This window comes from Pyrus communis, chromosome 6, assembly GCF_963583255.1.
Source record: "Pyrus communis chromosome 6, drPyrComm1.1, whole genome shotgun sequence".
NCBI lineage: Eukaryota > Viridiplantae > Streptophyta > Magnoliopsida > Rosales > Rosaceae > Pyrus > Pyrus communis.
Window position 1 is genome coordinate 22,754,258 of NC_084808.1, and position 72,089 is coordinate 22,826,346.

A 72,089-nucleotide genomic window follows, 5' to 3' on the forward strand; every position below is an offset into this window, starting at 1 on the left:
AGGAGAGTTAGATTGCGTGCCAAAGACTAAGAACATGAGCAATGGTGTGGGATAAAACTTAAAAATTTTAAGTCGTAACCTAGAAACAGTTTTTTTTCATCCAATGATTATGGCTTAAAATTTTGTCCTAGATTTTGCCCAACTTTTTTTAAAATAAAATTTATGTAGATTCATTTTCATGAACATTTTAATCTAAAAATATTTAAAGTCCAATAAATAATGAAAAATCACACAACCTACCCCATTCTTACAACAATTACTAATACAAATATTTGTAGGGATTTGGTTGACTTGGTGATGGACTTGGGAAATAGACATTAGATTGATCATTATTTGGATCATTAGATGGATCGAAGACATTCCTTGCGGCATGGCATCTTATAATTTGCGCTTGCTTATCACAGAAGAACTTCTTCCTCCTTGGATTATATTTGTTGAAGTCCTCCCTCATTACCTCAAAATCAAACATTTCTTGTTCTAAAAGGTCTCTTGCATCTTCTTTTCCATTTGCTTCACCATGAGTAAGCACATTCAAACCATTCTTCTTTGGTCTCCTCACACCCTTCAATTATATTTTCAACTCCAGAGTAGTCAGATCTTGCATCTTTTCTTTTTTCTTTGCTTACTTTGTTTGTCGTCTCGACGGCCTTGGTATAGATGAAGATGGGGTCACCAATTCATCAACATCATCACCAACATTAATGCTTGAGTCTTCATTAGCAAATAATTTTGCCCATTTTTGGTCCGTATTGATTCGCCATCTTGGACAATCCTTGAGGATGTCCTAAGCATAAGACAATATAAAACTAGAGTTTTTGGGCGTAACCCTTGTCTTGTAAATTGACAATGCTTTCTCAGTCTATACGAGGAATAAATAAAGATCAGTTAATTGGAAAATAAGATTGTGTACATGAAAAACACACTATGAAGGGAGACCGTCACCACTTCTTCTAAACTCCTTCCATTAGCGATGCTAACCACAACTTTATCCAAACTTCCCTTCCACAAGTTGCATACTTTGTTGATAGTCTTCCACCAATTGTATACACCTTCAGAGGTTCGGTTGGTGGTGGAGATGAAATTAAACTCATCAAGGATTTTACCTCACAAGAGCTTTTTATTTTGGTTTGTGAAAGCAACACCATCTTAGCTAATTGAAATCCTTGCCAAGTAAATAACAACATCTTCATCATTTGACCAATTAGGTCCTTTTAGATGATCATTTCATTTGGCATCTTGAAAATTTTGAAAATGGGAAGAAATAGTTTTGAAAATAGGTAGAAAGAAAAAATGGAGGAAATGTACGAGGAAAATGAATTGTTTGTGAATGTTTGAACAAATACATTGATATTATAGAGTTTTTAAGTGAATTTTGATTTCAATAATTTTTTTTAATTGTTTTAGCTGTTGAATTTTAATTTTGAGCCGTTAGATTTACTTTTTTTTTATCATTAAATTTGCTCATGTTCGATTTCAACCATTAAATTTAGTGTTTTATAAATTTGATTTAAATTTTTTTGAATCTGGAACATAGGACGTGTCGTCTTCACATAATTTCCGAACTCCACACTTTCCGCTTGGCTAGTTATAATTTACACTTTGCGGTACCTTTTCATTAGCACGATGCCTAGTGCTTCCAAACTCTTGATCTTTTACTTCTTTCTACTTTTCAGTTGCACGATCTCTAATGCTTTGGTTAGAAGATGAGAATTATGAGACAAAGGCTCATGGTAAAAGGGGTAAAGGAAGATTTAAGAAGACTTTAATAGAAATTATAGAAAAAAATATTAAGTACTTGAATCTAACAGAAAACTTGTCACAAAACCGAGAGCAATTGTGTTCTAGAATTTAATTATGCGGCTAACTCCACTTAATGGGATAAGGCTTTGTTGTTATTTTATTTAACAATGACAATTTCTGAAAAATTAAATGAAAAAAATCAGTAATTAGATTGGTGTGACATCCCACATCGCCCAGGGGAGTGATCCTTAAATGTATATTCCCATCCCTACTTAGCACGAGACCTTTTGGGAGCTCACTGGCTTCGGGTTCCTTAGGAACTCCGAAGTTAAGCGAGAAGGGGGCTAGAGCAATCCCAGGATGGGTGACCCACTGGGAAGTTGCTCGTGAGTTCCCAAAAACAAAACTGTGAGGGAATGGTAAGCCCAAAGCGGACAATATCGTGCTACGGTGGTGGAGCGGGCCCGGGAAGTGATCCGCCCCGGGCCGGGATGTGACAATTGGTATCAGAGCCAATCCCTGCCCGGAAATGTGCCGACGAGGACGTCGGGCCCCCAAGGGGGGTGGATTGTGACATCCCACATCGCCCAGGGGAGTGATCCTTAAATGTATATTCCCATCCCTACTTAGCACGAGGCCTTTTGGGAGCTCACTGGCTTCGGGTTCCTTAGGAACTCCGAAGTTAAGCGAGAAGGGGGTTAGAGCAATCCCAGGATGGGTGACCCACTGAGAAGTTGCTCGTGAGTTCCCAAAAACAAAACCGTGAGGGAATGGTAAGCCCAAAGCGGACAATATCGTGCTACGGTGGTGGAGCGGGCCCGGGAAGTGATCCGCCCCGGGCCGGGATGTGACAATTGGCGTAATTGCTAGCATGGAAAAATGAATCTTCTTAGCACGTAAATAAAACTTTAGAATTAATTGTGCTATCAAACATAATCTGGAATTAAAGGGTAAATGTTAGAGAGAAAATATTTGTAAACTAAATGATTTGTCATTAATAGAAATGAACATGTTTATCAACGTTTAAATAATAACGCACTCATCAACTTCCATGTCATTAATTTACAAAATTAGTCTGCCTAGCATTACCCGGAATTAAAACCTCTTCTCAATACTACTTGCATGTAATTCTTGATTATTATCAGACAATACACATGCATGGTCTGTTATCTTGCATTCCGCTTCATTCCCTCTTATTCTTGCATCTATTTTTTTTCTTTTGTCATTTTTTTCATGTCTCAAAATCTTTTTTGTACCATTTTTTTTTTCTTCATATTTTGAGGGATGAAGTATGCCCTCCCTGAGTAAATCAACCTTTTTTTTTTCATATTTTTTTTTCTTTCTAAGTACAATTCCCCTCATCCCGTAGATGTCTTTTAAAAATAATTTCATTTACATATGCAGTTGAATCTAGTAATTACTGGTTTGCTTCATCTTCTTTTTCCTCCCTGTGTGCAAACTTCATCTTCAATATGAAGCCTCCCATATTAAAACGCGAACACAACAGAATAATAGGTAAATCAACCTCAATTCAAAAAGCATTCGATGCCTACTTTATTGGATAAAAGCAAGACGTTCGATTACAGCTTACATAATTTAAAAAATACCCAAATTTCTTCCAAGTCTTAAAAACGCAAATTTGACCCGTAATTGTTATTAAAGCGTTGTGAAAACCAATATTCCACACTGGAGCTGTAATTTTTAATCGTCTCGCTATTAGGTGCTTAAATCATACCCGAGAAAATGCAGAGTCTATTTTTCTTGAGCTTACACTTACACACACGCGTGCACACACACACATATATGAAACTCTTACATAATCTGATCTGTTAATTGTTCTGCATCACATTTTGTTAGCCCTTCGGAGGCATTTGAGAAGCTTTTTATGACGAAATCTTCCTTCCACTATCACTACTTTGTTCACCTTATCAAGCTAACCCTTTCAACTTCTGACATAGAAAAAAAATTCATAGGTAGGCAGTGCCGCAGTGATATAACTTTTAGCTAGTTTAAACTAGAATATTGAAGTCAGGTGTATATACCTTTCGTCTTATTGCAGCCTTTCTTGACATCATCTGCACAATGTCCACAGTGCATGCTGAATTCTAGCTCAGCAAGCAGACACATAAACTAAAACAATTTAAAACAACAAAAGGTCGATTATGAAACTAGATACGCAAATTATATTCATATGTATCAAAAGCAGCACTATGCATGCTTTCGTGCATGGCAGCCAAAGTGAAAACCTGTTCTCTTAGGGGAACCTGGTCAGCTTTCCCAAACCCTGTTCTCTTTGTCCACTTAAGGGCCTCCATGATTCTAAATCGTTGATCTTGTTGTAAAGTCGACGTTATGTGTGTAGTGGAACATAAAGTAAATAAGACATAATATTTACGAGGTTCGGCAAGTGTGCCTACGTCCTCGGTGCAGCAGTAGTACTTTCTTTCATTATCTGAAATAATAGGAATACAAAATAACTCTCCCTATTTTCTCTTTTCTCTCTAGCCTGACTCACTGGTAATTTCTTCCACATCTCTCTTCTTTCCTCTTCTCTTCCTTTCCTCCATAACTCCTCTTTTTTTCCTCTGAATGTTTTTCTTTCATCCCTTCCTTCTTTTTTTTTCTCTTCCTTCCGTATATGTATTTCTTTCATATGCTCCTTTGTTTTATAGGCAATGCAAGAGCACCGAAAGCAAGCAGTGGTAGCTCCTAGTGGAAGGACATGTTCTGGAGGACAACCTTATTTCCACTTGCTTGTTTAGTGGACAGCTATCTTGATTCCTTTGTTGAGTGGACATCCACTATTTACAACATTCCCCCTTAGATGGCCATATGTCAATATCGGCTACCTCGTTAAAATCTTGATTTGTTTTGGATGCTCCTCCTAATGAGTATCTCCCCTTGATTTCGAATTCTTTATTCTGGCTGATTACTAAATTGATGTAATCCGATACCACACATGGCATTTGGAGTGTTAGCTTCTGAAGGTGGTTCACAGGCCTTTCAAATTTTAATGGACCACAAGTATTAGCCAAATACATTCACGACTAACTTCATGAAGATATGTATTTATGAGAGATATGAAGATGCAACAATGAATCCTTACTTTCTTGATCATTGCAGAGCCAATCTATTTCCATATGTAAATACAAATCCTTTCTGAGAGCTATTTGTATGTAGGCTAGAGAGGTATTCAAATTTTGCTTGCCCAATAAAACCATGGCTATTAGTGAGTTTTTTTGGAATAGAACAAGCATATGTTTATAATTTACTGGAGATATCAATAAATAAACTTTATTTCATTGTAATGCCCATTTATTAGTATTATGCTCCATAGGAAGTGTAACATCTAATTCAATGTATTATGCTAAATATAGTAAGGCACATACTTTACTAAGATATGGTACTCCTGGACCAAACATCAATTCATCATTTCCGTCACGAGGATGAATGATTTTTCTTAGTGTCTACATATTAATTAATCACTTGAGCGTTCAACTCATGATCTTCAATCCATATGGTTCTTTAATACCATAAACATCATGGATAAGACTTGTGTTGGCATATTGTTCGATTTGCAGCTCAAGATAATATTCATTTCAACACTTTATAATCTTTCTAGGCTCTTCAGGAGTCTCATTCTAATATTATTATCTCTTGCAAAAGATTTAGTATGTTGCAACAACATCATAATGATAGTACTCACTAAGGAAATTTATATCATTCATTGGTATTGAGTATATAATTTATGCTTTTACCTTTCCAGGACTTTCTTCAAGCAATCTTAATCCTTCAGGGATTTTCTACACTTCATGACACATTCTCTTTTGGAATTTATATAGAGCAACTTACTTCCATGTATACTTGAAGGATTTACTTGTGAAGATATGCTTTAGGCATTTCATAAGGCTTCGTGTAATATATAATTCTCTATTTAAATGAACAGTTTCACAATGGAAAATCATGTTTAAAGGAGTGTATTACAATTTCAAGTTTCAATTGGAAACCTTGTGTCATATCATCTGAGTGTATTTCATTGTATTACAAATGCCCGTATGTAACCTTCTGGGTTCAACATCATTTGGCGATTTGTACTATAGGTCTATTTTTCCACATTCTTAATAACCTGTAATGAAATTGCCTTTCTCCATTTTGGCCAATAATTTTGCTTTTTGTCTACGAACAAAATAACGTGGCTCAATATCAACATAGCTCATTGATGAATTTAGTAGCTACTGTAAAACCAAAATTAACATTGGTAATCATCGATTCATGATCCCATAATTCTCATGTGCATGCACATGCATATTTATAATCATTTCATTACTTTGGATATCCTTGCCTCTTCAGGGGTTTTACATTATCTCTTCTAGGACATTTATCTCTCATTAGAAGAATTGTTTGAGAATTTGGATCATAACCTCCTCTAGAGCGTTATAGAGCTTGGATTGTTAATCTTGACTTCTGGGGAGTTGGATCATTGGAACCTACACATCGATCATGTTTCAGGCATGCAATATATTAAAATTGCCGTATCCATGGATTATTCCTTTCGAAACTTGAATCCATACGGCGACTGTCAAGCTTCGAGCATACAAGGTCAGTGGATAGTCTGACTGAGACTTCAATCCATTTGGCATCTCTGTAACTTGTAATAAATTAGTAATTTTCATTACCTTTTTGTACATCATGTGATGATATAAACTGGTAGAGTTTGATGGGGCTATGAGTAGAATTCCCATCACTGAACTTTGGTCTTCCATTCACTCAATCAGCCACCAATTTTCTCCATTTGGACTTCTATGGGCTCATCATTGATCATTTTGCTTTAGTCTCTTGCACAGTAAAAGTGGTGCGCAACATTTACCCTTGGATGGTCCATCAATTCTTGGTGACTCGTTCATGCTTGGCAGCTTCAGTGTAAAGAGCCAACAGCGTACCAATTATTTTGCGGTGTTAGTGACTTAAGATCTAGCTCCAACAACAGTTAAAGATGATTACTCGAGAGCAATGCGAGGTAAGCAATCAAAAAAGTTTACAGGCAATCGGTTCTTGACCGAAAGTTTGATTTCAGGTTTCAACTAATTGTTTTCTTTCTCTTTACCTTGCAAGTAAGAGTAAGGGCAAAGGAAAAGACATGGAAAGAGCATGATATGAGATACTCTTACTCTCGACCATGATGACATGAGATACTTTTGCTCTTGAAGAGAGACAGTAAAAGGATTTGATGTTGATGTAAAGCTTCTTAATCAAAAATATTTCTTGCTGAGAAAATGAGTTTGGCATTTTGAGGGACTTGGTTGAAGAGGTATTCTCAGAGAGAATGAATACTAAATATGTTGAGAAGTTTGGTTGTAAATGTATTCTCATCAAGGAAAGAGAGTTGGGCGTTTTGGAGGTGTGTTTTTCCATGGAGGACGAAGGTCGACATATACAGGGATTTCCCAATATCAGGTAGTTGTGCGGATTTGGCCTTGTCACCCACGCTTGTCGACAACAGTGGTATAGTTGGAATAGTGAACTTTACACATTTTAACTTTGCCAGAGATATTTTGACAGAGTTGTCCTTAATATTCAGAAAGCTAAGATTGCATCTGAGAAATGTTGACAAACTTTATTCAGGAAAATCCAGCTTTTGGAATTCAGGGAGCAGTGTCTTGATTTTTGAACAAGTGGTTGTGTTGCCTTTCCTTTTATAAAGGTATCAATTGTATCCAAAATGCAAACTTTGAAGATTGCCTATTTGAAAATTGTTTATGTTGTATTTATGATATTTCACTTTATCCAACCCTTTTCTTTCATCATTTCTGAAAATGACTTGCCCATCTAAACTTTGTTTAGATTTGAGTCTCGGGAGAGATACAGATGAGCCACGTCAGGATAATATATGGCGCCCATCCTTCTTATCTTATAATGGCCCTTTTATAGTTGGAGACTCTATGATGAGAGATGATATAACAGCTACAGTAGTAGCTAGGAACCTTCTCACTCCTAGAGATAAAAGAATACTTTCAGAAAGGTCTGATGAATTGGCTGTTCAAGACTCATTGACTTTTAATGTTCAATGTGCGGGTTCTGTATCAAACATAGGCCAATGTCTACTTGCTCAAACTCGCTAAGTCGATGCATTAATGGCTGAGGTGGCAAGTCTTAGACAAGAAATTAAAGGGCTCAAGTACTAGAATAAAGAGTTGTACAAACTTGCAAATATTTACTCGACGAGCATGAAAAGAAAGTTCAACCAACTGCTGGAATCTGAAAGTTGGTTTCAAAGTGATCACTAAAGATTCGTGGCTAGATTCCAGGGGCAACTGGTGCCTTCCCCTTTTGGTGTTTTGCCAAGTGCTAGGACATCACATGACCAATCTTTAGTGCCTCCTCCTTTTAGGGTACTGCCAAGTACTAAGGCTTCACATGAGCAACCTTTATGAAGCCCCCCCCCCCCCAAAAAAAAATTGTTTTTGTAGTTGTAACTTATGTGTATGTATAAATTTTTTTCTTCTCCCATTTGATTTTATTCATGTCTGAAAGCTTCTACTTTAGCTTGTTATATATAATAACCCATGGAAACTTCTGGTTTCATAATGAATGAATTAATGGGAAATGATGGAAACACCTAGTTCCAAGAATATAATTCAATGAGCCTTTAAGTACAGATAATTTCTAATATCATATGCTTCCATATGAATCCTCGACATTATGAATTCATGAAAGTATCTTTTGCGTAAAATGCCGATGGTCACAAAATCGAGTTTTGTCAAGTTCACCATTTTCTTATTCCCAAAAGGAAGAAATTCATGTATGATAGAAATTGTGATAATTAAGTTGTACCACATATAACATATTTCTACACAAAATGTTAGAACTTCAAGTTATTAACATTATTCATATTTTGAACTTCAGGTCAAAACATTATTCATATGTACTCGAAATTTATTCTCAGAATCGACATCATTAGAACCTTTAGGTTCATATTTTTGGAATTCATACCCATACTTAAGTTGTATATGGATTAAGAAACTTATGGTCCTTATTTACATAAACCAAGGAACTTCTGGCCCTCATTTAATAGTTTGTGGGTTAAGGCACTTATGGCCGTCATTTTAATTTAGTTGAGGAATTGCTGCTCTCTCAATTGATTCAAAACTTCAAGTTTTGATTTTTTATCAAGGAACTTTGGGTCCGATCTTTTTATATGATGAGGATCAAGAAACTTCAGGTTTTGATCAGATTAAGGAACTTTAGGTCCTTTAAATACTCATTATAACAAAATGTAATACACTAAATAAATTATAGCAATAAACAGTAATTCCAACCATGGTAAATAAATTGCTTTTAAGTAAATAAAGTTTGTGACAAGGGCTTTGATTCAGCACCATTCACATAAATATCAAAGCTTTAAAACAAAGGGTAATAATTCCACCCATTGTAAATAAATAGAACTTGTGATAGGGTTTTAAACCAGCACCATTCACATAAATATGCCAAAACAGAAAAGGCAATGATTAAGTCTCTATCTCTTTTTTTCTTTTTTCTTTGTTTGCCACTTTCTTTTGTTTCATCCTTTTTATTTTATTTTCATTTCACGGTTCTAAGTCATTTTAATTACCTAAGAAGTAATAGTAACAATAAGTCCCAATTGGTGTTCCTCCTCCGGTGAGTTTCAAAAAAGTCGAAACAGTTCCCATAAATTTTGGAGTCAAGAGTAGTATCTGCAACTTATGAGAAGATCAAACCATTAGATTTAGCTCAAATTTTAGTATGATATGGATAGGAGGATACCAAACAACTTTTGTGAAGAAACTATTTTGATTTGAGTTACTGAACAAGGAGTTTCGATGCTCATAAGATGGCTGTCCAGTTTTCTGCAGAATTGGAAACTGGGATGGTGTTTCAGACATTTGCGACGATCGCACAGTTGGAATTTTCTGAAAATTGATATGTTATAGATATTGGGCGCAAGAACAACTTTCAAGAAGGAAGTATCTCAGTCCGAGGTCAGCAAGTTGGAGTTTAGAGGTTGTTTACATGGCCATTAAATTTTTTTACAATAATAATGACAATTATATAACCAAATGTATATTTACTTTAAGAAAATTAGCATACAGAGATATGAAGATTAAGTGAAAAGATTTTCTTATCTGTAGATTCCAACCGATAGTGTGAGAGGTAGGTAATGCTTCACCGGATTTATGGCGCTTTCCACCGATACGAGAGCTTCTCGTGCTGATAATGTATTGTAAAGTCGACATTATGTGTGTAGTGTAACATAAAGTAAATGAGACACAATATTTATGAGGTTCGGCAAGTGTGCCTACATCCTCAGGGCAGCAGTTGTACTTTCTTTCATTATCTAAAATAATAGGAGTACAAAATAACTCTCAATATTTTCTCTTTTTTCTCTAGCTTGACTCACTGGTAATTTCTTCTGCATCTCTCTTATTTCCTCTTCTCTTCCTTTCCTCCATAACTCATCTTTCTTTCCTCTGTATGTTCTTCGCTCACCCCTTCCTTCTTTTTTTCTCTTCCTCCCATATATGTCTTTCTTTCATATGCTCTTTTGTTTTATAGGCAATACAGGAGCACCGGAAGCAAGCAGCGGCAGCTCCTAGTGGAAGGACATGTTTTGGAGGACAACCTTATTTCCACTTGCTTGTTTAATGAACAACTATCTTGATTCCTTTGTTGAGTAGACATCCATTATTTACAACAGATCTTTTTTTTCTTCACTGTCTTCGTTTTTTTACTATTTTATGAACGAACGGTTTCTAACAGGAATCAAGTGGAATTCTGTAAATTCAAAACAAGAATTAATTGTAATGACCAACCAAAAGCAGAAATCGAAATGGAATGGTTTTTTTTACTCCTCTGTGAAAGACCTTCGGAGTGAACGTTTTTCTCTCCTTGGTGAAAGTCTTCGTGGTAAGTGTAACTAAGAATATTGGTTTGGATCTCTGGGTAAGTTCGATATTCGATTATTGTCTTTTGGTTGGTTGAGTCAGTTTATTTTCGAGGGGCGAGTCGGTTTTAGCTTCCTGCGAAGTTTAGCAAGTAGGTGGAAGAGTTAATTCACCAGATCTGCAGTGGGTAGTTTGGTTTGGTGCAGAGGAATTGTAGGGGTGACTTATATTCACTTTTTGTAGGACTAGTAGGGAATTAATTTCCCTAACCAAACTTGTGATATTTGGTGGTTTGTGTGGAACCTTTTGTCTTGGTTTTTCTAACTTTCAGATGGGGAGTAATTGCATACACACTGTTATCGCAATAAAAAAAGTCATGGCGGTAGAAACCAATATTGATTCAAAGAATAAATGTTTCAGGGACTCACACTCATCGACATCGAGGTATTTCACTCACTTTTCTACCTTACTGTTCTGTGTGGTTTTTGTATTTGGCGAACAAAATCAACAAGGTGCAGGTAACAGACAACGTAACCTTCATCTTTCTAAGACATATTCGTACAAGGCTTCCACAATCTATCTTCTGTATACCTCGGTACAAGTAGTCCAAGAGGATAGATACAGTAAGGAACAAATGGCATAGCAGGAAGTGGAGGAATTAATGGTCCATTTAGAGAAACCGATGGATTTGGGGACCAAGGAACAAGGGATCAAACTGGCGAAAGCAGAGTTGGTACATCGAAACTTGAATAAATGGGGAGTTCAGAATATTCTTCGATCATCATGGAAGGAATTGGGTGAAGTTGAGGTCAAATGGGTACATGAAAACATTTATATTATATTTGTTCCAGATGAAAGTGTGGCTGGAAAAATTCTGAGTCAGGTACCATGGGCCGTGATGAAGCAAAACTTTTCAATTCATAGATGGCTTCAGGAACTTGCATTGGAGGAGATATAGTTGGAACTGGTTACTTTCTGGATTTAACTTCGTGGAATACCTTTAGGACTTACATCAGAGGTAAACGTGAGACGTCTGGTTCGCGATGTTGGTGAATTTTTGGAATTGGAAGACCCATCCAAAGCTCAGGGTTTTCTTCGAGCTAGGGTTATTGTTAACATGTTGAATCCATTAATACCTAGGTGCTCGCTCTCAAGGGGGCAGAACACAAATACGTTGGTGGAATTTCGGTATGAACGATTGCAAGATTTTTGTTATAGATGTGGGAAAACAAGACATGTGAATACTGAATGTTCGTTTGAGCCTTCAAGGGGTGGTTCAACTGGATATGGGGAATGGACTAAGGCGGCTTCAATTTGGGAAATGGTGGTCCCTCAACGATTACTTACTCTTGGGGGTGGGGAAAGATGGTATGCGGGTGCTGTCAGAAGTAGTCAAATGGAAGCTTCACAGGGGAGTCGAGGAGATATAACAGATGAACCTTAAAAAGAGAATGACTACAGAGCTAAAAGGTTGATACAATGTGCTCTGCCACAGCTTCCAATGAGGGAACGTAAAAGATGACATCGACTAGATAGGTCTAGTGTGGAGGGAATGATATCAAATCCCCAAGGAACTGTGTCTGAAGGCCTACAAATGGGTTTCAAGCCTGAATCGTTAATGCATGCAACTATGTAGACCCCTTCACGACGATCTGGGGGTAGCCTACAGTAACACTTGAGGAGATTCTAGAGGGTAGTGTAGGAGAGGCGAAAGGTAGCCAATTAAAAAGAGGTGTCGAGGCGGAGGAGTTGGAGCCTATCCAGTCTCCTAAAAAAAAGTCTAAGAATATTAAAAGTAGTCAGGATAGGAAACAACGAGCAGCGGAGAGACTGCAAAGCATGAGTATTAGAGAACGATGCCTTATGGTGAAATGTGTTATTTATGCGGAGGAGGAATTTGAGAACCTCCCAATTGAGTATCAAGATATGTGGGAGTTTATGGATAAGGTCTCTAAGTATGAGAAGGTTGCCTTATTGGCACGAAAAGAGGGAACGTTTTCCCAAGGTGGTGGTGGCTGGCCTTCAACAGCCACAATGTCACCATGAGTTACATCTTCTGGAACTATCGTGGTCTTGGGTAGAACACGATAGTTCAAGCCCTTCATAATCTTATTCAAAAATAACGGCCCTCTATGATTTTTTTATCAGAGACAAAGATGAACAATCATATAATTGCTGGAGTGCGAAGACGAATGGGGTTCAATGTTTCTCCAATTGGTAGGTCGGGTGGTTTGAGCCTCTAGTGGGATGAGTACTTGGAAGTGGATATTAGTTTGTCTTCTAAGCATGTTATTGATGTCGAGTGCAACCGGTGAGGAAGTTTCAATGGGTGCGTGTGACTGGAGTGTACGGCACTGCTTATAGGGTGGAGAAAGCACAATTTTGGGATTGGATGAATACTTATTTTTTATCCTCTTGTGTTATTTGGCTGTGTAGCGAGGATTTTAATGAGTTTCTTTGGGATTATGAGAAATCTGGTGGATCGGCTGTTTTGTATAATAGGCATTCGTATCTGGCTGCTTTTCTGAACAAGGCGGAGTTGTTTGATCTTGACTTTAATGGCCTTCCTTTTACATGGCGTGGTACACGAAATGGAGAGTTGGTGGAAGAGAGATTAGATAGTGGACTTTCAAATCAGTTATGGCAGGTGTCATGGCTGAACACTATGGTCATTCATGGTACTGTGTTTGGGTCGGACCATTGCCCTATAATCATCCAGTGTGATCCCCAGATGATTGTTGGCCAAAGGTTATTCCGATTCCAAGCTTTTTGGGCGAAGGATGAAGAATGCAAAAGGTTGGAGGAAGAGTGTTGGGCCCATCCTTGTGGTGGTGCTGTTTTGGATCGTTGGCATAAAAGAATCAATGATTGTCGCTCTCAACTAATGAGGTGGAGTATACGCACATTCAAACAGCGGGAGCAGGAAATTGAGAAGCTGACATCCGAGCTTGGTGAGCTTCAAAAAAAATTGGGGTGCACATGTTGATGAGATTCATGATAAGGTGCAATTGATGGATAAGTTATTAGCACAGGAGAAAAGTGTTTGGCAACAAAGGTCACAGGTTAAATGGCTAAAGGAAGGTGATGTGAACACCAAGTTTTTTCATCAATCCACCATGCAACGACGGCGAAGAAATCATGTGTTGAAACTTAAACAAGATAATGGTTGTTGGGAGGAACGGCCGAAAAGGATAAAGAATCTGATCGATGACTATGTTCTCAATCTTTTTACTTCTGTGGGGAGCAGAACATGGGGATCTATTTTGGAGTGCATACCTACTTTCATTTCTGATACTATGAATAAGTCCTCGTTGTCTTCAATATTAGATGTTGAGATTCAAGAAGCAACGATGCAAATGGGCGGTCTTAAGGCGCTGGGACCCGATGGTTTTCAAGGTGTATTCTATCATTCTTTTTGGGAAACTATTAGGGAGGATGTTCATGCTCTAGTTCAGATGTTGGAATTTAGAGAGGTTAATCTTAACTGACTAAATGCCACTCATATTGTACTAATTTCCAAAGTTCCCAATCCATAATCTGTTTCTCAGTTTTGACTGATTAGCTTATGTAATTATTCTTATAAGATCTTGGCCAAGGTTTTGGCGAATAGGTTGAAGCTGCTACTTCCCAATCTCATTTCTCCCATGCAGAATGCTTTTGTTGGGGGTCGCCAAATTCAAGATAATGTTGGGATTGCCCATAAACTCTTCCATTTCTTAAAACTTCGAAAAGCTAATAGTAAGTTTGAGCTTGGAATCAAGTTAGATATGCATAAAACGTATGATCGGGTGGAGTGGGATTTCCTTGATGTGGTGATGGAGAAGATAGGGTTCGTTGGCGAAAAATTATCATGGGGTGTGTGAGCTCGGTTACCTTTGCGATACTTATTAACAACCAACTGGGGAACAAGTTTGCTCCTTCAAGAGGTTTACGACAAGGGGATCATTTATCTCCTTATTTGTCTCTATTGGTCAGTGATTTTCTATCTAGGATGCTTCAATTGGCGGTGGAGTGGAAGTATCTGGATGGGGTAAAGATGAACCAACATGCTCTGGTAATCTCATATTTTCTTTGCTGATGATACACTTCTATTTTAGAAGGCCGCTAAATCGAATTGTTGCCATTTGGTCAAAATTATTGAAGATTATTGTGCTACGTCAGGCCAAGTTGTAAATCTACAAAAATCGTATGTGTTTTTTGGTTCTAATACTCATCAACAGTGTTGACGGAAGTGGGACAAATTCTCAATATGTAGGTGGTTTGGGATCCGGGCACCTACCTTGGTGTTTCTGCTATGTGGGGTAGATCAAAGCGGCAAGGTTTGGCTTTTGTTAAGGGTTGAGTTTTGCCGAAAATACAAGGGTGGACACAAAGCACTATCTCTCAAGTGGGTAAAGAGGTATTAATTAAAGCGGTTGCCCAAGCGATTCCTACTTACCCTATGAATATATTTAAGTTCCCGGTAGTGGTGTGCAATGAGTTGGATTCTCTGATATCTGGATTCTAGTGGGGGAAGGTTGGTGAGGCTTGGAAAATTCACTGGGTGTCTAAAAACACTTTGGGTCTCTCGAAGCAGGAAAAAGGTATAGGATTCAAAAACTTTAATGATTTTAATGATGCCTTACTTGCGAAACAATGTTGGCGACTGATTCAAAACCTGAACTCTCTATGGGCCTTGGTCCTCAAAGCTTGGTACTTTCCGCATTGTTCTTTCTTTGATGCTAAACGTGAAAGTAATGTCATGCCCCGACCCGCGAATAAAGACTATTCACAAGCTAGGGTGTGAGCCATATCTTAGCTATAGAAATCAATTCTACAACCAGGATATGGTGGAAAATAAAATAAAATTATAACGATTACACCATACATCCACAAAATCTTACATAAAAAATTTCAAATACGCAACGAAACAACAATAGTGCACAAATTAATTTACAACAAAAACTACCAATTAGATAATAATTAAATTGTAACAATTCTTTCAAATGCATGAAATATATGCAAATGAGATGGATGAATGTACTCACTCCCTTCTAATCCTGCTAACACATACCTAAGGCACCCAAGCCTGCACATCCCATACCATGCTTATACCACTTGGCTTCGAATACCTTAGAATATGAGTTAACTCCCGTTCATCCCTTAAACCCAACTTTTTGTAGTTAAATTCTTAGTTTCCACTTTATTATATAGGCACTTCCCCTTACGCCCAATTGTATATTCGAGCCCTTCCCCCGATGCCTGACATATACAAGATTTCATTATTTTATAACCAACCAGTTGTATACTCAAGCCCTTCCTCCAACGCCTAACGTATACAAGGTTCATTATTTTATATTCAAGGCAAACTTCAGCCCTTGAATATTCTCACAACTCAAACACTTTACAAAAGTGAGCACTTGACACAACACAACTCTTTTTCTTGCCTTGCAATGCATGTGTATATGTACTGCACATAAAGATTAATAGTTACTTACTCGCCATATATAAATATAAGCATAGATCAAACTAATTTTGAAACCAATGTAATAATGTTTGATACTATCATTTAAAATATTGATCATTTACCACTCTATAGAAATTACCATCGTCTTGTTCACTTTTGTTTGGCTGGTACCTGTTATTATTTAGACAAGAATTAGACGTCCATGTTAGTGAAGAAAATTGAAAGTGAAATAAATATCTCAAAAGCAACAAGGCATGAAACTCTACTTATAGCTTTTCCCCTTCCAAACCTCATCTTTTATTTTTATTTCAACCCACCACTTCTACTTCTTCTTATCTCATTTCCTCAATTTTCTCACCCACAAACTTGATCACCTGACTCTCCTCTTCCTCCCACACAACACTCTACCCTTTAATGTCTCTTTATCATCTTTTTGTTTCTCCTTTTTATTCCCTTAAGAACCACTGCTTAATCATTTTCTTTCAAATTTTCTTTTCTACAAATCGACCCCTCTCCTCCTCCTTCTCTTAATTTTGGTTTGGAATTTGAAGTGAAGAATTGTCTTCAAGATTAAGATGAAAGATTGCAAATACTATAATAATGAACACAAAGATTTAAGTAGTTCACCAAATCGGCTACGCCCACTAGAGTTGCATATGCATTTGTGTTTTCACTATGTAAGAGAGATTTACAAAATACAATGAAGATGGCCTAGAGCCTTTACATAAGGTAAAAGAAAAGGATGGTGGGGAGATTGGTCTGAGAATGAGAGATCTTTCTTGTTGTTGTTAGGTTCTTGCTGGTGTGTGTTCCTCCTCATGTTCTTTCCTCCATCTGCCTTTATGGAGAAAGAAATGGAATCCTCAATTAAGCCTTTAAGGACACGTTTCACTTGTTTTGTAACACTCGGACATCAATCATTGGAAACATTAGTAATTGATCATCATTACAATGCATGTGGACAAATACATAAAGGCCTCGTCCAAACTCTAAGGGATATAGAATCCCACCTCTCCAAATTTGGGGGATGAATCATCACCAATCATTAACCATGATATGTGGTCCAATAGAAAGAAAACAAATGTTAAGCTAATCATTAGCCCTATTATGTGTTCCAATAGAAACACACCAAATGTTAACCTAATCATTGATAATGGTATGTGTTCAAATGGCAAAGAGACATGTGTTAAGTTAATCAATATCATGCAAGTGAGATGCAAGCATCTAAGGCCATGTTGAGCTTTAGCTTAAGTTTTATTCCTAGATCAAAACACATGGATAAGTCTACAATCAATAGGCATACAAATGGAGTTTGGTAAAAGCTCCAATCTCATTGGAGTATTTGGAAGCTTGGTTGAGTAATATTGAAGAAAGAATATTTTCAAATGATTGAGATTCCCCTAAGCTAGTGAGTAAGCACTCATAATACCACAAAATATTGCCTCATGCATGCTAATTAGCCAACGTATACATGCTATAGACTTCCCACCTCCACATTCAGAGTGGTGAATAATCACCAAATCATTAACTCGTAATGATTACAAACTTTCCACCTCGTATTTGAGAGAAAATATCAAGACAAAACTGCTCATTTAGTCCAACCTCAAATTCTCGGCCCTTTGTGAGAAAAAATCAAGCCAAACTCATCATAATCTTCTTCTCCAATTCAAACTAAAAATATCTCTAATTACATATGAACATGAAATAATACTAACTAGTTTTTGAAATAATCTTGTAGCAAAATGAAATAACGTTGACACTAGTATACATATCAAAAGTATAAGTTCTTGTACACATAGCATATAAAAAGAAACCCAATAAAATTAGGGTAAATTACATAAAACTACCTCAACAATTGGGTCAATCACATTTTCATATCCCATCTTTAAAAAATTTCAATGTCATACCTCATCTACGAATTTGTTACAATTTCATACCTTCCGTCAGTTTGTCTGTCAATTATTCCGTTAAATAGTGACGTGGCTTGAGACAGAGCCCACTCTCTATTAAAAATTAATTAAATATTAAAAACTAAATATTAAGAAATGTTAATCTATAAAAAAAAATTTAAATAAAATAAAATAAAAAAATAAGATAAAAAAATTCTTTAAAGAGCAATGGGCCTCACCTCTACCACTTTACTCATCTTCAACCTCTTATCCTCTGTTCCTACCCTTCCAAATCTATATGCCGCCACACCTCCCCTCCATCTTCCTCCCCGTTGTCGTAGATTGAAAACCTCAGTGAGCTCCGCATATTCACCATCGCGTTGTCAAATTTTACCAGCACGAACACTTGCGCGTCACGCTCCCCATCATCATCATCGCGCTGTCGGCAGTAATTTGAGTAACCAGCTCCCACGCAAGCTACATTCCAATATCTCATAAAACGTATCCTTCAACACCAGTAACTCCGGCAGCCGTGTCCAGGTCTTCTGCTTCGACCACAACATTCAAATCCTTACCATCGGCAAAGATCTCAAGCTTTTTCTTCAGGTCAAGCCTAGCCTCTACAGTCAAGTCCCTGATCAATCTTCTCAATAAGGCTGAGAGCCTAGTTTCCAAGTAGCTTCTTCACTCTCGTTCGCGTTGCAGCTACAACTGACCTTATGGATTTAGAGGGTGATGCATCAGACCACATTCTCCAGGAGAGGATGCAACTGTTTCTTGTTTGGAAATTGCAGTTTCGTTAATTTTTCAAAACTTAGTGCACAATTCCATTCACATCACATGTTTGCTTTGTTTTCAAATTTCAAAAGGTTATGGATCTGAAAAGGTTAGGGATTTGCTAAGTATTCTTTAAAAAAAAATGGGTTGAAGATGGGTTAGTGGTAGGGAGGGGGATGAACGCCAAGGAAGGAAGGTGGAGATGGAGGAATAGAGGGTGGTGGGGGGTTTTGGTTTTGGCGTTGAAGGAAGGTTAGGGCAACACTGGTGGATGGGGAAGAAAGGGTGAGGGGGATAAGGAGTGGGGTCCCTCATGCAAAAAAAAAAAATTAAATGATTTTATTTTTTTAGTTTTTAATATTTAATTTATTTTTTTATTTTTTTATTAATTTTTTAATAGAGAGTGGGCCCGTTTCAAGCCACGTCACTATATAAAGGAAGAATTGACAGACAAACTGATGGAAGGTATGAAATTGTAACAAATTCATAAATAAGGTATGACATCGAAATTTTCTAAAGATGAGGTATAAAATTGTGACTGACCCAATAGTTGAGGTAGTTTTATGTAATTTACCCATAAAATTATTACATAAAATAACTTCACACATGTATAATCATTTTTTTTTTAAATACAGGGTATTACAAGTAGGGCCTCTTGAGCTTGGAATAGTCTTTTGGTGGGTAGAAATCTGTTGATGAAGGGGTCAGACTGGCAAATAATGGATGGCTGTATTGTCCGTCTATGGGTGGATCGTTGGCTGCCCTCCCTTTTGTTGGGTCATCCTATGCCCGGAGCGGTGTCCATGACTAGGGATACATGGGTGGCGTCTCTCATGTGTTTTTCTCCCTGCTCATGGGATTTAAGTTTTCTTTAACCATTCTTGTTGGCGGATGAGTGGAATGCTATCTTAGAGACACCCATTGGGGATCCTCAGAGACATGATCGCCTTGTTTGGCCTTCTACCAAGAATGGGTTGTATGTGGTCAAGTCTAGCTATCATTGGGCTCGATCTTTGCAGGGTTCCCCGGTGGATATCCGACCATCCTCTTCCTCCTCTATATCGAAACAGGTTTGGCAGCTTATTTGGAAGTTGAGAACTCCGCCTAAACTTCGTAATTTTATGTGGCAGATTGCTTATCGTGCTCTGGCTATGTTGGAGAATCTATTTTTACGTAAAATTGTCCCATCACCTATGTGTCCGATATGCAACGATCAGGAGGAGTCTCTTGAGTATCTATTCTTGTTATGCCCTTGGGTGGAGACTATTTGGTTTGGTGGCATTCTAAATTACAAAGTTGATAGACGAATGATCTATTCATGGATGGATTGGTTTCATTCCATTGCTACTCGGAGGTTTGGGTCTAAGGAGGAGCAGGGTATTTTGCTTTCTCATGTCGCATTTACGTGTTGGCATATTTGGAAAGCCAATGCAATTTTATAGTCCAATCAATCTCCTATAAATCCTACCCAGGTTATTCTTGCCATTTCAACTTCCGTTGGAGTGTTCCTCGGCGTGACTGGTGCTCATTCTCTTTCCCTCCAAGCTCCCCCTTCATTCCCTTTCCTCAAAGTGAATGTGGATGCTAGCTGGTCTACATTTTCTCTATCTAGTTTTGTCAGGATTGTGATTAGGCGTAAGAGGGGTAGGTTTGTGGCTGCGATGAAGTCTGAGGTCCAGGCTCCTAATGCAGCCACGGCCGAAGCTTTGGCTATTTTGAGAGGGTGTGAATTTGCTGCGGCTTTGGGGCATTGTTGCGTCATCATAGAGTCTGATTCGAAGGATATGATTTCATCTTTATCAACTTCGTTGGAAACTGGCAGATGGGAGGCCTTTCCTACCTTAACAGTTGTTAAACGGTTCAGGAAGTCCCTTCAGGACTGTCGCTGGTCTTGGCTTCCAAGGTCAACCAATATGGCGGCGGATACGTTAGCATCGCACAGTAGTACGAAGATGTGCAGTATTACTTGGGTCAGTAGACCTCCATCAACGTTGGTTCATGTACTCAATAAAGATGGCTTACCTTGTTCCCATTGATCTATGGTGGCAGTTGTAGGCGTGACACTTGAACACAGTTCTAGTGTCTTTCTCCTTATCCCCTTCACTGCTTTGTTTTTTGTTGCTTTGCTGTTTGTTGGCCTCGGTGTAGGCTTTCCTTGTACCTCGCTGACATCTTTGCCCTGGTAATACACTTCTAGTTTCCCAAAAAAAAAAACACAAGAATTAATCGTCCGATTCCTTCAAATCTTCTCCTATAAGCCTGAAATGATTAGCCAGTATATGCGTGCATTAATTCATAATTTTCATACAATATTACACAACAAAAGAATAAAAATAAAATCAGGTATTTAAAAGATTCTCTCAATTTTTACAACAATATACTTGCAATAAGGGATGGGGAATTGAGACTAAACCACACAATGACCAATCATAACAAATTGATATCGAACTCGTTTTTTACAAGAATCAAATCTAAGACCTACAAGTTATAAATGAAGAGGAATGTCACTAAACTTCTAATACTAACACTACACCATAACCTCAACTAAATAAATAAATACGCATTATTTGTAAGAATAAATAAACATTATTTGTACGAATGAATTAATCTACTATTCATGTTCATGATCACTTGAATCAGCTTCGCTAGCTCGATCATCATCTTCTTGGTCGTCTTTAGTTATGGAAGCTATGTTTTGATGCTCCTGTTTCTTCATTTTATCAGATACGTATTTTTCAAATTGTTCATAGTCAAAAGTTCCCTTCACTACCACTTGTAACTGGTCCTCACTGACCACAATAAACCCTAGCATACAAAAAGTTTCACAACAAGTTGGGAAATTTTCTAAATATGTATACGGAAATTAAGGAGTATGTAACAAATTACGGGGAGACATGTATATATAGGGATGGATGATAGGAATTTACACACCTTCCATTTTCTTGCCCCATCTCTTGACATTCTTCACACAGTTGTCACAGGGTTTCTTAAATTTTAACACAGCATGCACCTGTCAGTAAAGAAACAGCAAACGGAAAAAAGTTTGTGATTCGAAGTTAAATATATTCGTCATACATGCATCCATAAAATATCAACAGTAAAATGATGAACTTTCTAAATTCCAATTCCAGCACTAATCTTAATGGCAAAATTAATTAGCATTATCACGACACCTCATCATCTTCTGAGGGAAGTCGCTCGTATTTCCAATAATTTGTTTTCTTCATTTTGAGAAGAGAACTTGTTTTCTTTACCAATTTACAAAAAGTGTTCATGGTTTCATAAACCCTCGATATCTCACCCTAAATTTCTTCTCTTAATCTGGCATTTATCTTATACAGTTTTATGGTACCGTCTGTAATTCTGTATGTATTCATTTGTTGTTATTGAAAACGAAAATTTCTCTAAGCAATCAATTAGGCTTGCTAGCATTTAAAAATTGCACCTGCTTGAATTGAAGAAGAATCTCTGCTAGGAGATCACATCTTGTGCCCTCCAAAATAAGTGTGATCTCTTTGTGGTCTATTTAGTAACTGACACGTGTTTATAAACTTAATTTTTCTTAATTTTATTATCAGTCAATTGCTAATTAGGATGACAGAAATTGCCACATTCTTTTTGGGTGCAGAAGATTTGATTTGCTCCGGCTAGGCTTTAGACTTGCAACGGGTCAAATTTGAAACCGACGGTTTGTGGGCCAAAAATGAATTAATCCAGCTAATTATTAGTTTGGGTTGTCAAAGAATTGCTAGTTTGGGCCTCCACTATGGTACGAAAAAATAAGAAGACCGTGTTGCTCGACACGTGTTGCTCCGGCACCTTTGCACGTTGGCATGCAGCCAAGTGTCGTTAGGGGGTTACTACACGTAAAAACACAGGAGGATATTCTGCAGTGACCCGGCCTTGTAATATTTCACATGATTGCTCTCACCGTTTCCTTCGTCTTTTCATTCGGAGACCCTTTCGTTTTGGCTTTTGAATGAATCATTTCATTTGCTTCCCTTCTCACTCTCCACACGTACAGAAAGATTTCTCTCTCTCTCTCTCTCTCTCTCAGAGTAAGTTTCAATTAATTTGAATAATTTTCATTAATATTTGTTGTGGCCAGTTAATTTGCTTGTGGCATTTCATTTGCTTTCTTTTGCTTATTGGATCCAATCAAACATTAACGCTTAATCAAGATTTTTTGTTAGATCAATGATTAATCGAGTTAAATCTTTTATTTTGAAAAAAATATGATTCAGATTAACCAAGTTATATCCTTGTTGGAACAGTTCCAATTGGTAATAATTAATATATAGCCAATTCTCTTTCATGTTGGATTTGTTTGATTCAGATGATTTAATTCTATTTTGTTTGTGTTTGTTTTTACTTTTCAGGTTCTGTACGAGCAGGAACTCACTAACTAAATACTTATATTATCTAGCTAGTTTGATTAATACCCATTCAGTCACCCTCTGAGACCAAAATATTTAAACATCTGAAAAAAGAAGACATGTCAGGTGTATCTCTTGCCGTGGCTCCTAGATCGGAGCCCGACACAACCACCACAACCCCAGGATCCAAACCCCAACAGAAACCGCTCCGCCGCCAACGGCACCAGCAGCCTGCAGTAGGCGGTGTAATGGGCTCACTGCGAGTAATAGAGCTCCAACTCGTGGCCTTCATCATGGTTTTCTCGGCCAGTGGCCTTGTCCCGCTTTTTGATTTGATCTTCCCGGCTTTTGCCACCGCATACCTTTTAGCCCTGTCACGTTTGGCGTTCCCTTCCCACGGCGCTGTCAGCACTGGCTCACAGGAGATTTTCCATGGCAGCAGATTCTTCAGGTTCTATGTGATTGTGGGAACCACAGTTGGGCTGTTCTTGCCGCTTGCATACGTGTTGGGTGGCTTTGCGAGGGGCGATGAGCATGCTGTCCGCTCTGCAACGCCTCACTTGTTCTTGCTCTCGTGTCAGATTCTGACTGAGAATGTGATTAGCGGGTTGTCGCTATTTTCAGCGCCGGTGAGGGCATTGGTCCCATTGCTTTACACTGTCAGGAGGATCTTTGTCGTCCTTGATTGGATGAAAGATGTTTGGCTTAACAAAACTCTGCCTGCCAATGCACAGTTTAAGGTAATTATTATATTGCTTGTGTTTTGGGAGAAAAACTTCTGTGGTATGTTCATGCTACGTGCCAATTGTAGTAATTAAAAGAAACATGACGGTTAAATGATGGCACGAGCTCAAAATGTGGTTCCAGTATGAGTGCACGTAGGAGGAACACCTCCACATAGGTTTTTCTGTTGTTTTGGAAATTTGCTTCTTCATTAATTCTCTTACTTTGTGCTTTGGCTAGTGTCTACTGATTGATGTTATGTTGGGGCACTTGTTGTAGGATGTTGCATGGTTTTGGTTTGGGAGAAGCCTGGCTGTAGCCAATTTCTTATATTTCTCGATCAACCTGTTCGGGTTTTTGATCCCTCGATTCCTTCCGAGGGCGTTTGAGAGGTACTTCAGGGAGAGGGATGAAGTTGGGGCCAAGATGGTAGAGGACAAGCGCTCCGCCGCAGCAAATAAGCCGGAACCATTTGCAAATAAGAAAAGTGATTGATTTCGGGTTTGGTGCCATATATATTATATACTACGATGTTCGGTTTTCCTTAACATCAGGGGCGGGCCGCGTTGAGTGCTGGCAGGACGGCCGTTCGGGTCTAAAATAATTGGGGGCATCAACATTATTAGGATAGTATATTTATATATGTTTTTATAAGAGTATAAATTTATAAAATTTGATTCAATGACCAAGAAATTAAACTAGAATGGGTGGTTTTGTTGTTTGAAATTGAAGAGAGTGCTTTGGGTTTAAAATACCGTTTGTGCTTATTTACTTTTTAATTTTTACAAATTTCTTTAATTTTGAAATGCTAAGTGCATGTTTATTATTTTCAATTTTTAAGAATTTTTGTTTGGTTGTTAATTTATTTTTAATTAGTAGTTAGTAGCTATGTGGGTTGTTATTTTTAAACATTTGTTTCAAATCAAGTCTAATCTTCGACAAAGAGTAATGCATTGACCAAATTTTTAGACCAAATTTACAAAACATATGACGTGTCATCAAAAAGTTTAATTTAGTATCAATTTATTACTTATACATATCAATTAAAGATTTAAAAACATCATTAATTTTTTAGTCACATATTGACAAGGTTAGTAAATAAGAAAAAACACATCACGATTTACACAAAAACACTTTAAAAGTTCAGATGGAAAATAAAATTTATGTCTATCTACTTGCAAACCCAAATTTTTTTGTTTCCTTCTCACGATACAATATAAATTAGTTTTTTGTGTTTCTAAATTATTAAGTTTGAAGTGTTTTTCTAAGTATAATTTTATCGATATCTTACGTGTGAAAATAAATAATTTTTTTATATAAAATAAGGGCACGTTTTTTTAGCGTAGTCTCAGATCTCAAAAACTCTAAATCTGCCCTGCTTAACATGGATACAATCTACTGCTACTCCCTCTATATGCATGGATCACTGATCTATATCAGTTTGCTTTGTTCAACTTTTGTTGATGTTGTCTCGCTTGCTGAGGTAGATACCTCGATATATTGGAATGCAAAAGTAGTTCATTTTAAAGTTCCAAATGTATTGCAATCGACCGGCGGAATTGCTTGTTTTTGTTTTAAGTGCCTGTTTCAGTACAAGGAGACCGAGTGCTTGAAGTGCTAGTGGTTCAAGCGATCTGTGACGAGTTAAGACCCTTTTCAACAACATAATGTGAAGACCGAGCGCGAGTAGTTCTTTTTTGGTAAGGTAATTAGTTCATCCAACAAAGTCCGAAAAGACAACGTTATGCAACAAGTACAGTGTCATTCGCATAACAAAAATTCTTGTGGGCCAAGGATTCTTACCTTGCTCGTTGCAATTTCGTAGTCGATTTATTCATTTGATGTACCTATTCTCATTTTTAATTAAAATAAATAAATCAATAAATGAAAACACGGATGTATAGAAAGAGAAAAAAAACTTGGGGATGAAATATCCTGAATTTAGAGTCGATGATAATGCAGCTCCAAAATTTACATCATTTTGGAAAAGTTAACATCAAAGCCCATTATGTTTTTGTTTTTCTAGGTTATAGACCTATCCTTATTTATTCTCTGTAAGAAAAAATATTGGCCGTTGATTTTTATTGTAAAGTCGAACGGATGGAATTTGAGAGGTAGGAAAGACAATGCATTGAGGAGGAGGCATCGTTTTTGTTATGTACTTAATATCTTAGTGAATTGCGTCGTGTCAAATTTATTAAAATTAATGCATAAAAGGACCCGATTCAAACTCGATTCGTTAAAATTAACAAGTAATTTGACCAAATTTGTTACTCTTAAAGAAAATATATGTTACTTCAATAAATAATCAAATGAAATGCATCATACTAAAACTAGTATCCATACACCACATTGTCACATAAAAATTACTTTTATACAAAAAACGCATTTGTCTTTCAAGTATTTCATACCCAAATAAGGGTTTAATGAAAAATCATTAGTACATAAATGCAAAATATCAAATGGACAAGGATATGCAAATTGCAAAATGAAAGAAGTTTTTTTCAAGGTTGTGGTGCGTTTATCAAAGTTATAACCTTGTCAATGAGATTCAAAACCTTTCAATTTTCATCAAGCATCAAGGTAAATAGTATTGAAACTTTGGCATGATCTATTGTCTTCAAAGAATTAGATTAATTGATGATGTTTTTAGTAAGACTTTACCTATAAACTAAACATAGAAAAACCAAACATTATAAACTATTTAAATTTTGAGAAATTTACCAATAATAACTATGAAAACAAATAGAATAACAATATTATATTACATAAAAGATACATTTAACCTTTTTTGAAAAAGTCAATCTGGTATGCATAACAAAACTTGAACCATATTTGTAACAATAAAGCACGATGCTGATTTAGTACTTTATATCCTATAACAAATATGGATTTTGATGCAACAGTTGAAATATTAAAAAAACACATCTTGTGCTAAGTATCAAATAATGAAAACGTTTCATTTGTCATCAAGAAAAAACATATACGTGAGATTAAATCATACGGCTATTGTAGGAAGATTTTCTTATTGGTTAAAAATTATCAAATTAATATTTTTCTTAACGTGTTAGTATGAATTAATAGTTCTTAACATAGACCTAACAACGACTTATCAATTAAAATATTAATCCATAATATTTATCCTCGTGTTATTTCAGTAGCCACTCCACAGTACGCCTCAATTGCCGCTTCTCAGAGTACTTTCGGTCGGTTGTCATCTTGTTCTTATCTTTGCAATCGGGAGCTAAATGACTATTGTACCCCAATCAAAATTCAGATATTGGGAAATAAACCTTTTCCGCCACATTCAAACTGCCAACAAAGCCCACGCGCGGAGATATACTCTCCTCCAAATGAATCTCTATTTTTATAATTCTATTATTTATCTATTTAATTATCATGATAAAAATTCTTTATTTCTTATAAAATAAAATATTCATCAATTTCTTTTAACTCAATTAGATATATATCTCAAATATTTTTGAATAGGCTAATATTTTGTTAGAATGATCTATGAGGTGCAACTTGAAAAGTAAACAATTCAGATCGTTAAAGTTTAATCTGATGTGAACTTCTCAATTAATCTTCATTTTTATTATAAAAAAGAAAAAAAGAAAAAAAAGGAACCCCTTCCCTTAAAGGCATCCTACAACTAAATGCTGACCATATGTTTGATTATTTTTAAGTAGAATGCAAACTACTAGATATTGTTCCACGTCTATGTGATAACAAGTTTGTTTCTTTAGCTTTTAAAGAAATTTTATACATCTTGCGTGTTTTTTACCATATCAACTTACTTTAGTTATAAACGTTCAAATTGCGCACGTTATGTTGCTTAATTGACATCATAAATTGGTTGACACACAAACAAAATTTTACAAAGGATTTACGCATTCAATTAATTATCCATTTTTCTTTGGTTGTCGCATGACAGTTTACTTTTTGGTTGTTGATGGTTAACTAGAGAACGAAATTATTAATTCACGGTTAACCGAAGATGAATGTTCTTTGTTATTTATTCATTGAAGATAGAAAAACTATTGCATTTTCTATGTTAGTGAGGTATTCGTATTTAGTATGTGTTTACATACAAGATTAGATAAGAACATCCATTGACGCATGTAGAGTCATGTATAGTTTAACTTGGTCCCATTTTTAAGTCCTTAGTGGCACCTAACTTTTTTAAGTACAAACAGTATATCACACTAATTTACACTAAGGGAAAAGGTGAAGTAAAAAGAATATTCTAACCATTAAGGTAATCAGCATTTTGCAGTTACACCAAATATGATATTAGGATCCGAGTTAAGACAATCCTTAGTAGTGCAACAAATGGGGTTTCAAGAGCAACAAGAATGCAAGTACAATGTTTGGTTTCATGGGCAACAAGACTACAAGTACAAAACATTTGCAATAATACCCAAATAGGTGTGTAGTTCATCACATTTTGCAAACTAAAGAAGTGAAGAGTATGGGTGTAATTTCCTCTAAAGAAGAAAGGCCTAAAAGGTACGCGCCCCCGCGCGTACAGAAAAGCTAGTTAACCTGAAAAAGGAGGAACGGTGACCTCTCTCTGCTGAAAAATTTTTAGGAGTGCCGGGTATCACTCATTAGAATTTGATTTTATTTTTTTATTGAAAAAAAAGTGAGGGTAGGATCCACCATTATGAGTGAGGGTACACCGGCACTCCTAAAAATTCCTCCTCTCTGCTCCGCTCTCGACGTGATACTGCGACTGCTGTCCTGCCTTTTGACAGCCCCATCCCCCTTCTGTTTTCAAAACCCGACGAAAAATAAAAAATAAAAACCCTACCACTATTCATCCCCTCTCTCTCTCTCTCTCTCTCGAGTTTTCACCATTCCAAAAATCCCTCTGCCTATTCACCAGCAGTTCCCCACTCTCTCTGAGGCAAAACATCAAACACCATGAAGATAAAGAACAAGGGCAAAGTCTACCCATCTCCCTCCTCCACCGTCCCCGCCGGCTCCTCCTCCTCCGACGGGTATGTTCTCTCCGTTCTTCAACTCCTCCCAGCGGCCATTCTAGCTCTAGCCTCCGTCCTCTCTCTCGAGGACCGCGAGGTCCTGGCTTACTTGATTACCCGCTCCATGAAAAACACCCCCAACACTTCTTCGTCTTCAATCCCCGCCGCCCAAGACCCCCAGAAAAAGACTTCCAAGAAAGGTCCTAAGAAGTCCGCCAGCACCGCCGCCGCCCATCAGCCTCCAATGTTCGATTGCGACTGCTTTGACTGCTACAGAAGCTACTGGTTCAAGTGGGACTCTTCCCCCAACCGCGAGCTCATCCACCAAGCCATCGAAGCCTTCGAGGACCACTTGGCTAACGGCGAGCGGCCCAAGAGGAACGCCGGCAGAGGCAAGAGAAGAGACAAGCAGGGCCGTCGGGACGCCCCCATTACGGCCGATGTTTCTGCCCAAAATGAAATCTTTTTGGAAGAGAACGCCGTTCCAGCTTCGCCGGAGTTTGTTCAAAACTCTGGTGCCGCCGTGGTGCCGGAAAATGAGGTTCTTTTCTTGGGTTCGCCTGAGAAGGCTGAAGGGGTCGAAGTAAATGAGGGGAAAGTGGAAGACTTGGGCGTGGATGTTACGGTAGCGCCGCCGGATACGGCGGATGACATGGCTGTGATTCTGAGGGCGGCGGCGGCGGCGAGCAGCCACAGGGGTTTGGCAAGGAAAGTGCTGCCGGACGTGTTGGGCCTCTTTAACTCTCGTTTGTGGAACCTTTGGAGTCCGAATGTCTAAAAAAAATGAAAAAAGTAATGAATTTCTGTCATATTTCGAGCCTCAAAAAAGAAAAAAAGGAACGTACTATATGTTTTTGTGGGTAGGTTTATTTTGTGCTCGAATATAGGTATGTTCCCCTACTCTCTCTCAATGAAAATGTTTATTTATTAATTTTTCTTGTTTTAACTTTAATCTCCATTTATCATAATATTCTTTCTTTATTTTTTCTTTACTTTTGCTTTGGAATCAAGCTATTTAGCTTTTTAACTTGGGAAGGATAATTTTGATTGTTTGAGGTGGGCCAATGGGTATCGAGTTTTTTGGAGTTTAGCGATGAATAATTAAAGAATTAGGATTAATCTAATTAACTAGTATTAATGTGATGTGATAGTTTGCGATTTCCTATGCTTCTCTGAGATGTAAAACCAGCCCTGCAAACCACCTGGAAATCAAGAACTGCCCTTTTGCTCTCTCTGTACCAGCAATCGGATGCAGTCTCGTTTACTAGGTTAATTTCGTCTTGTAATGAAGTGGAGGGAGACCTCTGTAGTTCAATGTGAATGTGGCGTTCCGAACTATTAATACAAAGAAACATATACGGGTTTCTTTACATGACTTTGTATTATGATCAGAATCGACACGGTGACGGTAAACTCGTTAAGTCTTTGTCGTAATAATGAGCCAAGTAAATACCGTGAAATTACAGAAACAACCCAGACACGGTTCCTTTTCTAAATCAAAGCGGACAAAGGCAACAATTAAATGCTTGTGAGTGAATTGTCTGGTTTTATTTTGTTAGCTTTGAGACGGACAAAAGGTTGTGTCGCAAACTTACAAGTATTGCAGAAATAATGTGACAGATTACCATGAGGGAGAGGACCACTAGTAGTAGCAGACTTTTTATGCAAAATAGAGACAATTGGAACTGTAGGATGTGAGGGATAAAATATGAAATTATCCCTTATCTTCTTCCGTTTTGTTCACTTCCGTTTGACGATCGAAATTGTTTATCTTGTATAGTACCCTTCAAAGATATTCTATGCGGAAAACCAACCAAATTATAAATGGTTAATCTTATAATTATTATCAAATAAGTAGACAGTTTCAACGTTTTGAGTAAGAGTAATGCTAGGGATATTACATATTTATACCACATTAGTGTTTCATTTCACACTGAATTAGCACATTGTTGATTTTTTTTTCTTTTTTCTTTTCTAAAATTGATAGGGGCGTTGTGAACTTGACAATGTCAAGTATTAATAAAATTGTGCAAAACAGAGAATAATTTCAGAGAATAAGTGTAAATCATTTCTGAAATTAGAAAGAAGCAAATAAAGTGAAAAGCTGAATCCAAGTTAAGGAGGGGAAGTGATTATTACACGTTTATTTATATTTATAATCATCAAATTGAATAAATTTCACAAATCAACGGTCAAAGTTAAATAAGAGTGTAAAAAACTAAATAAAACATGTGAAAATTTCTTTTATGAAATAAACAATGACATTTCTGAAACCGCAAGGATGTTGAAGAAAGCTACCACCGAATGCACAAATCTTGGTTATTATAGGCCCACTATTATTAAATAAAGCCACACTTCCTACAATATCTTTTCAATAAAGTAGTTCTTTTTTCTTTTCTTGTTAACAAAGGGGCTAATAGCCCAACAAAAGAGGATTACAAAATAATGTTGCGAGGTGGAGAGACTTCAGAAATATCAAATAATAATAATTGTTTAATTGTAGGAGAATGGAGCTTGCTTAAAATAGACCGGGCCTAAAAGATGAGAAGGGCTCAGGTAAGGTTGATCAACTCATCAGCAACAAATTTCATCTCACGACATATATGTTGAATATTACATTCTTAATCACGCAATAATATCGCGAGACAAGCTTGAATCTATTCACTAATAGAATAATTATCAGTGGCATCATGTGATATTAATTAGACAACAATTGTAGAATCAGACCCCACCAAAAAGCAATAAACACCTTTATTCCAAACAAATTGTAATCCATAAAAATGCTTAAAAAGAATCCCTTGGGAATCCCTTCACGCCCAAGATTAAACACAAAACTCATCATCCCATGCTCCAAAAGAGTTCCTAAGAACACCACCTGCTTAAATAAAACTAAGAGGGCCTTTTCTACGATACATTGAGTTTAAACCACCCTTCTGGAAGCGGTTCCAATGAAAAAAAGTAAGGCCTTGGGTGCCTTATAAGAAGTAATAATATCTGCTCGTAGCCATTCGTGACAATAAAAAAGAGTAATAATTTTAGGATCACTTGGAAAGACAAAATCACTTTAAGGAAAACTCTTATTTTGCCAATACCAAATGAACCAGCAGGTGACACAAAACACAAAACTCCAAACAAAAATTATTATGCAGTCATTCAAAGACATCCCCTAAAAGCCGAAAAAAGAAATTGAAAAATTGAGACTTTGCCAAATCTGAATAGCGATAGGTCCATCTCTTCGTACATGCGCAATAGAATGTTGGCTTTGCAGAGGAGTGATACACCGATGACCGATCAACCTTGATTATGCTTTGGGAGCAATTAGGCTTTGTAGATACACTTATAGCAACCTGGTTTGAATGTAAACCCAGCCCAACCCAACCCTTTTTTTATGTAACTTGATTCACATCAGGAAGCCTCTTATCCTACATTCAGCAACTTTTACAGATTATTGCAACTTTATATTTTTATACTAAATTAGAGTATGTGCTTGAATACAAATTTACAAAACCTAGAATTATTGTATCATTTCGTCCGTATTATCAATTGAATAGTGAGAAGATAAGCAACAAGGTATATCGTTTTTCTTTCCCCCTTGTCTTCTTGATGTGGACCCAGCTGCCCAAGAGCTTAACAATTGCTGTCTTTCCTTGTGCTTTTCTTCATCAGCCATTCTAAACAAGAGTGAGTTCTGAGAAGCTTCATGGCCCCATGCTCTGATCCATGCCAGTAAGTATAGATTATTCTATAGCATACTCTCTAAACCTTGTTCTTTTAGCCACCTGATAATCAATTGGTTAATTATTTTTTAATTTGATTAAAGGTGGATATGGTTTTAATGTTTTAATTTTAATCTTAGTATCATATTCAAGAATGAGCGACTATAAACGAGGTCGTCTAATTTCTAAAATCATTTGTATACATTCTCTAAGAGAAGTGATTTATGTACTCCTTTCTGACTAAGAGTTCAAAAGAAAATCAAGAGATAAAATTACGAGAGGAATGCATGAGATAAACAAGAATGCATAAAAATCACTCCTTGATGATCACCGATCGTTAACAAATGGGTTGCTTATGCTTAGTTTCATGGTTCTATCCTTTTTTTATTATTTTTTATTTGCATAATAAAAGTTGATAAAATAATAATGAATATGTCGGCACCAAAATCCTGCAATTTTGATTTTAATATACAAGGAGATGTCAAATGAGTGTGCCTGTTTGAGCTTTATAGGTGGCAACCAATGTCCGCTAGCAACTTCATAAAATAAATATAAGCATAAGATCATGACGTTTGCAAATTAATCACCCTCCATTTCTATCCAAAGGCCAGAGCAGGTTAACCTGTAGGTCAAAGGTACCTGTCATTTCAGGTGATGTGGCTTGAATTTTGTTAATTTTGTTTCTACAGTTTACTGGCATTTCTAATTTTTATAAGCTGCTATAACTCGTACGCATCGACGAAATTGAACATTTGGCCAAAATTACTGACCAAAGTAAACCCTACGGATAAAATTGACAAAATGCAACCGCAATACCTGAGGTGACAACGATATTAAAGCACCATACCATTTGCTACTTTTGACCTAATAATTAAGGGACGGTAGAGTAGAGGACCAAAGGTAAAAGAGCTGCAGGCATTCGGACAAACAACCCTGCCCTTGACAACACAATGTGTGTTGATATCACACTTAAATTTGGCAAGTGGGACTTTTTGGTAGGCGTTCAAAAGGATAAATGATTGAAAAAGGTCAAGTAGGGATGAGGAATGTGCCTTGAACACACATTGTGTTCCCCTCATGATATCTGCAGAAAAATTATCCACCAATTCGTATTCTTGTTTGCTGTTGGTTTCTTCTGAGGAGAAGTTCCACTTGGGTCCCGTTTTCCTTGGACAATACCATCTTTCTCAAAACATGGATCCGGAAAGACATCTGATAGAATTGTTTTGAGTCTTTTGACCTGCACAAATAAGTAACATGCATGATCCAGAGTTCTTAGTTTAGTTCATTGAAAGCATTGTACAGCAGCAATCTTATGAAAATTCTACAATGGACTGAGATTCATGGCTACTAAATTCTTCGCAATGATCCAATGACTAAGGATCTAATAACCATGAATTCCCGTCCATATATACTTGAAAAAGTAGTAATTTGAAACAAAATGCTCCATTCTCACATCGATGACTTAAAAGTTGGGAAAGAAGACAGTAAATAAATAAAGTGAGGGATTCAAGACAGGTATGGCTCTATTTAAAAAACTTGCAAATAATAATAAGTATATTTCTCAATCCAGCTTTGTAAGATAACCTTAATTTTTTTTTCCATTTTTGTGCAAAAAGATAACCCTAAGTTGGTATGGTTTTTATGTATATAATAGATAAATATCAGATACTATTGTGAGAGTTATTAACATCAAAAGCAAGATTCAGGTAGCCATCATGATCAAGTGGACAAATCCATGGTCATGTCTCCTGCTATTCAGAAAATTTAATCAATTAGTAAAGTAGCTAGAATCTCAACATACCATGTAAGATTGAAATAATACACAGAGAGACTGCCAATATCTAAACAGGCGTAAGTACAACTATTTCCAGCCAAAAAAACAATGAACAGTATATAGTACAATTATTTGTGATTGATATCCACTCTCTTCATTTACGATAAACATTTTCAATCAGTTTGAAATAAGGAAAACTAATGAAAAGGATTTGAAAACTTTAAATTTTAACGATAAAGACAAAATAAAGGGTAAAGTAAATAGTATCATGATTGATTTTTTAGTGTAAAAATATGGTTTTTCGTTAAAGTAAACAGTACCGGAAGTTTTTCGTTAAAATTTCCTTTGAAATATTATTGTAATCTTTTAGGTTAAAACTGAAATTACAAAACAAGATGCTAAGAAAAAGGGTTTGTTTGTGTGGGGAAAAACATAAAGGAAAACTAAAGAGGGAGAAGGGAGAAATTAAAGAGAATGTATGAAACAAAAACTTTTTTAATTTTTGGTTTTTAACTCTTATTTTGTGCACCATTCCATATATATTTCCACATAACTTTCAAGATCCTTTTTATATTCTTTTCTCTCTCATTTTCCATAGATTTTTTCTGTACCTTTAAAAAAATTAAAGTCGAAATAATTATACCCTATCATTTTCACAGAAACTATTTCTTGTATAGTGACACCTCAAGACTGAATCATGCATGTTTCCTCTCAGTTTCCATCAAAGGATACACCTGTTAGAGTTCGGTTATTACCTTTGTCTCTAAGCTACAAACCCTTTCTCCTTTATCACCTCCTTCATATTCGCATACGGGGTGTTTGCCAGGACTTTCCACATGTACTTCCTGTGAGAAAACGAAGATAGTGAGTTGTGAGTACATGAACGTGAATGGTTAGTAAGGAGAGAGGACAGCTTGGTAAGATGTGGCATGCTTACCATCTCTAATTTAGACAGTTTCTGAATATTTGAGTTGACGATAAGGGACCTGGGGCAGGCATGCACCAAGTGATTCTACGTTAATTACGCCAGAAAGACGGTGAAAAGTGAATGTCATTGACTGCAACTATCAAACAGAAAACATGACAGAAATTGAAGGGAGCTGTGGAGTCAAGACCTGCAACCGATCCCATCAAACGCTGATATCCTCCAAACACAGAATAATATGGCCTAGTTTTGGTACATGGGATTGGATTAGTTTAAACTTCGAGTATATTGACCGAAATAATAAAATAAAATAAACTTCCAAAACATGTTCAACCTTATAATTGAAGATTAAAAAGCAATCATATCTTAACATTGTTTATCAGCTAAGGTTTTTTTTATTTTTTTTAAACAAACGAAGCAATAATGTGGTTCAATTCGTCTTTGATAAGAATCGAACCTAAGACCTCTCATTTACAAGTGAAGAGAAATACCACTATTAGAAGTATTTTACAAGAAACTTAATTTGAGTCTGACCGTTATCGTCATGCAATATTACTATCCACGTGTTATAATTCATATGTCATGAATCTAGGTACATTATTCGAAATGCACACAAATCTTATGATATAAGTAGATAAGTAATGCCATGTAGTAGTATGATTGTCACACTACTCACACAGAAATATTATTTGTATTCCACCTGATCAAAGAGTAGAGAATTATATTGTGTCCCCATTAATATAAAAAATACTTAATTGTCGAATTTTATGTTTGGCTCCAATGAGGTCCGACAAAATATTCCCTGCTGACCCTACTGTTCAAGTTAGGGACTTCCCAACAAATATACCTAGCTAGTAAAATAACGAAGTAGTAGAAATAATTGAATGAAAATTACTTTGCCATCCTCTGCAGGAAGCATGTGCATGAACATGATAATTAAAGCGGGAAGCCCCATTGTAACATGGTACTGATATGGGCATCTTCTTCAAAATAGGACGTGCACAAATACCATATTTAGAAATCTAAGCAATTAGTAGTTAGAGGAGAAAAACTTTAGTAAGCAAGTCTAATTACGTGGTTGGGCAAGACACTCTCAAAAAGGAACGTGCTCCTCTATGTTAAGAGATTATTCAACTCCAAATAAATAGAAGGGAGTTGATTTTCATACATTTTTTTTTTTGTCTCACATACATCTCCTTATTTTTAACCATCGAACTGAATAAATTTAACATAAACTACAAACAAGACTAAACACGAGTGTACAAAAAAAAAGGTACTTTATCCTTATAACCACTTGATCAGGTTAACATACTAAAATTTTTTTTTCATACACACACACTGACACATGTGTATGGAGTCGTGTATTACGAATGAGGATCCTCTTCGGATTCTTTTTATGAGAATCCGGGGTCTTCTAATCGTGTTCATTCATTGTACATCATAAGGTCATAAATTATTTTAAATTTTTTTATTTAAAATTGAATATAAATAATACTTGACGAAAACTGACCGTACGATTTACAATAAACGAATACGATTAAAGAATCTTCTAGATCCTCACAAAAAGAATTTGAAAAGGATCCTCATTCGTGTATAGTAATACAGAAAGATATAAAGTGGTTGTCCCTGAATTATTCACGACAAATTGATACTATGAAATATAAACCCTACAAATTTCACACAATATAATATATATATATGTATATATATATATATATATATATATATATATATATATATATATATATATAAACCCTACAATCAATCTCACATTATAGACGTATTTGGGGTCGGGACCCACTTGCATCCATTGGCCTCTTGATTTGATCTTGACAAAGGATAGCCAGCCCAGGTTTGTAACTATCTGTTTGTACTTCTGTGCCCTCATTCTCTTCAGAGGCTGGAGGCTTTCGGATAATCATTTGACACCTTATTCATAAATAAGCATAAAGACTGACTAGTAATGAAAAGAAGTTACACTTTCAGCCTCTCCTAGCAAAGCTCAAGTCATCTAAAAGAAAGGTTACAAGATGAAGGTAAGAAAGAAAAACCCTAGTATTCTCTTATTCTTTTGTGAAATGGGCTGAAATTATGGAAACAAAAGTTTGAATTGTGGAAATTATCACTTTTCGAGAATTTTCCAATACGCTCATCAATATTTGAGGATTTTATAGAATACCACCATTGCATAATATACTCTAACATTTGTGACCGTTGGGATTCTTGATCGCATATCTAACGCTCCATTCCTCAAGTGCATATTATACACCATAGTAAATAGAATTTTTGTAAATTTGATCAATATGATGTTGTTATTTGATTTTTATCCTCATTTCAGTAATTGTAATTTATAAGCTGATCTTGCATGCCGATGTTGCAGTTACTAGGTTGGATGCATCGTAAGTTTCGGCAGAATAGCAACGATCCATTTAAAGTTTTCGTCGTTGGTAAGTCGCGTGATGCCTCACAGACAATACATTCTTGTAACACAAGAAATTCACTCCCAAAAATGCAGTTAAAACAGTTTAAAGAACCAATTATAATCACATGAGATACTATGCATAACAGTAAGATTCATTATTACAGACGAGATGTTCATACCGGCATGTTCAGCAAGTTCCTTACAATGCTTTTTGTGTCAGAACATTCTTGTGGTTGTCTTTCAGGGCAGCCATCACTCGACGATCAACAATACTATCCGAAGCCAAACTGCAGCACGAAACCCTTCAAACAAGTCCCGAGAGATCAGCACGTTCGAAAATCTTTCAACGGTCTAGAAGCAGCTAGGACAGAAGAAGAATACTACGAAGAAGAATCATCTGCTGAAGCATCTGAGCTCTTCCATGGATTTCTTGCAATCGGTACTCTTGGCAGCTCGGACCAAGTGACCACTGAACCATCAACTCCAACGCTTGGAATCTCTGTGGAGAACATAACCGAAAAAGAAACTGAGGCCACGGAGAACGAGCTGAAGCTCATCAATGATGAATTGGAGAGAGAGTTGGTGGCTGATCCGGCGAAGGATGATATTTGCAATGATTCATCTGGAAGAAACAGCTATGTCAGCAATGGAAGAAGTAGCCATGGAAGCACCATTACCCTTAGTGGGAAGGCACTGGAAGGCGCAGAGAGCAACGGGATCAATGGAACTGCGGTGTGCCCGCTCCAGGGATATCTATTCGGGTCGGCATATGAATTGTCTGAAACAACAAGCGTGACAAAGAAGGAACACAGGACATCCCTTGGTGAGCTATTTCAGAGGACTAAATTGGCAGAAGAGATTTCTGGAGCAAAATTAAGCAAGGAGGAGAAGCGAGCAGAGAAGGAAGCGGATAAGTCCGCCATGCACTTGATGAAAAAGATGCTCAAGAAAAAAATGATTCACGCTTCTTCTCGTGGCTCCGGCGGAGCTGCTGATCACGCTTCAGCAGAAACAAAACTCAATAAGGTACCTCTAACGAAAATAACGGAAAGACTTTGCTTCTTACATCAAATATTTTACGTGTTATATTCCGCACTTTCGTACCGAAAGAGTAGTTTGAACTGAATTGGGTTATATATACTTGTATAAAATCTATGTGTAGATCCTTCACATGTTTCATAGAAAAGTTCACCCTGAAACCTCGGCGGCTGAGCAAAAACCTGGTAAGTACGAAAGGAACCAAACCAAGAAGAAAACAAGCAGTGAGGGGACTTACAGCAATGGAGATCAGGAGGATGATATTATCTTATATCCTCAGCAAGGATTTTCTTCAAATCCGAGCATGCGGCGCTACAAGAGCCAATCAAACCCGCCCCAAATCGCGCTTAGCGGCATGGATTCAAATGATAACAGGGAGCAATGGATCAAAACGGATGCAGACTGTAAGCTCACTACGCACTAATTCATTTCAAAATACATTATCGAGTACCAATCGAGTTCAACCCCCTTTGTTTCTTTTTTTTTTTTGTCAAACAACCCCTTTTGTTTGATCTTGGTCTTTCCTCAACAATGACTACATGCACAGCACTTAAAAATGAATACTTAATAGCATAGTCTCTAACAACTATTAATGTTAGCAAGAAACACTTCCGGAATCAAGCTATAGAAAATACAAAAATTACATTCTTACCATATTTTCCATAACATATTTGTATCACTTCTCTAATAGAGATGAAACATACATGTGCTGGTGGGCCCATTTCTATTTGAGAAGTGTTACAAATGTGGTATGAAAAATGTAATAAGTGTAACATTCCTTTAAAAAATAACACCTCACAGTATTAACGTCGAGTATAATAATAGTTGGGTCAATGTCTTTTTGTTTGAAAATGTGCTTTACTTGTGAAGAGACCTAAAATTATGAAGAAAAACTTCTTACCTCAATTGTTAATGTCAGGTAAAATAGTAATCGCATTGTGTATAATATTTTTTTTTTCCTTCTTGAAAACAGTGTTTTAAGTGTTTTGACTTAAAAACGCTTTGAGATGCTTATTTGTAAAGAGCCTAAACTAATCGAGTATTAATTATTTGAATTGTGAATCAATTTAATCGAGGATTAGATCTGATCGAGCTATATTGTGTTTATTGTAGACCTAGTCCTGGAGCTGTGAAAGGAGAAGATTCAAAAGTCGTGTTTTTCAAATTGTGACGCTTGATTAGTAAGAAGTGATTCTCTACATATTTCAATATTATTTGTAAGAGTGAGATTCTACTTGTTGGTAATAATTATCAAAGAATATGAGTGGAACAGATGAATAAAAGAGGCATTGATTCCTCTTATGAATCTATCTGAATGGTGAATGTAACTTATAAGATCGATTATGTACTTTTGCTTGGTGATCATAGTTATCAAAAATTTTGAATTTATGTTTTCTTGATCCTTCCATTATACATGAGCTGCAGATTACTTCCATCAATAAACATAACAGAAATATACGGTTTTGCGAACGTACTTCATGATTTGTACCGCCATAGCAGCCGGTGATAAAACTCGGAATTTGAACGGAACCGGTTACCGGCAAAAGGGTGATGTGCAAGGCAAAGAATTTATGGCGTGTTTGCTGAGTAAATATGGGAAAAAGAAGGAATCATAGAGCTTTAAAATAGAAGGAAAGAGAATCAGATCAATCTAATTCTTGTTATTTAGATATTTGATTGTAGGTAAAAACCAAAGAATTTAGCCTGAAGTCCCATTTGCAACGCTTTTAGAAGGGTTTAAACGTGTTTTCATATACCAAGATCGCTCCTGGCAGTGTTTTTTCAGATATTTAAAAGTGTTTTATTCTAAAAACAAATTTTGCTTTTGAGACGCTTCTGGCAAAAGCACTTACAAACAGAGGTGCTTCCTACGGAAGCATTTGCATACGATCGCACAGTGCAATTTTACAAACAATTGTGGAGGCTCCAGCAAACGATCGCATTATATATTTCATGGAAGTCTTTAAGACAATGAACCCTTAAATTGGCACAAACATGAGGTTAAATTGTAGAAAATGAACGAATGGATTTTGGTCTCTTATTTCTTGTTTTTGGAAACATAATTTTCTTACAACGTGAACAAAGAATTCTGGCACAAAACATGAAGCACGAGAAACAATGTGGACAGAGAGCACCACTAGCATGTACCGTCCATGTAATTTACCAGCAACTCCTGAACCATACCTCTGTCCGGCATCCTCCCTGCAGCACCATAAATGGGAGCTAGCCCTCCGCTTATCGGTCCTGGATTTTCTGTGACCTGAAAGAGGTAACAGATAATTAATGTACGCATAAACAGGTTTCGGTACAGAATGAAAGTGGGGTGTGATCAAATGGTAGAGATGGTTTGGTATTTTACGAAGTTTAAAACTACTTACAGTTTTCACGGATCCCCTTAGATCCCTGAGAAAGTCATCAATGACGGGTACATGTTGAAGCGTCACGCAGATATGAATGCTGAGTCAAGCACATTAGACAAAAGAATTAAGTTTCACACCTTGACTGTTGCGTTAACTAATCATGAAGCAAACACATGCACAAACGCAGCCACACAAACATACGCACATAGCCTACCTGTTGGGTCTTTGCAATGCATTCAAATGCCAGCCTTTAGATGACATGATATCATTGACTTCAAATATGTCAACAACATTAGATCCCCATGCTACAACTGTCATGTCTGGCTTTCCAATGATAAACAGCTCCGGAATTTCCTCTATTCTGCACAGAAAGTTGCCATATTATCAGAAGATCAATACCTCTGCTTCCAATCCCCCAAGGAAGACAAAATAACTGAACAAAAAATACACCCTTATCTGATGAAAAAGGGAAACAGTACCCTTTCTGAAGTCTTTTTGATGCTTCCATGATGTTTTTTGTGTTTTCCAAGTACCCTACAGAATGTTGGAAAGTAATGAACATAATCAATCACAAGACAAGAATTTGATGAAATATTCAGATTAGCAGAAAGGTCTGGCCACTACATGCGTACCTTCCTCCCCTAAAGACATCATAGCTGCCCAAGCCCCAGCAATCAAGCCACCAGGCCTGCTTCCGGCTATGGTTGGAGACACGTATAGCCCTCCGGACCACTCGGTAACTGCAACATGGATATAAATACAAGATGAACATAAAAATCAGCACTGACTGTTATATACGTTAACTCCAGCAAATAATAAAACTATTTATTCCACTTATACTCTTTCTCCTCTTTTAGTCTGTCAGAACAAATTTCAAAAAAAAAATACAAAACATAAAATCCAATTTCTGCAATAGCTATCGAATATGAAGCACAGATGATAGCTCCTACTGTACACTTAAGTAAACTATACTCATGAAACAAAACAGATGAAAAACTCATTAACTGGATATTCATTGTTTTCTGATGAAAACTTACCAGCAACAAATTGATGCTGAGATGGAAAATAGAAAGCCATAAAGCCCAGCATTCCAATGAACCGACATGAAAATAAAAACACATTAGGAAGGCTAAATCAAATGCAAACAAATGCTTTCTGAAAGTTTCATCAACATCAGTAGATAACCTTTCTGATGTCATGGTTTCTGTACAGAACTGTGCTAGTTCCTTTAGGAGCCAGCCCATATTTATGTACATCTGCTGATATTGATGTCACTCCTTTCACTGAAAAATCAAAGGGTGGAATTGGATACCTGAAATAAAAGTTGCGATAGATAAATTAACGATTAAAAATTATAATTTCAGATAGCCAAAGTTAAAAACAACTTTTGCTAGCAGACCCAAAATATACCCGAGCTTATTAGCGAAAGGTAATACGAAGCCGCCAAGACAAAGGTCAACATGCAGACAGATGTCAAAGCTAGAAGCCAATTGACCAAGCTCCTGTATGAGAAGTTCCAATATTTTCTCAGTTTGAAGTTCTTAATCTAAGAGAACACAACTAAAGCTAAGATCAAATGATCTTCCCAAAAATTAATTTAAAACACTCCCCTCTGAAAAAAAATTAAATACCTCAATAGGATCAACAATGCCATGAGGAAAACCAGGTGCAGATCCCACAATCTGCAGCATCAAAATAATCCAGGTCAGTTTAACTCAACTGAGAACTTAGTTAGGAAAAGCATATGATGGGTTAGATGGAAATGACTTTCTTCTTTTGGATCCAATAAAATACAACAAAATTTCATTAGAATATGTTCCCAGAGATACAGGTGAAAGTATGAACATCACATTACCAAAACGGTGTTCTTATTAATGTGTCTTCTAATTGCTTTGACATCCGCTTGAAATTCTTTATTTACAGGGACACGCCAGAGCTTGATGTTAAAATATTGCGCAGCCTTGTCATATGCAGAGTGAGCAGATTCGGGTATTATCCTGCGCTGGAATAAAATTAGTTACATAAATAACCTCACATGCTACAACAGTTAGTATAGAGAAGTGTAACATGGCATACATTTCAGGTTTCTTAATCCCCTTCCTGGTTTTCATATAATCTCGTGATGATTTCACAGCTAATAATATACTTTCAGTTCCCCCGGATGTCATGTTTCCACATATTTGTCCTCCAGAAGACTTCTTTTTACTTCCAAGCAGTGCAGCAGTCATTGCAACAACTTCCGATTCAAACCGTACCACACTTTTGAAGACATCCATATGCAATGGATTGGTATGTGCAAACCTGAAGGCCAAATCCAAACAAGTTCAGACCAGAGGTAAAACATGAGTCACTTCCTCCAATGTACATATTGTAAAATAATCTTACTTACATTGAGCATGCCTCATTAATTACAGAAAAATGTCCTTCAACCTCGCTTCCCCCAATGTAGCTGCAAAGAAGAACCCAAAAACAATCAAGCTCTCGGTCAGAAAATAAATACAATCTCAATCAATACGCATACATATGAGGGTGTTTTTCTTGTGCACGACAAAGATACACAACACCTCCTCAACAGAGACTCACGCCATTGATCACATTGACTTCACCATGCGATCAATGGCATGTTCTCATACCTAATGTTCAGGATGTCCCACAATAAAAAATCATATACGCACACATAAGTGTGTGTTGATGAATGGTTCAACATCAATTTTCACAGCAAAAATAACAGACATACACTGCACCCGAGCATTTTCCTTGCCAAGCCACATCTTTACTTTTCTCGTCTTTCATTTTCTCTATGATTCCCACTCCCAACCCCGTGCTAGGCAATTCAGTTCTCCAACTTTCTCTTCCAGATTTACCACCAGACTGTAACTTATCCACAACCTGCTTGTTCAACAACAACATCCACAATTCCGAAAAAATGTTACCGCCACGAGATGAAAATTTTCTCAGCAAGATTAATCCCCCTTTAAAATTCATTTCTTTGCAGTTAAGAACTAAAGGGAGGGGAACCAGTTCAGACAGTTAATACAAAAAAACCCTTAAGAACAAAAATAAATCACAACTGAGCTATTGACTGATCATCAACGGCCTCTGAACAAACTGCATTGAATGTTCATCTTCCAAGGGACAACAAAATGTAAAGTTCGTGTGGCAGTAATATTCCATCTCCCAAGAAAAAGCATAAATTGGCACCAGAAATATTAAAAAAAAAAAATAGAAATTGAATTAAAGATGAAATCTTTATATATAAAAAACAGACCTTTTGCTTCTCAGCGTCGATGTAACTCTTGACGCCAGGAACCAACCTGCAGTTTACCAAATTAAACAAAACCCAACAATTACAATTACAGATTATATCCAAAATTAACAAAGATTAGCAGAACTGAGTGTTATTATGCGAAAGGTCACTGACTTGATGAAGTTCATGAAGAACCCTAGGAGTGTGGCTTTGATTCCCTTCTCCTGCAGGCCATGGATAGCCGATTGAAGCGTGGAAGCGACAAGGAGAGCAAAGAGAGGAGCAGAAACCAGAACCAGAGGCTCGTACTGCGACAACAACGAATTCGCAGAAGCTCTAACATCGAGCAGGAACGTTTTCACAGAAGCAGAATCCATGGCTGAATACTCCAACAAGTTGCCGCAGCTCAAGAAAACAATAATTTCAATAATTTGATTACAAACGAGTAGGCTTTGGTTGACGAAATTGTTGTGGTGTAAAAGCAATCGGTTTGGTTGCGTAGCTTGATCGCGCTTCTTACCAGTTGAGAGTTTTGAATGAGCACATGGAGAGTCGTCGGACTTTTCGAGGCATGGGAGTTGTTTTTTGCTGTGGAAGTGGTGGCGTGCGTGTGCGTGTGGTGAGACAAGACGTTCAAATTCTTGTGATTGGTCGGTCTGCTTTCTTGATCAGAACGAGAACATATTCTAACCTTTTCGTTTTTTCTTTATTAATGAAGAATTTCAGACCCCATAAACAAAGACCATCTACGTGAAATTTCATGTAATCAAATTTGAAAGTACAAGTGAGTTACAATCGATATGTCAATCTTATGTAGATTGATATATGGAGTTTTCATATGTCAAATTTGACAAATAAGAAAATGTGATGTCAATTTTTTTTAATTATTTTATTATTTGAATCCTATTAATGCACCAATTATAGATCTTGAAAATAGATTTTAATTGATTTCTTTTTAACATGGGCCTTACAAATATCATTTATAACAAAGAAACACATCGGTTGGAAAAAGAGAAAACATCAGCCATCAAATTAACATTTGACATTTATCTTTTGACATCTCCTTTAAAGATGCTAAGTAATCTTGATTTGATTTAATGATTCAAAGAAAGTTGAGAAGGGGATTGGTTACTCTCACCACCAACATCAAATATATCTACAATCTTGATAGGATTTTTAGTACCTAGGCAAATAGGGTTAAAATCACTGAAAATACTTGCAAGAATACAAAGTAATTGCAGTATAATCGCTCATGAAAGGTCATTGTCCCCAAAGATTGTTTGACTAATTCGTAATTAAATCAACTCTTAATTAATTATTAAAACATATTTTTATCAAAGATTTGAGATTTTCAAATTTAAAAGGATTAAATTAACAATAAAAGAAATCTGAAAGTTTGGAAATAATAGCAACAAAGAATAAAAACGTTTTTAAATTAAAATCAATTTAAAGAAAAACTAGGGTTTAGCCGTCACCGTTACAATCCTATGCAATTCTACTATTTACTTATGAATTTCCACATACATGCTTTGAAGGTTAAATTTTCCTAATACATATTTTCCTCGTGATGTTTAAGCAAAAACATATATATAATATGCAACCCGTATATAATGTTCAGATCAAATATAAACATGCAATAATCATTAAGCTTTGCGAAAACCCTTTAAAAAATCATGCAACCTTTAAAAGCGTGATGTTCGCCTTAAGTGAACTTACAATTATCAATCACAAGAAGCCCTCCTCAATTCTAGGGTGATGTTCCAATAGAAATTGCATCAAATTACTTGTCTAAATATCCTAATGGTGATCAATTATTAAAATATATAGATAGTTTTAATTGTGGTGATTAATAATTCAAAGCAAACATGCATCTATTCATAAGCAAATTAATAAAATTACATATTCATGCTAACGTTCATGGCCTAACCCCTAGCAAAAGAAATTAGTTACGCATACTTGTCGATGCAAATTTCCGTCGTCTTCAGTCTTGACGAAAATGCACCTGCAAAACAATCAACACCTTTGATCAGAGACCTAAGCCTCACGCGCCCACGAGGTGGGGGGGGGAGGTTAGGTCAATGGATCTCCGATGCCTAAGTTAGTTTCTCTAAGAGAGTAAAGTGTTTAGGGCTTTTTTTAGGGTTTCAAAAGCCCTCCAAATTTGGTAGAATATAAGGTATTTATAGGGTTAGGGTCATCCATATAATGTTCAAGGGAGAGATATTCTCTAAATATTCCCAAGATATTTTATAGGAACTAATATCTTAAGATAATGGGGTAATTATCCCTAATTGATTTGAATTAGGATTACTTACTTAATTGGAGTCAATCTTCAATTAGGAATGTATTAAATATAGGATTTGGGTGATTATTCCTTATCTTTAATTCATTGCCAACGGCAGGTAAGCTGTGGGCAGTTGTATTGAGCTGTTGAGACCTCCAGGGATGTGAGCTGCGCATGGGAGCATCTGAGAAGACTGTCCATTTATTGAGGGTAATATTGTCTTTCTTGAATAAAAGTCCACGTGTCGCCTCTAGCATTTTTGGGATTATTTTAGGCTCCATAATAAAAATCAAATAAAGTATCATTAACTAGAAAAAGAAAAAAAAAACACTCTATAGGTAAAAAGTCTGAAATTCTCCAAAGCTTGCTAAATTCTCTCATTGTTGCGTTCGTTCCCCCCTAGGGCTGGCCAAAAAGGCTTATTTATACTACTCTAAATAAAATCCTCCTAGTAAAAGGTCTTAGAATAAGACTAGGAAACCTAATAAATTGAAATAAATTAGGAAACACAATCCTAAATTAACTTAGTAAATTTGCCCAAAAATATGCACAACCACATTTTGGACCGAAATCAACTCCAAAATCGACCCAAAATAGCTGGATTTAAAGCTTGAACTATTATGAATATTTCTCCCAGCGAACCCATTTGAGGTCATCTTAGGCTCCAAAAACACAATTTAAGCCCAAAAACGTCACTTTCCAGCATTGCGCAATACTCTTTTATTCCATCGCCAGAAAATAACAGCTTGGTAGAAAAATCCCAAATTTTGATACGAACAAGCCAAGGGACACACGAACATCCTCCAATTTGAATCACTCCAAAATTCATCCGTTTGGTCATGTTTTGCTCAAGAGGAAGTCGAATGTCCTATATTGAAAATATAAAGCAAAGTATCAAAATTCTACCAAAATAATTACCAAATTATACTAAGAATATGGTAAAATATATAATATAATATTGACTCATCAAAATACTCCCAAACTTAGCTTTTTGCTTATCCTCAAGCAAAATAAAACTAGAAAACAAAAATATAAGCTAATAAACTAGAAACTTAACTAAAACTAAAGGACGAAAAATTTCACCTTCAAAGTTGCAATCTATAGAATACGTTAAAAATCAGAACATCTTTTCAAAAGTTTCAGCTAATCCCATTACAGAGTCCAAACTATTTAGAATTAGAAAAGAATTCACAAACTTCCTTTGGTGTAAAGTGAACCAATATAGCTAAGGAGAATCAACTAAAAACCCTTACCTCTCGTCATTTTTATTCCACACCTACTAACTTTATATATATATATATATATATATATATATATATATATTTATATATATATTTTTTTTTTTTTTTTTTTATTTTTTTCTTCTTTTTTTTTTCTTTTTAATCTTTCACATTTTTTTTTTTCATTAACAGTTGTGGTCGTGCAATGTCAGTTCACTTAAGCTTTCGATCCAACCCATGTAACGAGCTTTAGATCAATGACTTCCAAACCACAAAGGCTAATTAGGGCACTAGGTGTAAAACACTCGTAAGGACTTACTAACTCGAGTTGAAAAAGCTATGAAACCAACTAACCACCCTGCTTTATGCCAAAACTCTACCGTTTGACGCGAGAATCAATGCTGATTAGGTAGGACTGGCCCTGTTACTAGGCAAAATCTCTGGTGGAACAATTATTACTTTATTTATAACAATAACTAACAAAAATTAAAATTAAACTTAGACTAAAAGTAAATGTTTCAATCTCACTCTCCACAAACCATGTTGATGTGATGTGCAAATTTCGAAGTATAATTCATGAATTAATGTATAAGCAACAATAAATAGAAAAGACCCTAATCTTCACCACGTCCGTTTGTTCTAACGTTTAAAATAATTCATGGATATTAACTTAAGAAGAATGAAAAAATTTTATTGACTCAAAAATTAAAAATTTCTTATTTCCCATCCCCAAACTTAAATCACACATTGTCCTCAAGGTGTGGAAAATAAATAGAAGAAGAAACGTAGAAAAAACTAAATCCTAGGAAACGTAAAATGACTATCAAAAATGAAGAAAATAACCTAAGAAAAGAAAAATAGAAAACAATAAAAGAAATAGAATAACAAATAAAACAGAAAATAAGAGAAAAGAAAAAGGAAATAGACACACCTGGGAATCGAACTCACGACGTGGGAGAAGCATTAGAGGCGCTGAGGCATGCACGTATACAATGATGGGCTATAAAGAAACCTTGAAGAATCTGATCTGGGCCACGAGACACAAACAGGCCGACATAAGGCAGCCCACTTGTCAGCTCTCACACAAGCCACACGCGTGCTAGAAACCCTAGCTCTCTCTCTTAGCTCTTCATCCTTTTCTGCAACCACTGACCTAACAACATAGTGTCTCAAGAACCCATCCATGGTGGAGCTAGCTGAAAATCGGAGGTGCTAAAGGCAAAACCATCCTCAAATCTTGTGACTTTCATTTCAGGTTTATTTGTTTCGGTGAAATGTAGCAAGTTCTAACTCATGCACGTGTTTGTATCTGTATGAGGATTGAGGACCCTCCCAAACTTTGCAAATCTGAGAAAAACAACACGAACAACCACCCTGAGTCGCCAGATTCGAAGGCACAAAGGTCATCCAGCGTCCCAAATCTTTGCAAACAAAACTACATATATTGGCGTGTTTGCTCTCCAACTCTTTGAAAAAGAAGAAAATGATAACCAAATGCACTACAAAACTAAAACTACAAATCCATTATGTCACTTTTTTCCAATTTTGATTTAAAATTAAAACTAGAAAACTAAAACGAAATGCATACTATCACACTCAGATGCATACTTGAGAAAGATTATTTCTCCTCTTACTATTTCACAACAGATTAAGTAAATCTTTTCTTTAAAGTTGAACTGTTGAATGCTCTCCAAATGGATCTGAGCTTCTTCTTGGCCTTTCAAAATTCCTCCAGTCTCATCTTCTTCTTGTAGAAAATCTCAGTTTAAGCCCTTAAACCATCTCCACTGAAGTTAAAAACTACTGTTCATTAACAATGTTTTGACAGAAAAGCCCTTCATTTTCTGCCTATTTCCCGCGTTTTTTTCTTTTAACGTAAAAGAACAAAATTATGAATTTGACCTTCACTACCTCTTGGCTGGGGTGCTCACACGTGTTAAGAGGAACGGGTGGAAATCTCTATAATCGTAGAAAGGGAAGGAAATGAAAATGAGAAGTTTTAACGAAATATTTTCGGTAATATTTACTTTTAACGAAAAATTACATTTTTACATTTTCCTGGTACTATTCACTACACCTTTATTTGTTCTTTTTCATCAAAACTAAAGTTTTTTTAGACTTTTTGTTAATTTTCCTATGAAAATGCCCTTTGTTTTCATTTGCTTCAAGTACAAATCTCTCGACTTCTCTCCCTCATAAACCTAAACGCCGCTATCTTCTTGCTCAAAGGCCACGAACCACAAGCCCTTTTCCGCAACGTTAGTCCTCTTTCAACGAAACTCTTTCAATCAAAACTTTTTCAACGAAAAAAAACTACCGCCAATTTTATAAGTTGTTAACCCACCACTTCACGCAGACTATTACCGAACAATGAATTACCAAAAGAGTAAATTTGCATAAAGTATGAAAAACAAAAACAAATGTTATCTTTAAAAGAAGCGTTGTCTAAATCTGATTGAAATGACTCGAAAACACATTTTGGTCACAAACGTTTCAATCTTACCGATTTGATAAGTGCAATTTAGTCCGTTTGCAGTTTTAGTCGCTAACGTTACCAAATTCACGGTTTAGGGGGCTTACATTATTCTAATAAACAATAAGTTATCAAATTTAATGATAAAATAACATATTTCGATGTCGAAAAAAAAAAAGTATTGGAGAAGGTTCAGAAGACTTTTATGTGTTCATTAAAAAAAAAAAAAAAAAAGGATTTCTTCTATTATAGGATTCGGTTCGATTTATTGTTGAAACTGAATACTGAATCAAAGTTACTATGCGGTTCGGTTCGTTTTAGTTTTCTTTTTGATAGTTTTATCGGTTTGATTTAGCTTCGGTTTATTTTATTTTATTTTATTTTTCCTCAAACTCTTTTGCACACCATATCAATTCAGAAAAAGAATACCAAGTTAAATAAGTACTAACGTTGCAGCTTGCAGGGTACACTATATCACTTAATGTATGCATTGTTGAAACTTCAAAGGAGGGCAGATGCATATATATTTTATTACCAAAAATGAGCACAAATGCATATACATATTCCATTACCAAAAATGATAAAACAATTTAAAGATAAAAAATGATACTAATAATTGTATCAAGCTAAGCTTGCATGAATAACCAAACAAAAATGCAACTGGGCAGAAGTCTTATTCAAATGCATGCACTGACCTCAAATAAAAAAATACGGATCGCCGGCTTGGCAATCCTGCCTTGGGGAGGAGACAACAAAACACTATTTTATAATGCATGGTCATATAAGGCATTGACCTCAAATAGTTATAGTGCAAAAAACTAAACTTTAATAATTGTATGCAATGATAAATTAACATAGAATCCATTTCATACCGTGTATTAGTTAAGGAATTGGCTTCTGCCAAAATCCATTTCATCTTAAGCAATTGGCAATAAAAGACATTAACAAATCCTTAAGCTAATTGCACATGTACACTGTGTAATGTATTAGTTAGGGTTAGTTAAGTATCATAAAATGACGTCGTTTAAGTGGGTTTAGAAATCGGTCCGCATCTTTGAGACTAACTCCAATGGTGGGCTAAAAACCAAATTATCCCCTAAAATTTCCCCCCAAACCCACTCCAACCCAAGGGAAAATTTTGGGCTAAATGCTAAATGCTAAACCAATGTCAAATTCCTCCCAAAATTTAGCCCAGAAATCGGAGTGGACTTCACCCAATATTTATGGGAATTTAAATTTTTTTATATTAAAATGTTTAGAAAATTTATTTACGATGGTCTACATATTTTTTTTTTTTTAATTTAATTTAACAAAAAAAATAGCCTAAGTTCATTCTTTAATAATCCCGGGTTAAAATTTTAGGCTAGAACGGTTGGAGCAGAAAAACTGTTTCTGGACTAAAAGCTAAATTTTTCAGGCTAAAAAATTTGGCCTTTAGCCCAACCATTGGAGATGGTCTGAAACCAAAATCAAACCAATGTAATTCAGTTCGGTCAATATTTTTTTTTAATTTGGTTTGGTTTTTCTTCAATGGTTTATTTCGACTTCAGTTTAGTGTTCGGTTTTGTTTTTTTCGATTTCCGATTTTTCAAACCCACCGCTAGTTCTAGCCAACGAGAAATTTTTCCAAGTGACGGGAACACCATGACACGTGGTGTTCCCTCACACATTAGGATTTAGTTTTATTTATTTATTGAAATATAAAATTGAAAGATATTCAAGATGTCAAATCTAATGTGTGAGGGAACACCACGTGTCATGGTGTTCCCGTCACTTGGAAAAATTTCTCCTAGCCAACAACTTGAAGCTGCGTTTCTCAGAAAGTTCAGAAGACTTTGACTGGAATAGTCATCGAGCTTTATGCATGCACACGAGAAGCTTCTGCAATTAATGACGAATTAGCTTCTAAATCTGTAATAACAACTATTAATTAATATATGTGATATAAGAGTATTGATAGGGTTTGTGTTAAAAATAGAAGTATTGTGATGATCATAAAAGGAAATGATAATATCGCATTATAAAAGAAGTATTGCTAAGATTCAATTCTCGTTAAAAATAAATTTGAACGAAATAAATTATTACAACTAGTTCATGCAAATACATGTCATGACATTACATGTACCAAATAGTTTACAGATTATGTATGCTTCATCTTAATTTGATTAGAAAAGTTTTTATCAAAATTAAGGAAGCACCAAATTGTTTACAAGAATAAATTGTTAGCAGACTAGCATGCTATGTACGTTGTGAAAGTATGGATATAAGGTCAAGTAAACATCAGATGGCATCATTTGATACGTAGGCAATGACGATCAGTTGATAATTCCCTAAGAATTTATGTGCATGCAATTTGGGCAATGACTATCCGTTGATAATTCCCTAAGAATTTATGTGCATGCAATTTGTTGACCAGGTGATATAACACACGCATATTGAAATGTCATGCAATTGGATTCACTATCTTTCACTCGATTGAAAAGATGGACATTGGGCATTTGGAAAATATATATATGTACTTCATTATCGATCTGATATTTACAAATATTGATGTTTCTTCGGTAAAAGTTAAGTCATAGCTTTTTTTAATTTTATTCAAGCGATAGCATTAGTAAATTAAATGTTAGATTAGTTACCGACGAGGTTCAAATCTACACTGTTGTGCAAGCGCACAACACCTTTTCACCATTGTGGTAAAAAGCCACTTGCAAGTCACAACTTTTAGTTTCTATCTTTTTACTGATACTTCTAAGTTCTACACACAATGTATATTTAAATGGAACAATTAACGCTCGGGTTGAAGAAAGAAAATTCGACAAAAAAATATCAGTAAAAATTAATAAGAGTGATATAATTATATAACTCAAGCCGTTTGCAAATTTGTGTATAATCTTTCTTTATTGGAAGAATTAACGGAACTCACGTGCAGTAGAGAAGTGTAAAACGAGTAAACAACTATACAAAGAAAATTATTCCGCCTAGACGGTGTTAAACGAGAATTTTTAGAACAGTAAAAATGACTAAAAAATTAAACTAAGAACATTTGAATCCTACTTTGTCCTTGATGTTGATGTAATCTCTATTCTCTAATACATCATTCAAATTTCACCACGCCATCAACTCATCTACAATTTTGGAACTCGTCAATTCAAACTAAGAAGACAAAAGTCACCAAAACCAATACTCATCTACGTACACACGTAACTTTTCTCTGCACAATACATGTCCACAAGAGTGCGTGCATAGTTTACATAATTTAGTGTATTTAATTAGCAAAGTGTTGAATTGCCCGTTAAAGTCTTTTTGTTCATTAGAATGCGTTTTGAGTTCAAACTCTCTTCTTTTCTTTTAGTGTAAAATAGTGTATAATTTCGCTTGTAATAATAATTAAAAAAAACTAGCAACGTCAATTTATGTAAATAAATTTAACATGATATGGTAAACTAGTGTATAATATCACTTAAGAGTAAACACAGACTTAACGAGCCCCGAATCCTAAAGGCTAGTTCCATCTCCCTCGACTACTGTCCATGAAATACGGTACCAATGCAGCATGCTCTATACGTTGGCCCCCTTAAGCATGAGGTAACTTGGCTGCGTACGTAACTGGTTAGGTTTGCAGCATTATTTGATGAAACATGCCATGCATGCACCCTCTATGTTAGTACAGTACTATCATATTTACATCCTTTAATAGCAGTTCGGCAGACTAGGGGTCAAAGAACTTATGAACTGGTCATAATTAAAGATCCCAAATATAACATTAAGGCCACACTAGTCGATTAACGAAACTGAAAAAACGTTTGAAGTTTTATCGTTACGCTAATTTGCATATGTAAGGAATAGTGCATCTTCCTTAATTATAACAAAATGGAAGGTTTGTAAACTTCCACGTCTCGCACTATCTATTGTGATGAAACATAGACAAAAAAAAATAGGTGATTTGAAGCACGTATGACCGTTGGGCTTTAAAAGTAAGTATCAACATACTCTTACATCATAAGACCAATTGACAATACATGGAATAATAATCCAACGCCTTATAACAAGTGTAAAATTTAATAAACTTCTGATGTGGACATTTTTTCACATCCTTAGATGTCACCTATCAGTTAATTAGAAATAAGTTAGCATCTAATTAAGTTTATAAAAGTGGGTATCATCTAGCAGGCTAATATTTTGAGTGGGATGATCATGTACAACTTTTTCGCTAGCTAGCTATAGATTCTAAGTATAAAAGCAGATCTAATCTCGCAATAGATGGTCTCGTTATACATGCCAAACACCTATATTATCGTACCATGAAATAGTTTTCATTCGTTAGAGATTTATATCTATTCCCTTCCAATTAGGTCTAGGTGGACGCACAAAATTGCTCACCTAATCCCATGCATCCTACGCAGGGGGTCCTTTTCAGTAGGATCGATCACAAATAAGCAATCCAATGCCAGTCGAGAAAAGTTTCGGAATCAAATATTAGTTATAATTTTGAATCATCTAAAATTTGGATTGGAATCCAAACCAGCTTGCACCCCTAATCTTATGTATGCATGAAAGAGAAGGAACACGAAGACTCTCATAGTCGAAAGTTGAAAGTTGAACTATTCAGTTTAACAAATTAGTGTTCTAATTACTAATTAAAATTGTTGTTCATCCACTTTAGCTATTTGGCACATTTTCGTATACCTACAATCGAAAGATAATTAGGAAACAGGGAAAGTTATCAACTAACTAAGTTTTTGATCTTAATTGATCATTAATTCATTTACAATTCCTTGGACAGGAAGCAGGTGAGGCTGTGGTGATGTGATGTGCCCAATCTAAATTATTGCGCGCGCGCGCGCGCATATATATATATTAGTAGTAAAATGTGCCCAATATATATAATAATGCATGAAAATAATTCACCTACAAATAAAGGAAATTTGATTAAAAATTAATATATCTACTATTTTTTTTTATGAATTTCAATTTCTTTTTTTATATTACAAACATAATGTACCTACAATATAATTTACCTATTGTTTAATCATATAAGAAAATAATTTATCTACTATTTTTTTTTTTTGTCGAATATGTACTATTTTATTTTAATGGAGATAATTTGTCTTGATTTAATTTTTACGAAATAATTTAGGCACTGTTTAATTTTCCCAAAATAATGGAACTACTATTTTAATTTACCTACAAAATAAATACTATTTGATTTAAAATTAATTTACTTATATTTTACATATAAATATAGATAAATTATTTTTAACAAGCATATATGATAACAAACAAAAAATGCCTAATGTATGTAATAATCTAGGTAAAATAATTTACCTACAACATAAAAGAATATTAATTGGTTTTTTGTTGTTTTATAAAACAATATTATTATTTGATGCAAAATAACTGATTGTACAAAGGATTTTTTTTTTCCAAACGAAAAATGTGCCCATAATTGTAACATCCCACATCGTCCTGGGGAGTGGATCTTGTAAGCGTTATATGTATATTCCCCATCTCTACCTAGCACAAGGCCTTTTGAGAACTCACTGGCTTCGGATTCCATCGAAACTCCAAAGTTAAGCGAGTAGCGCGCGAGAGCAATCCCAGGATGGGTGACCCACTGGGAAGTTCTCGTGTAAGTTCCCAGAAACAAAACCGTAAGGGTGTGGTTGGGGCTCAAAGCGGACAATATCGTGCTACGGCAGAGTTGAGCCCGGGATGTGGTGAGGGCCCAGACTGGGATGTGACAATAATTGTTTATGAACATGGCTAAATTTATATATATATATATATATTCCTGATATTTATCATACAAGAAAGGTAAAATTTCCATATGGGGTTAATTGCTAATCATAATTAGGATGAGTAATAATATTTATTGACATAACTAGAGTTTTGTGGCATAAGTTGTAAATATGTGATAATAATTGATTACATATTTGTTTACATGATACTCTATTTGAAAGGTTAATATTGTGTGGATTTTTTGTTTGGAAAATAAGAATTTCAAGGACCTTTTTCTAAATAACCTTATACATAATGTTAAAAACTTAGGCCGCCATCATTAGCTATGACTTTCCTTGATAATTCCCTTTCGTTGCCGTGTCCGTTCAAAGTTTCTCTCTTTTACTCTTTCTTTCTTCTGTATATGAAAGTAAAAGAATATAATGCAGAGGCCACAGAATTTCCAATCGAATATAAGTGGTGTATGATATCATCCTTTTTAGAAGAGTCGAGAAGGTCTGATTGAGAACCTTTCTCATTTAAACTTTTTCATTCTTTCTTCACAATTCTCATTCTCATCCTACAATAGTACAATGTTACACAAGAATTCCAATCGTATATTTTTTGAGTCATTATTTAAAGATCAACTATTCGAAAATAACTAAATCTGAAATCATTTGGTCTTTTAATGATTATCCAATAAAAAGACAAATTAATTAAGTTATTTAATTAAAAGATGTGTTATTCACACACCCATTTTTGTCTTCCACACACTCTTACTAATTTTTTGTCACTGATCTTATTCAATTCTTCCTATCAGATGATAGAAAATTGAGAAGGTATCTAAGAAGTAAAAATGAATGGGTGGATAGCAATACCCTAATTAACAACTAAAATTTTGATAGCATTAGTCGATCAATTAAACATTTTTTTTGTTTTATTGCAAATCAGTTAAACGTTTATGTTTTGGTTAATTTGTTTGCACAATTGATCCTTAAAGAGAAAATTAGAAAATAAATGGCCTTGATCATAATGCAAAATTGCATAATGAAAAGAAGAACTGATAATGTAATGAAAAATCTGGCTGAGAAGGTTGGTAGCATCTTTGTCAAAACATTATAATTTTTCTAACATTATACATAAAATAGTTGATAAAATATAAAGTTAAACTTTCAACTCAAATTTTATTCCTTCTAGTATAATGATTTATTACTATAACTTATTGTCTATAGTCAATTCAATCTGATGAAAACATACAAATTGATTCTACGTGCTAATGAACAGTTGAAGCCCTTAATCTTATGATATTTCAGCTTCAAGTTTCAAAGATATCAGAGCTCTCATTTTCGCTGTACTGTGCATAGTCAAACCGAGTGGACAGCGAATAGTTGTTCTTTTACACACTTTCAACATCCATTAAATCCCGCTAACTCTGGTTAGTTTAAAATATCCAGAAGTTTTATATATATATATATATATATATATATATATATATATGAGTTTGTCTTCTTTAGTTCGAATTATTAGATAATTCAACTTTTTACCTATTACATTGACGAATCGAAAAAATAATATATGATTAACTCAATTACGAATGTTTATTTTTCATACTGCTAAGTAATTCAAACTATTGTTCAACAAAAAAAAAAAGTAATTCAGACTGTTAAAAAGAAAAATTGACATAAGTTACCCCAATCTTGCAAAAGTTGTTGAAATAACTAGCATAGTTGTTTTGGTTTGACCGCCCCTGTACTTTTAGGATAACCATGATGTGAATTTGAATATCATGATGAGATAATATTTGTAGCATAACCACCCATTTCCTCGAAATGGTCTAATTAATCACATGGTTTTTCCTCTGCAGTTTGAGGATGCAATGCATGCTTCCTGGAAATGGAGTTTTAGGATTAGTTCTTAATAATGAGTTTAATTATCCCGACAGTCAAGAGATTACAGAATGATCTTAAAACACGTGTTCTGACTCGAGAAAATGAACCTCCACTACCAGACACTGGCGACGAGTCACAACTCCAATTGCACGGGCCTGAACTCGTGTGGTGGGAGCCTAAATTAATATGCTGTAGCTTGCCATAACGTGCACTTATATATTTATATGGTCTATATAATACACGTGAACAAGATTAGTTAATTTATGAAACAAAAGAAATATTGTTTGTTAAAATACAGAGTACATACATATATTCATATTTCAAAGAAATGTATACCCGTACGAAACCTAAGTGAGTTTGGTCAAAACCAACCATCTGAAACAAGATTAATCAATTTAGAGTAAAATCCTACAACGTAATACTGAACGACTATTATTATTTTGTAACTTTGTGATGTCAAAACCAACCATCTGAAACAAGATTAATCAATTTAGAGTAAAACCTTATAACGTAATACTAAGCGACTATTATTATTCTGTAACTTTGTGATGTAGGGTAAAAACCAAGGAATTATTCTTAATTTGTAATAAATTAAGTTATTATGTTATTTTCCATAATTGCTTATCAGACAAGGAAATTAAGTATTTTTCTTATGTATTTTTATTTCTTGTTAAAGTTCTAGGTTATTTTCTCCATTTAAGCACAATGTAATTTAGGGTTTAGGGGACGTTTAAAATATTATTATTGAATTTTAAGCGGCATGGGTTCCTTGTGTGTCATCCATTTCTCGTGTGTCCGTTCAATCCGCGATCATTGCTAATGTGTGCGCTTCAAAATTCACGTCACATTGGATTGTAACCTTTTATTATGATGCATGTGACCTTATATTTCTTGTAATTAAGATGTTGAAAGTTAACAACTTAATGTCATATTGTAACACCACTAAATATGAAAGTTAGGAGCCCAAAGTGACTGATGCTAATGCGTAATTCCAAGATGTCCACTTATGATAACTTACTTTTATTGGAACTACTCGTTAATGATGTAAAAATCAATGGCAGTGGTGTAATAAATAATATGATTTGTATAACCTTACCATAAACTTTGAGATTATGATATAATATTCGAAAAACCATACACCTCTAAGATTCATGCGGCCATAGAATTTCCCTAACAATCAAGTGACAGGCTTTACATCAATTTTCACCCTTAAGATTCATGAAGTCCCATAAAATCGTAGTAATCAGGGTTGATGATGGATTATCCTTGTGGAAGTGACAATTTCTTTATTAATCTCACCACTTACGTGCCGTTTACGACATCAAACATACGACAAAAGAAGCTTATGGACGCTCGCAGCCACCGAGCCGCCTTCACCCTTAAATAATTCTAAGTTTCCAATCAGAAAAGTAGAAAACCACAGGCCATACAATCTATAAATAAATCAATTATCGTCACTAAACAAACCCAACCGCCCCCTCTATTTCTTTCTCTCTCTGATGGAAAATTACCCAACATTCTTTTCTTCATCCACGGCGCCTGCTCCTTTTCCCCTGTCATTGAACATGGGGAACCCAGCTCATCACGTTTACAATAGTAATGATCTTCACCAATTCCAAAATAGTAAATCATCGAATGGGTTCTTAGGACTGATGTCAGAGATGGAGGCTTCAAACAATATGATCAAGAACAATTCTAGTTCTCAGGAAAAAAGCTTTGGAGGATCTGAAAGTGGTGAGGCAACTGTGAGATTAGGGATGAAAAAAGGAGATCAGAAAAAAATAAGAAAGCCCAGATATGCTTTTCAAACAAGGAGCCAAGTTGATATACTTGATGATGGATATAGATGGAGGAAGTATGGTCAAAAAGCAGTGAAGAACAACAAATTTCCAAGGTACGTACATACATACATGTAGCTAGCTTCTTAATTAGCTCTGTTATGTATGGTGTGTATGTGTGTGTGTGTGTGTGTGTGTGTATGTATAAATATATATATATATATATATATATATATATATATATATATTTGGATCATGATCATTTCATACACTTTATAGCTCCTAGCCTTCTGTTTCCTCTGATCAGCTCTTTGCGAGTTCGGCTACCGACAATGGTTGGTTAGCAGTCATAGACCGCATATATAAGATGAATAGGCATGCAAATAAACTTGAAGAATATAACCATAAAAATTGATGTGAATACACATATGGGAGTTGGTTGAGGTGAGCAACAGTGTAAGAAAGAAACAATATGTGCTGTAAGAAACATTTTTGCCAAGGTTGCATTAGGGTGCCCATGAGAATGCATGTATTTGCGCTTCTTGTTTAAGGGTTTCCTTGCTCTCCTAGTATCTTAACAATTTCTTCATTTGGGATATGTATCATATGGTGTCCTTTGGCTTCTTTAGCCTTGCAAATTCTCTCCATCGACTTGATTGAAAAGTTCACTTCACTACTGTTTAATCCTTATAGATTGTATTAATTAATTAATTAAGTGAACAAATTAATTAAAGTGATCTATAACTGCATGTTTGAATGTGTATATAGTATGAAAACAGTGTTATTAGTAGTTATATAACAAGGAGTGCCAGTGCAGTCAGCTTTCTTGATATGTGTTGTTCCGAGAATTTGTATCACAATGTTGAGAATGAATCTCACATTGGAGAAAGATGGGGTGTTGCATATACATATAAATAAGGTCATCGAGAAACTTTTAATGTTGTATTTTAAAATAATTAAATTCAGATATATCAGGGGATAAAAAAAAGGGAACTTGGTCTAGTTAATCCTCAAATGTATACAGAAATTAATTAGTTCTTTTCAATTAAGAAGAGGAAAATCGTTGACAGAATACTGATTCTTCAACTGCTCTTATAGAACTAGTGCTCAGAAAACATTACAATATACATATTCAAACATGCATAGAAAATAAATCCATTAATTTCCACATGTTAAACAATCAAGAATAATGAATTAACTTGTATATTTGTTTATATTTTTGCAGAAGCTACTACAGGTGCACACATCAGGGGTGCAATGTGAAAAAGCAAGTTCAAAGGTTAACAAAAGATGAAGGAGTCGTTGTGACAACTTATGAAGGCATGCATTCTCATCCCATCGAGAAGTCTACTGATAACTTTGAGCATATTTTGAGCCAGATGAAAATCTACACTCCATTTTAATTAATTATATGTCAATACGCACGGTGCAGAGAGACATAATTAATATCTTACACTTGACTACAATTGAGGAGGAGCTTCACTTTAAAATACTTCATGGCTTGGTCACAAAATTTTGTGCTTATGGTTAGAACTGTCTATATTATAAATCACATTATAAAGATCATCTCTACAAAAAAAAAAAAAATCAACTAAAACTAAGATCGTTTAGTCATCGAACTGTATAAAAACATGCGGATGGATTTGATAAAAGTATTGTGAACCGTTTATTTTTTGCTACAATTAGTTGACTAAACGATCTTAGTTTTAATTGATTTTTTGCATAGATAATTTTTACATTGTGATTTATAATATAAACAAATACGATCATAAACACGAAATTCTATAAAAAAAAGTCGATAAATGTTTTGAAGATGAACTCTCCTCAACCTTAAGAGCTAAGCACTTCTCTATTTTACATGCAAGCTGCAGTTTGTAAATATATTATTGTGTAGTTTAATTTGAAATTAAAAAAAAAAAAAAAACATGTACGTACCAGGAATTCAGATTCTTAGAACTTGGATTGTTTAATTATTTATATTTGATTAATAACTTTCTATCTATTCCACACTATGAGATTATTGGAAGTACGTAATGCATGCACTTTTTTTGGAGAATTTTTTTATTGTCACGCGAACATGGGTGATACACCATGTGTTTTTATATGAGTGATGAGAAATTTTACTTTTTAAATTATTAACTTTTTAACACACATATCCCACAATTTGTATAATAGCACGTGATGTACCACCTTATATTATGTGCCAGTCAAACTGAAAAATCTCTCCATTTTTTGGGCTTGAGGGAGACTCTCTGGTGCAAGCACCCTAGTTTAATTTAATTATTTATAACAAGAGCGATGTTGAAAATTACCTCTCAAAACGAAACATGGAAGGTAGGAGAAAATGCTAACTACCCACCCGTGAGTTACAAGCTTCTTATTACACATATACGAGTACTGATCAACTTGTCAATTCTTGTATTCGTGCAAGTTTTGAATTATATTAATGTGATATGTTCGAAATCGTGGTCCATTCATTTAGGCACTCATAATGAATTTTTCTCTATTAATTAATTTGAACAAGTGAAAAAGATAAGCTTTAGTTTCTTCCTATTCTCATTTGTTTTTGACGTGCATTCCATTGAATATCGATCTTTTTCTTCGTATGATCAAACGTTCGTTTAATATAATTGACCGGAGAGAACAATTTTAGAAAAATATGAATGTCAGTAGGATGCGATGCATGTTATGTAGGCAGTTTGGTGAGAAAATTGACAGGAAAGTTGCTAGGGGACCACCCCCGGTGGCTATTCTTCAAACCAGAAAATAAGATGTTGAATGTCAAGCGTGTCAGATTTTCTCGCACTCAACGAAGAGTGGTCCGTTACCACTAAAATATGATAACGTCCCAAATTAGAACTTTAAACTCTTAAAAACTTGAAGAATGATCCCTTTGGATTGGATTTGATCCTTATGATACATTAGATTGTATATATACTATGGCATCTAAGAGTTAGGAAAAACTTTGTTAAGGATTCGATATGTATATTTTATTTGAAGAAGAAAGTGTTTTTTTTTTTTTTTGTCAAACGATAGATTTCATCATATTAGTTATTGACAGAGTTCGAATCCATGCCGCCATGTAAGAGCTCAACTCATTTCCACCACTGTGGTAAAGGGCCACTTACTGAAGAAAAACGTTTATGTTGGAGCAATATTAGAAAATATGAAAATAACACAAGAATTACAATAATAATAATCATAAAGAAATTCACAACATCAATTATATATGAGATTAATATAAACAACAAAAGAGAAAGTTAGAAAAACTGACAAACTTGGAGATTGAGGCTTGCATAAATGCAATGTTCTAAAGACAGAATTTCGCCCCTACTCTTGTGCTTGTAGTTCGGTAGGCGTCCGTCTCCTAGGATTCAACAATCTATAATCCGAAGTCAAAACACTTCAATCACTGGACTCTGACGAACTTTATATATTTCATACTCTCAAGACATGACTCGTAATTTGACTAACCAAGAATAAAAGACCTTAGCAGAATTTGACTAGCCAAGAATAAAAGACCTTAGAGAAAAACTCTTCTCATAATAATCTCACGACTATACTAACGTGAGTTTATATAAAACCTAAGATACTGGTTGATTAAGAGATGCAAACATTCATCTATTAGATGATACCGTTTACCAAGGATTGCCTTGATCCCTTTCAAACGGTTATGCATTTTTCATTCAATATTTTGAATTAAATATTATAATTATTAATATTCCAACAATCCCCCACATGAATGAAAAATTAGAAAGAATTTGAGAGTATAGACAGACAAGAGATGCATCGGGAGATGTGTCTTTTGGACTTGAACCTACCCTAGTGAATACTTATCGGATTTACTTGGTGACGCAGTTGATATGAAATCTTGTACTGTTTACCGCAGCAGTAAACCGAGATAATAAGTAACACACATCACTAATCCTAATATATTACAGTTCATACGGTTGTGTTCATTTTGGTCCTGAACAAATCCCGGATTCATGAGAGCTTAAAAGAATTTAGCCATCTCATACTCATAGAAGCGACCCACTTCTACTTTCACATAGGTGACCACTGATTAAGAACACTCTGCAATATTCCTCTTATTTATAAGATATCATTGTCATTAACTATAAATATACATCCTAAACTTTTGCAGGCAACACACTTCTTCCATCACAGGAATAAGGTATATAGTGTGTTAACTTCTTTGAATCATGCCCAACCAGTTTGTCTATTGAACTTAGACCAAGGGATCTCCAATCAACTAAACTAGGTTTCCGCTCGGCTGATTCATTAGTTATGTTGGCTTTAGCCTTATTTCCCTCAATGATCAACTTACTCTTTAGTCTAACATTTAATAATTGGATTCATCACTAGGTTGACTATCATTAATGGTGTGCACAATCCATCTTATGAAATTATATTTCATACGAGAGTAGTTGTTTGACATTGTTTGAAATGTCAAGTCCTCAAAATTATATTAGGACTTAATTACTAAGTAATTTGCTAACAATAAACACTTGGGTAAACTCCCCCACATTTAAGGTATTTGTAAGAAGATCTCTAACCTTGCCATACCTTAAACAATTACTCATTACAAGAGATGACATCTTAAATGTCGTTCAATTAGCAAACTACTTTTAACCAACCCCCACAATTCTTTCATAATTGTAGTTTCTTTTAATGCTATCATTAAATCGATCACATTTTCCACTTTAAGAAGTAAGGAACAACTAAGATAGGCTTTATCTATCTTCTTAGGCCTTCATGCCTCACTAGAAATTATGAGAAAATCACTTTTTGGCTTTTATTCTTTCCTTGCTATGACTAACATGCATGACCCAATGGCCATGTCCATTCATATGCTTACTTAATAAGCATCATTATGTCGAATTCAAATCTGCGAAATGTCTTTCACATTTTCAGTATGGCCTTGTCCTTTCTAAAAGACCCCCACACTTCCATGATTATTTCTTTATATTAGTATCACTTTAAATGACACTCAATGTCATATTGGGCCTCTTGTAATTGATAAATATATCACTTCGAAGAAAGCATATAAATGATTTTGCAACATTATTATCACTATATGATAATACATCCAGTCGGTATGTAGAAGTTTACATACCAGCCCATGAACACATTTGATTATGTCAATGACTAGTTGGAAAGGTCATACCCCTTCACTGTCAAAAGCAGCACTTCAAATGGCATGCTTTTCCTTTGAATCTCAAATGCAGATTTCAATTTTCAATTCCACCACATTACAAAACCATCCATTTGTTAAATAGTTGCATCTTTCTGCGACTTAACTGCCACGTGGTACAATAAAAGTCTTGGACCTTGACCCTATAATTAAATAAGCATCTTTCGACTTTGATAGATAACTCATCTAAAATGAGTTCAGTTTATCAGTTTATTTTTGTTGCTTCTCAAAGCCAACTTCATCCACTTTCTGGGTTCTTATCATGACTGAAGGCTAGACCCAATTTTGCATATGCACACATATGCCTGAGTAATTGTTCAATTTTCTTCATACATATTCCATTCTTTCCATGAATAGACACTTACATATGAGTAGTCTGCACTCATCTTATATTCCATGATGTTGATGCACAAAATCGGCAAGGACTTTAGTACAACAGAAAGTGTCAAGTTTGTGACCTTCGCTAGGTTGCTCTGGTCATTAGTGTAGATAAGTATGTAAATGAATAGAGACATGAAAGCAAACAACACAAGATGTACGTGGTTCACCCAGATTGGCTACGTCCACGGAATAGAGGAGTTCTCATTAATTGTGAAGGGTTTACACAAATACATAGGTTCAAGCTCTCTTTTAGTGAGTTCTAGTGAATAGTTTAGTACAAATGACATTAGAGATTATTGTGGGAGAATGATCCCCTTTTATAGAAGAGAGTTTCTAGCTTTGTTCTGACATTGACACGTATCGTGTTGTGATTGGCCTCTGATATCGACACATGTCGCACTATGATTGGCCTCTGATACCGACATGTGTCGTGTTGTGATTGGCTTCCTAGTTGGAGGAAAAGTCTTGTGGGTCCTTGACGGTATGCTGTTGACCGGTGCTTAGTAGTTTTGAGATTGGTCAAGTATGGTACAAACACATGATACCATGGAAGTTGGGTTCATATCTTGTACTGGAGTTTTCCAACTGTTTCAATACAAATTTAAGACAACCCCATTTTATTTGGGTATTCACTCTGCATCAAGAGCTTTCGCTGACATCTTTATGAATATAAGGCTCAACAAAAACCTATTAATCATCCTTGTGCCCAATCAAATATTGATCTCCTTTGTCCGAAGAAATAAACATTGCATCAATCCATGAACTACATTATGGCCCTTTTAGATTTGCAAATAATGCAAATTTTTGTATGACTATTGAAGAAAGTTGGGATTCCAACATATAACCAATTGACAATATGAAGAACAACTCAATTTCTTATAAGGTATTGTTATGTTTCTCTTTTCATCGATGTGGAACCCCTTTTGTCTTCACATCCTCACAATCATACCATTTCACTTAGCCTTAATCGACACCCTTCTTCATATAAAGGAGACAAACACTGAACATGAATTTTAAACGGATCTGATAATAATTCCGGTACCCATATAATAAAAATTGTTATCACTGTATCTTTATGGAAACTAGAATCTCCATCTTTTAATTTCAATGTAAAGCAGTTAACAGAGACATGTACATAAAGTAACAGCCAAGTATGAGATTTCTATACATCATAGAATTTATATAATTAACAACAATAGCAACAACAGTGACGGCATGCATAATTTTACCAGGCCTCATACTTTAAAACATTGCTTGATCGCGACATGCCCAGAATGCCAAGAGAAATTAAATTCAAACTAACATTAATTTAAAAGTAGTTAGATTATAATTTCTAATAAATATATATAAGACAAATAACCTTCTATCTTAATCATCATCATCATCAATAAATCTCAAAATTCTTGTGTTGTTTTGTGTACTATATATACAACTTTCAACGCATCATCTATCCCTGATCTATCTTTACAATATTTTCATTGCGAATCTCTAAAGCCCTAGGCTTTACTCATATTTTCTAATTGCATAGAGATATAAACTTTTGTCTTTAGAATGTTAGAGCAATATTAGAAAATATGAAAAATAACGTAAAAATTACAATAATAATAATCACAAAGAAATTCACAACATCAATTATGTATGAGATTAATATAAACAACAAAAGAGAAAGTTAGAAAAATTGACAAATTTGGAGATTGAGGCTTGCATAAATGCAATATCCTAAAGATAGAATTTCGCCCCTACTCTTGTGCTTGTAGTTCGGTAGGCGTCTGTCTCCTAGAATTCAACAATCTATAATATGAAGTCAAAGCACCTCAATCATCGGACTCTGGCTAACTTCATAGATTCCATATTCTTAAGACACAACTCGAAATTTGACTAACTAATAATAAAAGACCTTAGCAGAATTTGACTAGCCAAGAATAAAAGACCTTAGATAAAAACTCTTCTCATAATAATCTCACGACTATACTAACGTGAGTTTGTATAAAACCTAAGATACTGGTTGATTAACAGATGTAAACATTCATCTATTAGATGATACCGTTTACCAAGGATTGGCTTGATCCCTTTCAAACGGTTATGCATTTTTCATTCAATATTTTGAATTAAATATTATAATTGTTAATATTATAATATATAAATTCCAACAGTTTACACCTTGTTTTTATTGAACAAATAATATTATCTACAGCAAGGGGGAGAGAGTAGGTTTAGCCTCACAATGAACTAGCAATAATGTGATTCAAATTCTCTTTTGGTGATAATCAAACTTAAGTACTCTCATTCGCAATTGAAGATAAATACCACTAGACCGTAGTACTAAGTGTCATGTTTACGCCTTTCTTAAAATAAAGAAAAATTGGGGGGGGGGGGGGGGGGTTACAAGGATTCCACTCGATTTGTTTGCTTTTTAGTTAAAATGATTTATAAGATTGATATAATTTTTCACTATGGTCTCTGATAATGAAAATTGAAAGAAGTAGTCTCAGAGTTTGTCTGCTATAAATCATTTCGGTAATTATGTGAAAAATTTGTTAATATCTGCGTTAAGTGAAGAAGTTGATTTCACAAACTATCCTTAAAAATGTGGTCACGTGGTCGTCCACATTCCACCTTAACAGGGATATTGATAGATTTTCACGAACTAACCAAAATAATTTACGTGTACAAACTCAGGGATCATTTCTATAAATTTTCATCATCACGGACCAAAGTGAGGAGTTATAACAATTTTAAGGACCCTTTTGGCTAAAAAGTCTAATTTATTTCATGTTAGTTATTTAAAAAGAAATTTACCCATTTGATGCATAAGGCGGAACGGGATCCCCTTCTGGACCCAAATAAACTAAGCCTCCTGAACAAAGGATTTAGGCCGTTGAAATTTGATCCAACGGCTACAAACAAAAGGCCCTCTAAAAGTTATAATAATTGTAGTCGTTGGATCAAATTTCAACGGCCCGGATCCTTTGATCCTTAAGCTCAATTTATTTGGATATGGAGGAGATCCGATTCCGCATAAGGCATGAAAAGGTTGAAGAAGAATAGAAAATGTGTTAATGGCAGCAACGCCCAAACATTATAGATTTGAGATTCGGTGTTCGATTTAGCGCCATGATTTAGTGTTTTGCCATAAAATATGGAATGTTTGGCTGAATTTCCTTGTTTAATAGTCCAAAATATAATGGTTAAGATGTTAAGAAACTTTCAATATTTTGGTAATTCTTTAATTCATTCTCTATTGAGACTCCTCGAAATTCTAGGACTACGTGACACTATATAAGCAATATGTAGGGTGCTATGTTAAATATAAAGGACCAAACTGGCCAAAATTATAACATAGGATTTTTCAAAGGACTAATGGGTGAAAAGAAAAAACATAGGGACTGTTTTAATAATACTTAAGTCTCTATTTTAACAAAATGGACCAAAATGGTTAACGGGAAAAAGCCTAAGGACTAAACTGAATTAAAAGCACATGAGTTAAATTAGCTAAATTAAGGGTTTATTTGAAATTGCTTATAAAAAATAGCACCCATATTTAAGGTAATTTTTTATAAATACATTAAAACACTTAAAAAAAGCATTTTAAATGCTTAAAAATATGGGAATTTTAATCAAAAGCTCTCGGTACTGTTCACTTTAACGAAAAACCACATTTTTACATTAAAAAGTTAATCTTGGTACTATTCATTTTACCCTGATTTTGTTCTTATCGTTAAAACTCAAAGTTTTCAAGCAATTTTCATTAGTTTTCATTAAAAATCTTGGTACTTTATCTAAAAATTATTTTTTATGCGTAAGAAACATGTTTTTTTTCAAATGCTACAAAAAATGCTTGCAAGTAAAGTTTTTGGAATGAATTTGAGCAAAATAATTATAGCTAGTTAATTGTGAGATTTAGTTCACTTCGTTACTTCTTTATTGTAGATAACAATGTATGTATTAAAAAGAATTATTCCCGAATCAAGACAAAGACTGATTTGATTAAGTTGAAAACACAAAGTTTAAGGGGTATATTCAATTGAAAATTTGAGAGATTTTAATGGTTTTATAAATCCATGGAATTTAAGAGAGTTTAATGGATTTGTAAAGATTCCATAAATTTTTTTATTCAATTCCCTCGAAATCTCAGGAGGAGAGGTGAAATTTGTGAATGCTTAAATTGCACTATGAGATCTCTCCAATTCTCTCTAATTCATCAACTTTTTAAAATTCTTTAAAATAAATTCCTAATTGAATAAACCTAGAGGGTTTAATATAGTTTAGTAAAATCCTGATTGAATACACGTTGAATTTCAGAGAATCACTTAAAAATCCTTATTTAATACCTCTAAATTCATCAAAAGAAATAAAATTCCTCAAGTTCTCAACTGAATACACCTATCCTAAATTGGCTAAGTGAAAGTTACATAAATCATACTTTGGCAATTCGCCAAAAGAAAAATAGACAGACAATAACCCGTTTATAAAAGAAATTGTTATTGATACTTTAAAAATCTCATTCTATACTTCAATTTTTCTATATTTGGAAACAAAAATACACTTGTGAGGAGTGTAGAATGAGATTTTTAGAATACCGATAACATTTAGAAAGGGCTTTTGCGGTAATTTTGGTGCTATTAGCCGAGTCCAAGGCCTTTTTGCTTGCACAGGCGGAAGTAGGGTTGTCGCCCTTGCTCTACCCAACTGGTCGATTCTCAGTTCTTTCTCAGTAGCGGAGGAGAGAGAAACACCCGGAAGTCGGAAAGAGAGAAAAATTCCGATTTCTTGTCAAACAATTTACCAGTTCTGTGATATCGAAAGGAGGAGGAGCTTCGATGCCTTGTCGCTCTGCAATTTAGTCTCCGCGAGACGATACCAAAATATAATCAGAGTCGATGGCTGCTCTCCCTCTCGGCAAGCTCACCATCCTCGTGGGCGCAGGTCCGTACAAATCCCTCCTTTCCCTTTCATTCATTCAATTTCGTAATAACTCGGACGCCATAGCAATCTATTTCCGTATCCTCTGAAATCCCCGTTGCGATATTGTCCCGAACTGGTTTGTTATTTTTAATTTTTTATTCGGGCATAGTACTGGCGGATTAAAGTTAGGGATTCGGATTAGCCGTAGATTCTATCATTTGGGAACACTGAATGGATAGCTGGGAGGAGGAAATATGGGTTCTTTTGAATGCATTGTTGACTTAATACGACATTGCAATTGAGAAAGGCGTCTGAGAGTGTGAAAGTGGAGCTGTATTGGTATTTGAGTATCCGAGCCATATGGGTTCTGTTGTTTTTTGCATTTGACTAAAAATGTGCAGTGTTTGGTGTTTGTTGAGGAGCTTAAGTCGTGCTTAAACTATCCAAGACCGTGTTTTGTCATATGGGTTAGTGATATTTTTGGGAGAATCCTACGGTATATTGCGAAACGTGAAAGTATAGGCATTTGGGTCTTATCAAATTGGTGGAAAATGGTTCCTCTTGTGTTAGTTACGTGCTTTCTTTCTCAATTTTCATACCCGCTTGTCACCTGTCCAGTCCCATTCGAGTAGTAGCTTCTGACCTCATGTAAAGGGTTCTAATCAATCTGGGTTTGTCTTCTTATTGGTAGTTTCTTATGATTCATGAACCAACTTACTGCAATTGCAGGGTTCGACATAAAATTATTATTTTATGTTGTCTTAGTTAAAGAGCATGTATTTCTAATCAATTGGTTTATCGTGTGCTTTTTAGGCATTCTTGGTTCAGTTCTTGCAAAAGAAGGACGTGTATCTGATGTTGTCTCTGGTGCTTTCAAGGTAGTTTCTCATGCTACTCTGTTTTGTATTCTATATATGTTAAAAATTGCCCTTCAAATTTGATGTTTTAAAGTCTATTTATGTGGCATCCAAAGTATTACATACTGATCTGGCTGCCAGTTGGTGATGTTGCATCCTAGGACTGGGTATTTATATTAAACAGGAAAGGAGGGTAGAGGTTCAATGTTCTTGAGGGCTTTCGAGCAATAGAGAAATCTGTGTATCATTACGACTATAAGATCGGGATACAATATGCATATTTTGTTGGGCATGGCTGTAATCTTTAAACTATATTTTGAAAAAAATATTTTCAGTTTAATGTTCTTCAGTTTTGTTTAAATTGTATAAATTTTCCCGTTTATCATTACGACTATAAGATTTTATTAATTATTGTCTTTTACCACAGATTGCATGGAAACAAATTATACGAAGTGATAGTACTCCGGCGGCTAAGAAACCACACAACGACCATCTGATGGCTCAGGTTTCATATTTTCTTCTAGAGTTTTTATTACTTATAATTGCTTTTAAAGTAGTTGGGTATTAGAATAGTTTTGCCTCACCACACTCTTCTATCAATTATCACTCTTTTCTTTTCTCGGTCAGCATCTGTGTGCCTTCATTATTGGAGCTTCATATTCTAGAGGATGGTATACTGTGATTAAATAATTAAATTTTACAGATGAACAACCTGCGGAAGGAGCTGGAGATAATAGCATCAAGTCCTCGGCAACCAGTTACAATTATAACTATGGGTCGAACAGGTTCTGATTACCTTCACTGGAGTTTTGAACATGGTTATTTATTGTCTGGATTAGTAGCACACGGGCCAACAAAACCTTAATAAACAAACTTAAGCTGTTTTTGTATCTTATCTTTGTCATCAAGTTCGGAAACATCTTATGACACATATATATGAGCATGAATATATGTTATGATTAAATTCCTTGTTATGTGTTGTATGCATAGCTCTATAACTATCCATTTGTGATATTCTGTGACCTGGTTTTGGTTACTTCAGGTACTAGCAAATATGGTATAATTATTG

The 72,089-nt window shown here is 35.3% G+C and overlaps 6 protein-coding genes and 1 long non-coding RNA gene across 10 annotated transcripts in view; 5 read left to right on the plus strand and 2 right to left on the minus strand.

Annotated features, from left to right (window-relative positions):
- Nucleotides 1–3,182: 3,182 nt before the first annotated feature.
- LOC137736593 (uncharacterized) lies at nt 3,183–4,356 on the minus strand. The gene is made up of 3 exons (XR_011068780.1): nt 3,987–4,356; nt 3,783–3,870; nt 3,183–3,689 (listed from the first exon to the last, which is right to left on the minus strand). It is a non-coding gene; the product is annotated as an uncharacterized lncRNA (long non-coding RNA).
- Nucleotides 4,357–23,247: 18,891 nt separating this feature from the next.
- Nucleotides 23,248–24,555, plus strand: LOC137736255 (uncharacterized). Its single transcript, XM_068475559.1, has 2 exons — nt 23,248–23,868; nt 24,131–24,555. The coding sequence occupies exons 1-2, from the start codon at nt 23,248–23,250 to the stop codon at nt 24,344–24,346; spliced, it is 837 nt and encodes a 278-aa protein (XP_068331660.1). The 3' UTR covers nt 24,347–24,555.
- A 4,005-nt stretch (nt 24,556–28,560) lies between these two features.
- Nucleotides 28,561–29,767, plus strand: LOC137738220 (uncharacterized). The gene has a single exon (XM_068477853.1). The coding sequence runs from the start codon at nt 28,778–28,780 to the stop codon at nt 29,612–29,614; it is 837 nt and encodes a 278-aa protein (XP_068333954.1). The 5' UTR covers nt 28,561–28,777; the 3' UTR covers nt 29,615–29,767.
- Nucleotides 29,768–37,201: 7,434 nt separating this feature from the next.
- Nucleotides 37,202–40,099, plus strand: LOC137735875 (protein LAZY 1-like). 2 transcript variants are annotated; one of them, XM_068475230.1, is made up of 5 exons: nt 37,202–37,290; nt 37,635–37,701; nt 37,921–38,702; nt 38,839–39,118; nt 39,828–40,099. In XM_068475230.1, exons 1-5 carry the CDS (start codon nt 37,285–37,287, stop codon nt 39,845–39,847), a joined length of 1,155 nt encoding a protein of 384 aa, XP_068331331.1. In that variant the 5' UTR covers nt 37,202–37,284; the 3' UTR covers nt 39,848–40,099. The 2 variants fall into 2 exon arrangements, with proteins under 2 accessions (XP_068331331.1, XP_068331330.1); XM_068475229.1 differs by lacking the exon at nt 37,202–37,290 and having other exon boundaries at nt 37,626–37,701.
- Nucleotides 40,100–40,730: 631 nt separating this feature from the next.
- LOC137736939 (sphingosine-1-phosphate lyase) lies at nt 40,731–44,944 on the minus strand. The gene is made up of 15 exons (XM_068476264.1): nt 44,496–44,944; nt 44,343–44,388; nt 43,812–43,963; nt 43,464–43,523; nt 43,151–43,375; nt 42,930–43,071; nt 42,706–42,756; nt 42,485–42,576; nt 42,260–42,386; nt 42,112–42,127; nt 41,707–41,814; nt 41,554–41,608; nt 41,289–41,435; nt 41,093–41,171; nt 40,731–40,974 (listed from the first exon to the last, which is right to left on the minus strand). The coding sequence occupies exons 1-15, from the start codon at nt 44,696–44,698 to the stop codon at nt 40,852–40,854; spliced, it is 1,626 nt and encodes a 541-aa protein (XP_068332365.1). The 5' UTR covers nt 44,699–44,944; the 3' UTR covers nt 40,731–40,851.
- Nucleotides 44,945–59,360: 14,416 nt separating this feature from the next.
- LOC137737762 (probable WRKY transcription factor 75) lies at nt 59,361–61,677 on the plus strand. The gene is made up of 2 exons (XM_068477316.1): nt 59,361–59,799; nt 60,909–61,677. The coding sequence occupies exons 1-2, from the start codon at nt 59,405–59,407 to the stop codon at nt 61,084–61,086; spliced, it is 573 nt and encodes a 190-aa protein (XP_068333417.1). The 5' UTR covers nt 59,361–59,404; the 3' UTR covers nt 61,087–61,677.
- An 8,225-nt stretch (nt 61,678–69,902) lies between these two features.
- Nucleotides 69,903–72,089, plus strand: part of LOC137737334 (uncharacterized) — a 5,971-nt gene continuing 3,784 nt past the window's right edge. For all 3 annotated transcript variants that reach the window (XM_068476781.1, XM_068476782.1, XM_068476783.1), the window contains exons 1-5: nt 69,903–70,184; nt 70,977–71,041; nt 71,448–71,525; nt 71,724–71,805; nt 72,063–72,089. The exon at nt 72,063–72,089 is cut by the window's right edge and continues 38 nt beyond it. In XM_068476781.1, coding sequence (XP_068332882.1) covers nt 70,139–70,184; nt 70,977–71,041; nt 71,448–71,525; nt 71,724–71,805; nt 72,063–72,089 — 298 coding nt within the window. In that variant the 5' untranslated portion in view covers nt 69,903–70,138. The remainder of the gene's footprint in view (nt 70,185–70,976; nt 71,042–71,447; nt 71,526–71,723; nt 71,806–72,062) is intronic.

Coding starts and splice junctions, on each gene's coding strand:
- LOC137736255 (XM_068475559.1), top strand. CDS start 23,248: ATGTCAGGTGTATCTCTTGCCGTGGCTCCTAGATCGGAGCCCGACACA. Junction 23,869..24,130: donor CTGCCAATGCACAGTTTAAG/GTAATTATTATA, acceptor CACTTGTTGTAG/GATGTTGCATGGTTTTGGTT.
- LOC137738220 (XM_068477853.1), top strand. CDS start 28,778: ATGAAGATAAAGAACAAGGGCAAAGTCTACCCATCTCCCTCCTCCACC.
- LOC137735875 (XM_068475229.1), top strand. CDS start 37,626: ATGTTGCAGTTACTAGGTTGGATGCATCGTAAGTTTCGGCAGAATAGC. Junction 37,702..37,920: donor ATTTAAAGTTTTCGTCGTTG/GTAAGTCGCGTG, acceptor GTTGTCTTTCAG/GGCAGCCATCACTCGACGAT. Junction 38,703..38,838: donor CAGAAACAAAACTCAATAAG/GTACCTCTAACG, acceptor ATCTATGTGTAG/ATCCTTCACATGTTTCATAG.
- LOC137736939 (XM_068476264.1), bottom strand. CDS start 44,698: ATGGATTCTGCTTCTGTGAAAACGTTCCTGCTCGATGTTAGAGCTTCT. Junction 43,964..44,342: donor TCGACGCTGAGAAGCAAAAG/GTCTGTTTTTTA, acceptor TTGAACAAGCAG/GTTGTGGATAAGTTACAGTC. Junction 42,577..42,705: donor GCATTGTTGATCCTATTGAG/GTATTTAATTTT, acceptor CTTCTCATACAG/GAGCTTGGTCAATTGGCTTC.
- LOC137737762 (XM_068477316.1), top strand. CDS start 59,405: ATGGAAAATTACCCAACATTCTTTTCTTCATCCACGGCGCCTGCTCCT. Junction 59,800..60,908: donor AAGAACAACAAATTTCCAAG/GTACGTACATAC, acceptor ATATTTTTGCAG/AAGCTACTACAGGTGCACAC.